The following is a 72,089-nucleotide window of genomic DNA, read 5'->3' as shown; positions in this document are numbered from 1 at the left end:
GGTGAATTGTTAGTTTCCACTCACGACAACTATTTTTTTATCCCTTATTTATTATTATATATATTTTTATTTTTTTTATTTTTTTTATTAAGCATAGTGCTATAGAGTAGCACTTATTACACATGCGATGCATATGTTGGGATTTAGATTTTTCCGAATGAGCTTCCATGATCTGAGGTTATCCAGCAACCAAAATGTAAATAAGGAATCACCATGGAAACACAAGTACTAAACAATTTGGATGAATCATAACTATTTCAAAAGTATATCTACCATTCAAGCTAAGTACTTAAGTGTAGTGAAAGTAAGTCCTTAAGGTTATGCCAAAAACTTATACCAAACTCTATACAATACTTAGCTTATTTCATGCTACTAAAGATAGAGAAAGGGGATACACCAAACATACTAACACAATCTGGATCACTCATGAACTAAGAAAAAGTTAGACATTTTGCTATTGGACAAGTGGCCGAAAAAGTGGACGGTTGATGTTCTCAAATATGCCACATATAAGAAAATGCAAATAATGTGCAAGCAGAGACAAATAAAATGCAAATAGATAAAACTAAACTAAATAGATGGAAGAAAGCAAATAACATATGCAAAAACAAAAGAAAGACTCTCAACCAGACTCAGGTTGTGCAACAACACCCCCCTAGACTTAGACTTTTCATCGTCTCGATGAAATCAATATGGTGGCGGGGGTGGGGGATAAGGAGGTCCTTGATGTGGCCCCTGGGGAAATCTAGGAAAACCAGGAAGATAGCCTATGTGCTGATGATATTGATACAAAGCGTCTACTTGTTGTCGAGTGATATCCATATCATCCATAAAGTTCCTCATTCTCTCCTGGTCCACCCCATAATCTTGTACGAACTTCGTCACCTGACTATGGAAGTTTCTAGTGAACTGAAAATAATCTCGCACCTCCCTAAATTGGTCATAAGAAAGCTTGAAGCGACCCTCCAGCAACTATTGTTTGACATTGTGCTTCTCGTGAAGGGATTCTAAGGAGGTACGAAAGTCAGAAAAATCAAAACTAGAGGATCCCGTGCCATAGGCAAAAGAGTGCCTAGGAGATTCCGGATGTCTGGAAGGTTGCGGGAAATCCGATGGCGAGGGTTCCTGGTGGTACTCGGGTTCTTCTTCTATGGGAGGCACATTCTCAGGGGCTGGATCAGTGATCACCCAATTTGCAGGATTGTGAACTGAAGTGCGATCGGGATAAGGAAGGGGTAGAGGGAAACCAAAGGCCCTGGGAAAGGCAAACTCATTCTCATCCCGACAAATCATCTTCATTACAAGACAAGAATCGATGTCGATCTTGTTATTGCCATGAATAGCCTCTAGTCCATCAATCTCACAACCTAAATTATGTGCTATTGGAGTAATCAATCCATCAAATACAATTGTCACCGAAGACGCCCTAGCTGCTCTTACTAAGGTTTGCAGAAAATGGAACTTGGAATCAAAATCAACTTTCTTCAACATTGCCCAAAGACAATAAAGTTCAGTCTTTTTAATTACCCCATCACTATCTCCTCGACCAAAGATTGTTCTGCTCATCACTCGGTGCATGTATCTAAAGGTCGAGTTTTGCATGCAGGATGCCTTGGCTCTAGAGGGTTCATAAGGGTCGTTCGATCTGGTTATCGACCTCCAAAATTCGTTTCATCTAATCCCACTATCAAATCCTTGGGCACCTCCACTAGGTAAACCAAAACAATCATTAAAATCATTAAAAGTCCACCGAACCTCTTTATTCATCATCCTAAAAGTTATGATCCCTATGTAGTCCTCTTCAGATGAATATTTAACATCAAGCGAACTCAAAAATTCAAGGACTAGACAAGGGTAAGTCGGTGCATGACAGTACATTATATCAATCCAATCTAAAGAGCTAATCATCCAATAAATATCATCCCTAATTCCTAGCATATCCATAGTGGCGGGATCCATATATTTCGTGCATAAAATTTTCCTAGAGACAAGGTTATCATATCTAGATTTTTGATCTTGATTTCTAAAAACAATATTAAATGTATTCTCGTTACCTTCGTCGCGTGCTACCCTCTTCCCTTTGCCTCTTGATGATGAAGCTTTCCCTTTTCCTTTGTCTCCTCCCGGTGCATCTCCTTCTCCAGATCCACCACTTCCTCGACGAAGTCTCTTCAAGATTTACGACATGGTGAGAGGATAGGAGCAGGGGAGAGGAGGAGTAGGGGATTAGCTTCCTTTTCCAAAGTCTTGGCTTGGGAATCTGTTAGATCTAGATGTAGATCTAAGAAAAAGTGGACTATAGAGGGAGAAATTAGGGTTAGATGGGGTGTATTGGGGAGGGGGAGGTTTTTGGGAGAGAGGAAGGTAGAGGCTAGGGTTTCTTGGAGGAGGTAGGCGGCGCCGCATGGGGTGGGGCACGACCATGTCTTATAGACACGGTCGGGTTAGACCGGGTTCTGCATGGCCGTGTCGAATGTCACAACCTCCTCCTTTCTCCTCTCGGTTGGGGGCACATGGTCGTGCTGAGTGGCACGGCCCAGATCTCCTTCGCCTCTGGTTTCTTCGCACGGTCGTGCCTGATGCCAAGACCAGCCTCCTTTTCTTCTCAGCTCAGGCCACATGGTCATGCCGAGTGGCACGGCCTGTGGCTTTTTCTCCTCTATCGGCTACACATGGTCGTGCAAGGTTGCACGGCCACCTCCTTTTTGCTCGGGATGACTCGTCTTTCTTCGTTTCGGCCCCTCCGATGCCTCCACACCCATGAACTGCTCACGGCCAGCTCGTGGAGGTCATGCACATCCTGAAAGGGAACAATCGAAAATAAAACACTTGACTAAACTTATCAAAGAAACAAAACACCTAACAGAATGATCAACTAAAATGAAAAGGGAAAACTCTTGGGTTGCCTCCCAAGAAGCGCTTGTTTTAGGTCTTTAGCTCGACCCTGTTCCGGTCAGTGCGGGCTAAACCCATGGAAGCACAGCTCTCCTCCTAAGGTTAGTGTTCCAGTCTGCACCTTTAGCTTTGCTCGCGTAGGACATATATACTTCTTGTCGTCCGCGGGAGGGGAATTTTCTTGAAAGGTGCACTCCTCGACCCCACGTGTGTCTATCCTTCTAGGATTTCCCTGGGAAAAGGAGACGCAGTTAGAAGGGTTGGACAAATCAAATTCAATTCTTTCTTTACCGATCTCCAATGATAGCTTGTGATTCTTCACATCAATGAGGGTTCCTGCCGTGACGAGGAATGGTCTTCCAAGAATGATCGGGATTTTGGGGTCCTCACATCAATGAGGGCTCCCTCACATTATAATTGACAATAGATAATTAGACAAAAACCATAACTGATTTCTTATAAAATAAAAATTACAAGTTCAATTAAAAACATTACTTGAAGAAAATAGTATCCAAATCTAATTGGATGAGTCAAGCTGTACAAAACCCTAAGATCGAACATCAATTAAACTAAATGGTATTCAAGTGACAATATATGGAACATTTGGATGGGCAGATCAATTGTGCTGCCTCAACTCTAGCTGAGGCTGATGACATATTTACTTTAGAAACCACATGCAAAGAGCTAAAAGAAATTTTAAAGACTGTTATTACTTATAGAAACTGATGTTGTTACTTCGAAGAGCAATAACATTTTGCATAAGTGTTAAAAGGAAATTCGAAGACCAAACAAAAACCACAACAATATGTCATATAAAATCAAAACTGCCAAACTGAACAAAACACTCCAATCGAACATCAATTAAACTACTGATTTCTTATAAGATCAAACCTGCAATAGAAACAGAAAGAAACAAATGAGGTTTTACCTGCAAGAGAAACCCTAGATTCGTTGGGTGGACATGTGAGGGAGGCGCCTGAAACCCTAGATATGCTGAGAGCTTGGGAACCCTAGCTTCGTCTCGTCGAGCCTCATAGCCTGTTTGTAATCCTTGTCGCGGCACGAGGTCGTCTGTCGCGAGGGCGACGGCCACGAGCAGAGCTTGCCAGGGAGGGAAGCCGACTTTTGGGAAGCCGCTGCTGGTGTCGGGGCACACAAGAAGGAGGGCACGGCGAGGAGTCAGGTTCCGGCGGACGTGAGAAGAATGAAGCCGAGGTCGGCGAAAGGTGTCAAATCTGCTCAAGGCGGACGCGAGAAGAAGGGCGAGGGAGTAGTTTTCGGCGACAGGGCTTTGTCCGCCCAAGGGAGGGCACGAGCGAACAACGCGAGAAGGAAGGAACCCCTGGCTGCGGGAGGCGAGCAGATCTGCTCGTGGTGGATGCTAGAAGAAGGGCAGCGGAGACGTCGAGACGTGTTAGGGCTTAGGCTTCACAAAAGTTGCTGCGAAAAAAAATGTTTAGGAACCTCTCACTTATGACACAGCAGCTGCCACGACAGCAGTCCGCAGGTTTTGTTCCATAGCGGAACAAAATTGTATATATTTATATATATACAGAAATCTTATCCTGTGGTACGTATCCATATGATTTGGTGCGGCGCGTGTTAAAATCCGTGCTGGATCGATCAGTGGATCGATCCAGTGTGCCTGAATCAATTCAACCCGCCTGCGCATTAAAATCCATGCGGGATCGATCCATTGATCGATCCAGCATGGCTGGATCAATCAAGTGATCGATCCATCGCACTGTTGGTGCAACATTAGGTCAAGGTTGACCTGGTTGACCTGACTCGAGTTGACCTGACTCGAGTTGTATTTTGATGTTTGACTTAGGAAGATTGTTGGTGCAACCTTAGGTCAAGGTTGACCTAGTTGAGTTGTATTTTGATGTTTGACACTCGTGGAAGAGTTGTATTCTTGATATGGGACAAATGTTTGGGAGATTATTGGTGCAACGTAGGTCAAGGTTGACCTGGTTGACCTGATTCGGGAAACAGTCCAAGTATAGAGACTTAGCAACGGAAAAAGTCCAAGCAGGGAAATTGGCACTGAGAAAGTCCTAACTGGGATGTTAGGCAGTGTGGAAGTCCTGGTGAGTGAAGCCAGGCAGTGGGAAAGTCCTAACTGGGATGTTAGGCAGTTGGAAAGTCCTGGTGAGTGAAGCCAGGCAGTGAGAAAGTCCTACCTGGGATGTTAGGCAGTGTGGGAATCGTGGTGAGTGAAGCCAGGTGGAAGTCCTGGTGAGTGAAGCCAGGCAAGGGAAATCCAGATGGGTCAAGGTTGACCAGACATCTGGTGAAAAGTCCAAGCAGGGAGCTTGGCACGGGAAAAGTCCAAGTATGGAGACTTGGCACGGAGAAGACCAAGTTGAAGACTTGGCACGGGAAGTCGGAGAGAGCTCGGTAGCTCGGGAGCTCGGGAGCTCGGTAGCTCAGTAGCTCGGGAGCTCAGTAGCTCGGTAGCTCGGTCTCCGGACGAAGTCGGAGAGAGCTCGGTAGCTCGGGAGCTCGGTAGCTCGGTAGCTCGGGAGCTTGGGAACTCGTAGCTCGGTAGCTCGGTCTCCGGACGAAGTCGGAGAGAGCTCGGTAGCTCGGTAGCTCGATAGCTCGGTAGCTCGGTCTTAGGACCAGGTAGGATTTAGGGCTGGGAGCTCTAAACCTGGATCAGTCTGGTGACCGATCAGGAGTCGATCAGAAGCCGAACAGGAGCGAGGCGCAAGAGGGGCTGATCGGTCCCCCGGACCGATCAGGAAGTTCCCTGATCGGTCTGTGGACCGATCAGTAGGTTCCCTGATCGGTCTGTGGACCGATCAGTAGGTTCCCTAATCGGTCCACAGACCGATCAGGGCACTAGCCGTTGCGACGCAACGGCTAGATTTCTTCTGTGCTTCTTTCTCCGCAGGTATAAAAGGAGGCTGAGAGCTTCTACATTGAGGACTACTTCTTCTTCCTTGGATTGAAGCTTCTGCTTCTGTGCTCTGAGGTTCTGAGCTTTGTTGAGCTCGCTTCCGAAGCTTCGCGTGAGCTTCCAGTCGACGGTCAGCTGCTGCTGTTGTCCGAGAAGTTGTTGCTTCACAGGCAGTCGACGAGAAGGCGAGTTAGTGTTTGTACATTGTTCTTGTCTTTCTACTTGTATTTCTTGTACTCCTTCTTGTTGTTGCAAGTTTTGTGGCGAGGTTTCTCCACCCAGAAGGAGTTCATATTAGCCGGTTTTCCGGGGACTCATCCACCGACGGATTGACTGGACTCGTCCACCTTACGGACACGTCGAGGAGTAGGAGCCCTAATCTCCGAACCTCGTTACATCGGTTTGTTTTTCTTCTCCTCAGTTTCTTCCTTGTATTTCCGCTGCGACTAACCCTAACTGTAGGAAGAACGCGAGAATTTGGGGCGGCTATTCACACCCCCCCTCTCTAGCCGAGTACGAACGATCCTAACACGCACCACATGGCTGGATATCTTCTCTCTCTCTCTCTCTTATATATATATATATATGAGACGGTATATAATGGTGGGGTTCGATAAAGTTGGATAGTCAAAAGTCAATAGGGAGTGACAGCCAGAAGTCAAGAGGGCGTGGCAGTTAGAAGTCAAGGTGACGTGGCAGTCAGAAGACAAGATGACGTGGCTGTTGGAGGTCAAGGAGACATGATAGTCAGCAGATATGGAAAGAGGAAGTAAAGACCGTGTGATGATGCCAACCACATAAGTCCCGGGCGGGTTCTCACGGACCAAGACTCCAGATCTGAGATACCTTGATCTAAGACCTAGTAGACAGTTGGAGTAATACCTAACCTGGATTCGACGGGTCAAGCTCGCACGGACTGGTTTTTATCTAGGACGAGTTCTCTCAGAAGAAAACTCTCGATCGACCAACTCCTGATCGGCTCTTGAACGCTCTTTCCATAGCTCCTGGCTCCCGAGGTTTAGGCCAGGTGTTATACTCGACTGATTATCCCGAGCTGCTCTAGACCGGGTCGGGACAGGAGGCACTACAGGACAACAGGGTCAGTGAATCATAATTGTCCGTCAGAGAATAATTGCTGCGTGTCAAGGAATATTCCAACGATCTGCAGTCACCTACGAATGGAACCTTCCTTCAATGTACAGGAGGGTGCCGCATGTCCTCCATCACCCGACAAGTCCTGAGACCCGATATTCTCTGACATCAGTCGGGCTCTAGAAGGTACGCACTGTCATATAAAAAGGGAGGTCCTCTCCCTTTCGCAGGTATGCTTTATCTCACATTCGTACTTGTCTTCTACTTTTTTTCTACTTCGTACACTGTTCTTCTAGAGAAAAAGTATCTGATTTGAGCATCGGAGGGCTTGGCCCGGGGACTTTTCCCTGGTTTTCTGGCCTCTAACGCCCGTGTGCTTGTCTGAGTGTGCGTAGAGCTCAGGTACCACAGCTCAGTCATCGTCGTCCGTTAACCCCACTTGGGAGTTCATTTTTGGAAGTGCATACAAAAAAGGTGTCTTAGTCACCCCTCCGTTAACACCCGCAACAACTCACTAGACCTTCATCTTACTCAGATTTCGGATAGGATGAATTTAGCACCGTCTGTGGAAATCTTCTTCACCTGTTCTAGAACATAAAGATGGACGACGTCGGGAGGTTCTCTGCCATTATCATAGTCCCGGAGGATCCTGACAAACATATTATCTTCTACCCTCACTCCACGGGTATTCGACAGTCAAGGGATTGAGTTAGAGCTTCAGTTAGCCAATAGAGCTCAAATTATTATCTTCTCCCCTAGCTCCACGGTATTCGAGAGTTTCGAGACAGATTCTCGGTCGGTCGACACTACTTTGCGATCAGGTATGACAAAGGCTCTGCTCCCTCATATTGCTATAGGCTCCGCTTCTATGGACTTCAGGGCTTAACCTCCCCCATTCGGGGTAAAGCGGTCTTCACTGGTCTCGGACCAACCTATTGGATCCCTTATCTCCCCCGTTCGGGGTCGAGCGATCTTCACTGGTCTCAGACCAGTATATTAGATCCCTTATCTCCCTCGTTCGGGGTTGAGCGGTTTTCAATAATCTCGGGCCAGCTTATTAGATCTCTTATCTCCCCCGTTCGGGGTTGAGCTATTGCCACCGGTCTCGGACCGGAGTATCGCCACTGGTCTCGGACCAGAGTATCGCCCCTAGTCTCAGACCAAAGTATCGCCACCGGTCTCGGACCGAAGTATTACCCCTAGTCTCAGACCAGAGTATCGCCACCGGTCTCGGACCGGAGTATCGCCACTGGTCTTTGACCGGAGTATCGCCACTGGTCTCAGACTAGAGTATCGCCACTGGTTTTGGATCGGAGTATCGCCACTGGTCTCAAACCAGCGTATTGCCACCGATCTTAGATCGGAGTATCTCCAACGACCTCCCGGTCAGGCTCCAAACTCTCGCCCCGGTGCAAGTTATAAGTGAGCATACTCTCGCAACCAACAATCTCCTGGTCGGGCTCCAGACTCTTGCTCTAGCGCGAGTTATAAGTGAGCATGCTCTCACGACCAACGACCTCTCGGTCGGGCTCCAAACTCTTGCCCTAGTGTGAGTTATAAGTGGACATGCTCTCACGCCTCCAGACTCTCACCCCAGCGCGAGTTATAAGTGAGCATACTCTCACGCCTCCAGACTCTCGCTCCAGTGTAAGTTATAAGTGAGCATGCTCTCAGCCTCCAGACTCTCGCCCTAGTGCGAGTTATAAGTGAGCATGCTTTCACGCCTCCAGGCTCCTGTCCCAGCGTGAGTTATAAGTGAGTATGCTCTCACGGCTCCAGACATGCTCTCACGCCTCTAGACTCTCGCCCCAGCACGAGTTATAAGTGAGCATGCTCTCAGGCCTCCAAACTCTCGCCCTAGTGCGAGTTATAAGCGAGCATGCTCTCGCGACCAATGACCTCTTGATAGGGCTCCAGACTCTCGCCTTAGCACGAGTTATAAGTGAGCATGCTCTCGTGACTAACAACCTCCTGGTCGGGCTCCAGAATCTCACCCCAATGCGAGCTATAAGTGAGCATGCTCTCATGACCAACGACCTACCGGTCATGCTCTCACGATCAATTACTAGTTGGATGAGTTACTCCCTAGTCAAGGACTCGCCTTACTCACCGCTCTACCTGGCTCTCACTGCTCTCGCCTCACTCGCTGCTCTGCCTGGCATTTACTTCTCTCTCCTTACTCACTGCTCTGCCTGGCTCTAACTGCTCTCACCTCACTCGCGGCTCTGCCCGGCACTTATTGCTCTCGCCTTACTCGCTGTTCTGCCCGGCTCTCACTGCTCTCGCCTTACTCGCCGCTCTGCCTAGCTCCCACTGCTCTTGCCTTACACGCTGCTCTGCTCCGCACTCATCACACTTGCTTCACTCGTCGCTCTGCCTGGCACTCACCATTCGTGGTTCACGTATCGCTGTTGCCCGGTCATGAATTATTGTCGCTCGGTTGGCATTTTTTTGGTCGCGCCCTCAGAACCCCTCGCTTGTCGTCGTTCTACCCATTTGGGGGTTCTCCCTATTGCCCTGTCGCGATTTATTATCACTCAGTCGATATTTTTCGATCACCTGATCATGAATTACTATCGATCAGTCAGCATTTTCTTGGTCACGTGCTTGACACCGCTCGCTCATCGTCTTTCGACCCGCTCCGCATTCTCCCTATTGCCCGGTCGGCATTTTTGGGTCACTTGGTTGCATTCTCTGATCACCCGATCAACATTTTACGATCACCCGATCGCGGTTTATTGTCACCCAGTCGACATTTTTCTGTCGCCCGGTCGCGAGTTACTGTCGTTCAATGGACATTTTCTCGATCATGTGCTTGACACCACTTGCCCATCATCTTTCGACCCGTTTGACATTCTCCCTATTGCCCAGTCAATATTTTTGGGTTACTTGGTTGCATTCTCTGATCACCCGGTCGACATTTTTTGGTCGCCCGATCACGGTTTATTGTCACCTGGTTGACTTTTTCGATCGCCCGATTGCGAGTTACTATCACTCGGTCGACATTTTCTCGGTCACGTGCTTAACACCGCTTGCCCATCGTATTTTGACCCGCTCGACATTCTCCCTATTACTTAGTCGTCATTTTTGGGTCATTTGGTTGCATTCTTTCAATCACCTGGTAGACCTTCTCTTAGTCGGCCAATTAGTATCACTTGGTCGTTCGCTCGATCGATTCGCTTTGACCCGCTCAGCATTCTCCCTTTTACCCAGTCGGCATTGTTCAATTACCCGGTCGCGATTTATTGTCATTCGATCGGCATTTTTCTCGATTGTCCGGTTGCGATTTACTGTCGCTCGGTCAGTATTTTTCTCGGTTACGGTCATGTCTTTGCTCGCTTGTCATCTTTTCACTCGTCTAGCATTCTCTCTATTGCCCAATTACGATTTACTATCACTCGGTCGGCATTTTTCTCGGTCACGATCACGACTCTACTCACCCATCATTCTCTCGATTACCTGGTCGCGATTCACTATTGCTTAGTCTGCATTTTTCTCGATCGCGCTCACACCTCTGCTCATCCATCATTCTCTCTCTTGCCCGGTCACGATTTACTATCGTTCGATCAACATTAGCTCGGTTGCTCGCTCGTACCGCTCAACCACTTGCTTAACATTCTCATAGTCACCCAGTTTGCATTTGCTCAATCGCTTGCTCAGCCCCGTCCGACCATCTTCTCGATGTCACTTGGTCTCCCGAACGACATTCAATCGATCACTTGCTCGACATACGCTCGGCACCATTTTTCGTTGCTCACTTGGTATTACTTCAGTCACTTACTCGACACCAACATAGCTACTCGTCCGACACTATACAACAAGCCCAGCAATCTGACTCTGCATTCAGGCAAGATTTTATTTTTCGTTTGGCTAGGTCTAGTCAGTCAGACTTGCGCCTCCTTCGACTAGACTTGAAGGAGAGGCTTGTGATATGGATATATCTAGAGGGCTTAGAGGAAATTAGGGAAAAGAGGAGGGGCAATTTGGTCTTTTCACATATGGAGGGTTTTGGGGGTTTTTATGAGGGCTTCTTCGTTGTTCTGCTTCAACCGCTAGGAGGGTCATGAGGGAGGCACGCGACCACCTCCAATCGCTGCCGCCTCGCCGGAGGCTCTCGCCGACACCTCACCATCAAGCCACTGCACCCCACTTCCTCACCTCTCATTGGCAGGCACCTCTGGTCGCCCCTTCTCCTCACCCACGTGACTCCCGTTGTGAACGTCGCCGTCGCTTCCTCTCTCGACGTTGTAACCTCCTCCCCTTTCTCTTCTCCACGCTGCCGCTAGTGCTGCTTCTCCCTCCTGTTGACGTCGCCGACCATGAGCAGCCACAACCGCCTCTGCCGCCTTCTCCCTTATCTCCAACAAGTTGTCACCATCTCCCTCTCCCTTAGCGCACTAGAGTTCACAGCCACTTCCAGCGACCACCGCCTTTCGGGCCGCCAGCGGCCAAGCACTGCCTCCATTGTTAGAGTGTATACTGAAAGCCTAAGCTTTGTAAACATTCATTATGAATAAAGAATCACATTTAGTCAAATTGTCTACATTTAGTTGTAGTTGTTCAATTAATTTATACTGTAGATAACATAGTATGTGGTGCCACATGCAGAAGATGATGTTATCAGTACCTTAAAAATTATAAACAGTAGCTCACGACCAAAATGGAAAGGAACAAATCATTAGAAGGTCGTAGTGTAATTAGGTATCAGTTTATCTTGACTGTATAATTACACTAGTACACTTAGAGTGTATTGAGTAGGACCATTTGAGGTCGTTTCTTTTATACTGATTTTATAAAGAAACAAAGACCTCGATTATTATGGAAGTGTGTGATCTTAATCCTGATATAATAACAAGCACATATATTTGATATTTATTTCTTTAATTTATCAATGGGTGAGATTTAGTTCGATGAATCAATAAGCCCGATAAGTTGGGAAATGGTATCACTTATAGTGTGTGTTGTTGATTATAGAAGGAAACTGTGTCCTAGAGATACTAGGTTGATAATGTCCCCAAGAGGAGCTCATAAGGATTGTCATGTTAAACCCTGTAGGTGGACTTAGTCCGACATGACGATAAGGTTGAGTGGTACTACTCTTGGACTAAGATATTAATTAAATGAGTTGTCAGTAACTCACTTAATTAGTGGACATTCGATATCTTAAACACAGGGAGACTAACACACTCATAATAAGAAGGAGCCCAAAAAAATATAATTTGGGATTGGTGCGGTAGTTCAATAATAGTTCTCTAGTGGAATGAATTATTATTGATAAAATTAAGTTGTGTGTTCGGGGCGAACACGGGATGCTTAATTTTATCGGGAGACCAAAACCAATTCCTCCTCTCGGTCCTTATCGTAGCCTCTTATTTATAGAATACTATACCCACCTATACCCACCTTCTATACCCACTAAAGGGGGCCGCCAAGCTAGCTTGGAAACAAGCTAGGGCCGGCCTAGGTATAAATTGGGTGGCCGGCCCTAGCTTGAACCCAAGCTAGTGGGGGCCGGCCAAATTAAATTAAAAAAGAAATTTAATTTTAATTTTTATTATTATGTGGAAGATATAATTTATTAAAGAGAATTAAAATTAAAATATCTCTCTTGTAAAAGATCTACAATAGATTAAAGAAAGAGATTAGATCTCTTTCCTTATTTGTAGATTGGTGAGATATTTTATTTTCTCTTTAAAAATTATTCACATGTTGTAAAATTAAAATTATGGAAATTTCTTGTTATCAACCATGAAGAGATTTTTGAAGAGAAATTTTAATTTTAAAATTTCCGGAAACAAATTAGGAAGTTTTAATTGTTGATTGAAACTTGTCCAATTTGTTCTTCATGATATGTCCGGCCACTTGAATTTAATTGGGGAAATTTTATTTTATTTTTCTCAATTAAATCATGTCAAGGAAATTAAGGAAATTTTATTGTAATTAAATTTCCTAATTTGCCTAGGCCAAGGAATATAAAAGAAGGGGTGAAGGTACCTTCATGAGAGACAACCTCTATTATTTCTCTCCCTCTTTTGTTCCTTGGTGTGGCCGGCCATCCTTTCCCTCTCTTCCTCTTGTGGTGGCCGAACCCCTCTCTTTCCTTGGAGCTCTTGTGGTGGCCGGATACTACTTGGAGAAGAAGAAGAAGAAGGAGAGGAAGCAAGCATCTCTTGGAGCTTGGTTAGTGTTTTGATTTTCTTCCTTGGTGAAGCTTCTTTCTTTGTGGCCGAACCTAGCTAGGAGGAGAAGAAGGTGGTTGGTGGTTTCTCATCTCGGAAGATCGTTGCCCACACAACGTCCGAGGTTAGAAGAGGAATACGATAGAAGATCAAGAGGTCTTTCTAGAAGGTATAACTAGTAGTTTTTCTTTTTCCGCATCATACTAGTTATTTATGGAAATAATACCAAATACAAGAGGCTTACGTTCTAGTATTTCGAATATGTTTTTCGATGTTGTGTTCTTTTGTTTTATTTATCCTTGTGATTTGATTGTTCTTTTCGGTTAACCTAAAGTTATTTTAGGAAATTAAATATTAGCTTTCTATAAAAGGTTTTGTCTAGTCGATGGTGGTTGCTCCCATATCCAAGAAGGCCATGTGTCTCGCCACGTCAGTACTGGGAACCAATTATGGAAATTAATATTTAATGAAATTAATAACTTAAGGTGATTTGGGTCAAACGTGTTAAGTTTCGCAGGAGACACAAGTCAAAACCTAAAAGAACGAATAGATTAAGTTTTGGATCAAACGTGTTAAGTTCCGCAGGCGATCCAAAATTTAATTTAAAAGAACACATGGTAGCTAGGAAAATGTTCAGACCTTTGTACAAAATTTTTGTACAGTGGAACCTCTAGGTTTTCCGAGAACAACCAACATCCATCTCCCTTCTTTTCAACGTCCACAACCACCTATTGGCGATCTCCTCTAGGATGCCACAACCTCGCCTCTCTTGCCGCCTCATCGTAGGCCACCTCCAGGTCATCCGCTATGCAGTGCGCCTTCGAGGTTGATTGGGCCTTCGAGCCCTCGCTGCTAGTGGGCTCCGATTTGATTGTGCTCCGTCTTTGCTATGTTCTGGTCTTTGTGGTATCCGACTTGTGTGCTAGATTCTGGGTTGTATGTCATATCTCGGCCTGTGTGTCAATATCATGTTTCGGCCTTCGTTCTGCCATTGTATCCCGACCTGCATGTCTATGTCTTATCCCGGCCTGCGTGTCGATGTCATAGTCCGGCCCGCGTGCCGAGGTCGCATCTGGTTTCGTGCTGCCGCTTTCAGCTCTGTGCCGCGTTCGGCTCCGCTTCGTCAGATCCAACTCTTCATCCGACTCGGAGTCATCTGCTTTTCCGGGTCACGACTACTCGAGAAGTGTCCCATCTGAGGGCGCCCCCTAGGCCAGGATACGTTCTCTATTCATGTTTTAGGTGCACTCCGTTATTATACATATTAGTCTATTACTTATATATTCGTTGGATCTGCCTTGAGCCTCGGGGTACTAGAGACCGGGGCAACCCCATCGCTAGCTGCAGGTAGCGTTGACCAGAGGACTTCTGACGACTTTGTCAACAAAGAAGCCATCTCAGCACACCCCCCCCCTCCGGGACGCTGCGATTCGGTCAACATTCCATCCACTTTACCCGACGGTCCGTCTGACTTAGATTCCGGATATATATATATATATATATAAATTAAAATTGTTAAGAACAAATACAACACTTAATTTTGACCAACATTAAGCTATTGTAATAGACTCCCCCTTATAAAAAATTAATTTAATATCATACTTGATCTTAACCAAAAAGCCGAGGAAAGTATACATTTTAACATTGTCGATCCAAGGTATTTATAGAAGCTTCTCTACTCGCAATGTTATCAATCCTAAAATGTGGGACTAAAAAAGATTCAGGTGACATATTAGCTAAGCAATCATATATAGAGAAAAATACTGATAAAAAATATTTTAATTATACGCCGTAACTAAGTCTCAAACTTTAGATTCCTAATTGATTAATGAGAAAAATTCTCAATAGTACGCTGCAGCTAAGTCTCGAACTTTAGATCCCTGATTGATTAATGAGGAAAAATTCAAATAATACACCGCCCGCTGAGTCTCAAACTTTGGATCCCTGATTAATTAATGAGAAAAAATTTTAATAATACACCACAGCTAAGTCTTGAACTCTAGATCTCTAATTGATGTATCTTTGAAAATTATTAATAAACATTGAAATTATTTTCGATGTGAAAAGACAAAAAAATATTAACGTAATTTAATTTTGAGTTTCACCAAATTAACTAAGAGCTAGTTAGTAAATGGTATATATTCTTAATAAAATAGTAAATGTTGTTTTATTATATATATATATATATATTAATATAAAAATTAATTATGTTTTCTAAAAAGAAAATGATATATTTTTAAGAATTTTATTTTTTAATTAATTAGCTAATGAACATGTGATTTATGTCATCTGATCCTATATGAAGGCTAGGGGATGGCGCGCTGGTTCTGATGGATGATTTATTGATCGGTGGAAGATTTCTTTAGCTTGGAATAGAACTTTCCCCCTATCCTGACACAGTTAGACTATCCAACAAAATGTTAGTGACCAAAGAGCAAGTAAGGGGTCCCTAGCAAGACCCTCCGACTAACAAGTCAGTACGACACCAAATGGAGGAATGAAGAACAGTAGAGAAAGTGCTCACATGAGAATAAAGCTTAGATGATGCTAATTGTGTGCATTGCTAACAGAGAGGATCCCCTTTATATATCACCTCTCACAACCTTCGTGATCGTGAGGTGGTCTCTTGCGTCGGAGTTTGTTAAGTAATGGAAAAAGTACAGTTTGGGTACTTCGCAATGATAGTCCGAGGAATTTTTTTTTCTATCCACAGATGTTTCTCTTTTGTCGTTTATGCTCCTGCGCCTTATTAAGGTGATTAAAGAAATATGCTATTTTGATTAGCTGGCTTATGGGAGGCATAATAACTTTGAGGAATACTTTTAAAGGAATATTCTCTGATAAGTTTTGGTAAGTTGTTATAATGTTGTCAGAAGTTGTCTACTCAGTATATCTCGCCTGATCCATAAGGCTGGCCATATTTATACCTGCCTTTGTATTAATCTGCTTCATCGTACCCCAAATATTGTAAAATTCAATTCAGAGACCGATATGGTGCCCATAGTATACCAATAACCCAATTAAGGAGTTATATGATAAATTGTATATTAAAGCAACATTTAAGATATCATGTAATCTTAAATCCGGCCAACCTTTACCCAGTTGGTCATTCATGTGAAGCCTCCAAAGGATAGGTGCCTTTTAAGCTTGGCCTACCTTTCCTCACCTAAGCGTATATTGCAAACTTTATAAGTCTAAGTATCTTTAAGCCCAGCTGGTCTGCTACAAGTTGGGAGGATACAAAGAACCTTATGTTCGACCATCCTTCATCCGACCATTCGTGTATTAAGAACTTTTACTAATCTAAGGGTGTTAAACCAACCGGCCTTTTGCCCGGCTGGGCATACATAGAAAGTCTTATGTTTGACCGGCGTTTATCTGATCGATTGTATATTAAGAGCTTTACGAGGCTAAGGGCGCTAAGCCCGGTTGGCTATACACAAAAAACCTTATGTTCGACCAGTTTTCATCCGATTGATCGTATATTAAGAACTTTACTAGGCTAAGGTGCTAAGCTCGACTGACCTTTTGCCTAGCCGAGCATACACAGAAAGTCTTATGTTCGACCAGCCTTTATCCGACCGATTGTATATTAAGAGCTTTACGAGGCTAAGGGAGCTAAGCCTGACGGACCTTTTATCACTCGAATGTATTATTTTTTTGTTCGAGAGTAAAATCCTAAAGTTCTTATCTCCGATCGAATTTGCAACCGATCAGTCTTATCTGAGCGTCCTGCTTTAAGGTTGTGCGGGTAAAACCTGAGAACTTTGGGGCTAGACGATCAACAAAATCAAATACAGAATGCTTCTCTATCTTAATTTTGACTTACACATCACTTTAATTTTGACTTAAACATCACCTTAAACTTTGATTACCATGTCACTATAATCCATATCACCAACAATATATAAATATATTTTAATTTTATCTTTTAATTGTATTTTTATTGCTTTTGATCGATCACAAGTCAATGATTCTTCATGTATCCTTATCATGTCATTGAAATTCTCGAACGCGGTATAACTCAAACGTCAACAACAAGATTGCAGTAGCAATTTCGCGTGGAACCCACCCGAGAGGGTAATAAAAAAGTAAACGCGTACCCACCTACTGATTCAATTGCCGGACTTAAAAAAAAAAAAGTCTTGCGTTTACTCTGTTGACCGCGACCCTTCTTCCAAATGCATGTTCCACGACATTACCGACCCACATCGTCCTCACTTCACAGAAACTTCTGCTTTTCCAAATTTATCATTTTCTTCTATTTCTTTCATTTACCAAAGGCTATCGATAAAATTAATTTGTGTTTACTTACTGATAATGCCATTAGTCTGCATGTAAATCACAATTTTTTCATTTAAACTATGATTATACGTGATAAACGGTAATCGGGGTTCGTATCAAGTGAGTCACACCAAAGTCTTCTTCAGCCTTCAACAACCGCACATCTCTTAAAACTGGCTGAGACCGTTGTGATTAAAGGTCAGATTGAATGGACGTTTACTGATGAATCAATGTATGATTTTCATATGCGGACGGAGCTATTCCGAGACGGCGAGACCTGCCCTTGTCTGCAATTCACTGGAAACTCCACGAACAACAAATCGCGTTCTTGCTAATATATAAGAAGTCCTCATACATCTCCTCCAGTCTCCGCGACAGGGAAGACAGCGAGGTATAGGAAATGGAGCATGCGATCGAGAGACAGCGGATCCTCCTCCACCATCTCCAACCCGCTTCCCCATCTCATCTTCCCGTCCTCTCGGTATTAGTTGATTCGGTCTCAATTTCGTTTTTCATCCTTCCGCCATTTAGAGTTTGTTTTTTTTCTGCTTGGCGTTTGTTCATATAGTTCTTTTAAAATCTTTTTTTTTTATTCCTTATAACTAACTTGTGTTTCTGGTTTCGTATTGATTTTTGTTTTGTTTTTTTTCATTTGGGCGTCCTTTTCGCAGACTGCGGTTTGCGCTGCTGGAGACAACGCAAAATACCAGAGGAGTTCTCCCAACGGCGACGATGTGGTCATCGTTGCGTAAGTCTTTGTGCATTGCTCGTGTGTTTCTGTTTGATATTATCTTCTGATCCTACTGCGACGTTCCTATTAATTTTGAGATTGGAATGCTTTGTCCTTTGTTGTAAAATAGTGGACTGAAATCCTTTTTAACTGAACTCAAGTTAGGGCAACGATTTTATCTGAATCATATCTTTAGTATGATTCAGCTATTTGCTTTTGAAACCTAATCTCATTCTTACCCTGAACTTTCGATCTTACCAAGATTTTAAGGATTTGTTTACTGTGTTGGTACAATATGTTCTATCCTCTGTTCACTTTAGGCCTTGTTTCTCTGATAGATAGTAAATCTAAAGGATAAATATATAGAAAAAACAGAGAGGTGAGGCGGAGGGATTACAAGATAGTTTTCCTTTGAGTTGTCTCTTGGAATAGATATATACAAAGTGGATGAACCACTTTTTTATAATCAATAAATTTAATTACCTTTCTTTTTGATTTAGGCGAATCTTTAGCTCCCCAATTCATCTTTAGTCGCTTTGGGCATAAATGGATGGAAGGAAAATATCCTTAAATATAAGACACCATAGTACCCTTATTACTGGATAATTTGTACCCAAATGGAGGGCATTTATATCTTTTGAATAAATATAAGCCTTCATCCTTCTAATTTCCTCTTAAGTAAACAAATGAATTAAAACTAAAATAATTTTCCCTCTTCTCAAAAAAACAAGAACAATGGAATCATCGACCCTCTTCCATCCTACTTCCATCATACTAGTTTCCATCCTTATTCCCTTTTCCCACTTCTCATGTAAACAAGGCCTAAAGGTATTCTTAGGAAACCCCATCAGTATGGTGGGTTAGAAAATTGGATTTGTGAAGACATAAAAGTCTCTAGTTGGATAATAAGTTAACTCATCTGTCGTGAAAGAGTAGAGAAGCAGATTCAAGTTAGACAACAAAACAGTTTGAACACTAGAGAACTGTTTTAAGGGTAATTGCTAAATTATTAGAACATATACAAGTTTGATCAAATTTTTCATGTCCTTAATAACAAATATATTATACAGCTCAAAAACTGTTAGGTCATTTTAGCTATTATTTTAACTAAAGTATTGATATTTAATTTAATTGTTACCTAATAATTAGGATTGGTGTGTGGATGGACGAAGACTAAAGGGGGAGTTACCTATAACCTACAAGTTAAAATACTTTATTTCTATTACACATGTAGGGATAAATAAAACTCGTTAGATATGCACAAAAAAGATTCTTGTGTGTTTGTTTGTGTCTGAGTTTAAGAACAACAAAAATAAGACAAGAAATAAACTCAAAAAGACAATGTTAACATCGTTTGAATAAGGTTTAAAATTTTAGGTCGTATTGGAGTTTCGATTTAAGATCAACTATACAATTTCAATACTATATTGTATCATACCGTGCCCAATATAGTTTTAGTACTTTTTAAATATAATATAATTTAAGATTAAATATTATATTATATTATACAAATTATATTATAAGATTAAGAATAATTTAGTTGAAAATTTAATTAAAATAATAGTATATTTTATAAAATTAATTATATTTTATTTATTTTTAATATTTATGGAAAAAATACTTAGTCTAAAAAGGAAAAAAAAGATTCATGTAAATTATGGGAAACAAAAATGAAAGTAAGTAAATAAAAAATTAATTAATAAATCAAGGAGGAAATTAAGAAAAAAATAAAATAAAGATGAAGGAAAAAGGAAAAAAAATTAGTGAAAGAGAAAAAAAGGAAAAAATTAGCAGAAAAGAAAAGGAATTAGTTGGGAAGAAAATAAATATGAAAGGGGAAAGTAATCAATTAGTAGGAAAGGAAAAAAAAGAAATAAAGCAAAAAGGAAAAGGGGAATGGAAAGAGGGGAAATTTTTCCCCTCACTTCGTCGTTCTGTCGTAGTCGATAAAATTTTTCTCTTCTCTTTTTCTTTTTGGCTTTGTGACAAATCTAGTGTCGTATCGTATCAGTAAGTAGATGGAATGACAAATTTCATCAGTGCCAATGGGTACTACATGAGACTTTAAACCTTGGGTTGAACGCTTGTCCTATTCCACAACCTACTAATTCTTTAGATAAATTATTTCCAAAATTCACTATATAATATTGTATCAAAAGGTGATTACACTCACCCTAAGCACCCCTCATAGCTCATCCCCAAGTTATGTGAAGGGAGATAAATCACAGGCTTAGCTTATAGTCGACCGCTAAGTTGGTTAGGGGTGGAAGGATTTTTTTTATCTTGAGGGCATGACCCGTCGGAAATTGATCCTTTGCTCCATTGTAATAAGTATGCCACTCTCTGGACGGGCATATTGTATCTAGAGGTGGAGAAACCTCATTCAAATTGTATCTTCTTCTACAATGATATAACAAGAAAGAAAAGAAAAGAAAAGATAATTAACCAGGGCTCGAAGAAGTTTCTAAAATCCCTTGGACAATATTTTCTCAGCCACTTAGATTCTAATATATCACAATCAAATTCGTGCATAATTACCAAGAGAAAACATGTTCAACACTATATAAAATAGTCTCCAACAACTCCAATAGCTAGTTTTCGAGCAACATCAGTCAACTAATAATTAATCGAATCAAATCCAATTTAGTCATTTGAAATCATCAACTAGCCATTGCAATCCAACAATAACAATTTAGTTGACTAAACCATTCTTTAGTCAATTAGAACTCTACTATGAGTTTTTCCTAAACCTCCTTTACGCTCTTAAAGGGTCTAACCCTGTTTAGTTGCTTCGATGAGAGTCAACATCGGAGTGTTACCATAGCTTTTGCATTTGTTGTCCTTTTTTCTTCATTTCATTGCTCCATTTATCGAAATTGATTTAATCTCTATATTCATTGTTGGTGTCTCAAAGCTTTTCTTTATTGTTAGATAATTCTCAAAATCATATTATATGTAAATATTCTATTCAATTTTTCCTATATGCAAAATTACCCAATCAAAGTATGGTGGTAATTGTAGCGATCTAGTGTGCTAAACATGCGAAAAGTGCAGCAGAAAATTTACTAGGTCCTCTCCAGAAGATCCATGCGATGGAAAACTATCATATACTAAGTTTGATTAGAAGGTCATACCTTTGATGCGTGCACTTGATCTCCTGATAGCTATGATCTCAGCATGATCACGTGTCCGTGTGGTTGTGCTAGCAATCACCAAGCATGTTTCGGCCAAGATAGGGAGGAAGAAGATGAGGAGGAGGAATCTCAATGGACACAACAAGTTTTCATCTAATAAAAACTCCATACATAAATCATATTTATATTCATCTAAGGAATTCCAAAGGTCATGTGTCTTTTGATCTTCCTTCATGAATTAATCTTAATCATCTTTCATGAAAAGTCTTTTGGTCTTCCTTCTAGAATTCAAATCAACATTTGAATTCTTCATGAGTCGATGGTCATTTTCGAAATTGACCTTTCATCTTCCATGGTGAATTGAAGTTCACCCAATGAGTCTAACTCATTAAACCTCATCAATCTAAATTGACTCCATGAACATCAATCCAAATTGACTCCATGAATCTAATTCAAATAGACTCAATCCCATTGCCTATGAAGTTCTTCTGACGGAGTCGATCCGGCCGAGCTTGTCAATGGTGAAGATGGAGACAAAGGTGCAGAGTAGCCCAAGAATATTGCATTTGGCGAGTTCCTGATGTCAGTCGGGTAGCTGTGGTTGTCCTTGGCCAAGTTTGGGTTTTGTGCCAGGTAGATTGACCTGAAGGATCCAATGATCACTACGAGCTTGCTGATCGCTGTCGAGAACCTGTGGCATGTCGAACGAAGGCCTGCTGAGAAGATCTTTGCTAGCATGATGAAGGTGGCGTGGCTCTCACTAGGTGCATTCCGTGGCGGCTCACGAATTCCAATGAGAAGAGCCGAAAGGTGTTCAACGACGTAATTTGATCTACCTTCCCCTACTCCTCGATCTTCGTTTGCAAAGCCTTTGATATGTCGACTATCGCATGCTTCGCGTTCTTTGCCACTAGCGCCATGGATTGTGCTGTTTCTAGCATCTTCATCCGTTAGTAGTAGGTGAGCGCTATTGGCAACGCACCGAACATAAGGATGATACGCCATATGTAGTCAGCCTCGGGCACTGTGGAGCCTACCAGGTCGGCCGAGCACGGAGGAGCCTAGAATCGATTCTTTAAAGCGGTGGAGACAATGATGGCGACCATGCCTTCAACAAGGATGCCTAGGCCCTACATGGCAAAGATGACGGCTATGAAGGCTCCACGAGTCTTCTTGTTCGTATACTCTGACATTATGGATTGGATCCCCATTAAAAGTTTCTAAAAGGCTTTGGATATATTTTTTTTTGACCACTTAACGTTAGAATATCAAAATCAAATTTGTGCATGGTTATCTAAAGAAAATTTGTCTAATGCTTATATAAATGGCCTCCAATGGCTAGTTTTCAAACAATTTCAGTTGACTGAAATCATCTAACTAGCATTTGTTAGCCAACAATCAAAAGTTTAATTGATTGGATCAATCCATCAATCAATTAGAACCTTATTCAGTTGAATCAACCCTAAATTTACTTGACTAAACCTAATAGGCTGCATTTTATTTTTGAGCAAGAGGTTTAGTCGATTCAGCAGTTGACTTTACACTCCAACCAACTAGGATCACCTCTAGGACTCAATCATCGTAACCTCTACATAATCTTACCCAAAAGCATGAACCTTTTATTACTTACATAATCTCTCATAGTTCACCATCTTCCATGCCTACAACCTCTATATCATCCTCCATGACGTTGTCCAAATACTTCTAACCTCTTGGTCTTCACATGCTCAAAGAAGTTGCCTCCAAGTCTTGACCACTTTCTCAAAGGCTTTGATTCTAGGTCTTCAACTACTTGCCCAAAGGCATTGTCTCTAGGTCTTCAACCGACACAATTTTAACTCCTTGAGTCACGAGCTCCAGCACAATCTACCTAGTTTGTGCAAATTTGATTCACACATATCTTTATCACACAAAAATCTTACTTTTAAACCGTTTGTCAAATACATCAAACCATCCTCAAGGCAACATGATTGAATCCATTCACATATGAGCATTGTTCCACCAAGAATCTCTTCAAAACACTTAGAAGCATCATTGTACAAACAATGGATTTCAATATTTGGACAGTAAAGTTACCTCATGATATATAATTTGATAAGCTAAGATAGATATGCAAAAATTAAAAGGATGCAATAGATTTGATAAAACTTGTGTTCTTTGTGATATTTTTTGCAATCGATTTATTTTCTATTACAACACAACCTTTTGGCATTTGTAGATGTCAACGTTTGTTTAGCTGGAATAGCCATTATGCATGCTTATGCTTAGCGTTTATTATTTTTTGTGTATGATAGCGCATGCCGAACTGCTATTTGCAAGTCCAAAAGAGGGGGTTTCAAGGATACACACCCTGAAGACCTACTCGCAACAGTTCTGAAGGTGAGATACTTGTAGAAATGCTGAAAATTGAAATTTAATTAACTTAAACAGAGAGATAAACACTCAATTTAGGCATCATTAGAAATATTCTGAGTATTAATGATGGAATATCTACACTTTTAATCATAGGCATTGTTGGATAAGACTCAGCTGAAGCCAAGTGAAGTTGGTGATATTGTTGTTGGCACTGTCTTGGCCCCAGGATCACAGAGGGCAATTGAATGCAGAATGGCAGCATTTTATGCTGGATTTCCTGGTCACTAGATTTTATGGCAATTGTTTATGCTTTAATTAAACAAAATCTTGTCTGAACATTTTACCCTGGAATAACAGACTCTGTTCCACTCAGAACTGTGAACAGACAGTGCTCATCTGGTCTTCAGGCTGTTGCTGATGTTGCTGCTTGTATAAAAGCTGGTTTTTATGATATCGGTAGATTTTTCAGTGAATTGATAGTTATCAAAATTTCTTGATGTTATGAATTTATTGGTTCTTCATATCCGATGTAGGCATTGGTGGAGGTTTGGAGTCAATGACAGTTGACAGTGTCGGTTGGATTGGACCTGTTAATCCTAGAGTATGTTGTATTGACTTGAAATCTTTTCTTGTATTAAGTTCTAAAACTTAACTGGAAAAATGAAATAATTGAATATTCTCATGAATTAAGTACAACATATGATTCAGGTTGAAATGTTTGCACAAGCTCGAGATTGTCTACTTCCAATGGGTATTACATCTGAAAATGTTGCACATCGTTATGGAATAACAAGGCAGGAGCAAGATCAGGCAGCTGTGGGTTATATGTTTATTCAGACTTCTATTCCTTTTAAGACATTGCAAATGTCTTTTTTTAACATGCTATCTTATCCTTGTCTAGGTTGAATCTCATAGGCGGGCTTCTGCAGCAAATGCTGCAGGTAAATTCAGAGAAGAAATTGTACCTGTTACTACAAAGGTATTTAAAGCTTGAAAAAGGCTATTTAATATTTGATTTTCAACCCACTGCTAAATCTTAGCAATTAGTAATATTTAAAATATTCATTTACCCAAGTCAATAGGATGATAATATATATAGTATCTCTTCTATTCTATTGCTATTCTGCACTTACCTGTCACATTATTACCTTATGTAGGTTGTAGACCCAAAAACAGGAGAGCAGAAGCAAGTCACAATTTCTGTCGACGATGGAATCCGCCCAGACACATCAATGTCAGTTCTTTCGAAGCTTAAACCAGCTTTCAAGAAGGATGGAAGCACCACTGCTGGTAATATTAACATAAATTTTGTGAACATTGTCCATCCCTTCACATCCCATTTGCCATCCACATAACAGATATGGCATCTGCACAGGCAATGCTAGTCAAGTGAGTGATGGAGCTGGAGCTGTCCTCCTCATGAGAAGAGATTTAGCAATGCAAAAAGGACTACCGATACTGGGTATATTCAGGTTATTTCTCTATTTTGTACAAAGTTTCAATGAAAGTTAAAATGTTTTTTTTGTGTGTCATTACATTTCTATTGAGCAGATGAAGGTCCATAACTTTCCATATGTCAAAGGTCTATTTAAGACCACACTGTCTATACCGTCAATTTGTATGTTTATTTATTTCTCATAAACTGTTAGATCTTTCTGTGGTATGTGCTCATCAATGCTCACCCCTTCATATTGGATGCACTAAGCTACATTATATTATACTACTAAGCCTTTTGAATTTCCTCTGCAATTTCATTGTTTTAAACACTTGATTCTATATTTGTTTAGGTGCCTTGTAATGTAATCTTGTATGAATTATATGCAATTTGTGTAAGTAGGAGCTTCTCTGCAGTTGGAGTGGAGCCTGGTGTGATGGGGATTGGTCCTGCTGTTGCAATTCCGGTAGCAGTTAGGGCTGCTGGTATTCAGCTTGATGAAATTGACCTTTTTGAAATAAATGAGGTAATAAAGTGTAGTTATTTTATTGAGATCTGCTGTAAAATATTAAAGGAAAACACTTCATCTCTTAGTTTCTTTCCTCTCTAGGCTTTTGCTTCGCAATACGTGTATTGTTGTAAAATGCTGAAGTTGGATCCTGAAAAGGTTAATGTTAATGGAGGTGCTATTGCTCTTGGACATCCACTGGGCGCTACAGGTATATTTAAGTCCATTTGCCGGGTAATGATATCTTTTTCAAATGGTTGATCTCGCTATTACCAGTTAAACTATTGGCCACAGTATATAACACTCTTCTTGAATGAGGTAAGATTCTCAATCCCAAGGCCCATTTAGGTCTTTTGCTATTTCGTGAGTGGTTAAAATTTAGTTTCACATCAAATATTTAACAGTGTGAATCAGATGATCAGGGATGAGAAAAAAAAAGGAAAAAAGAAAACAGTTACCTGCATTATGACTAGGTCCGAGTTGAAAATTACATCTTTTTAGGGCTAGTTTGAATAAGGACTAAAAATCTACCTTACCTGATCATACAATTAACATCTTTTTGCTGTATTATATTTGGTTTCTTCGTAGTTGTTAGGGATGTGAAATGTTCATCGGCAACACTAGACAAAATAGTGTGGTTGATAATTTCATTCTCTTAGTATTTTATGGGCTAATTTATTTGACACTGTTGTTTTGCAGGTTTTTTTCCCCTTCAATTTTCTAATTAATACTCTTTTTATCATAAAGGTGCTCGATGCGTTAGCACACTCTTAAATGAGATGAAGCGGAGAGGAAAGAATTGCAGATTTGGAGTTATTTCAATGTGCATAGGTCTCACCCTTTTCCATAACTTATTTCCCTTTATCATAAATAGAACCAGGGGGAAGGTCCATATATCTTAGATTTGATCTAGTAAATATGTTTTTAACATTTACCTTGGGTAGAAGTACTTTTATTATAATATTTTAATTATTATGAAAATTATAAATTAAATGAAGGCATTTCATTAAATTAAACAAAGCCATTCAATTAAACTAAATAAAAATATGTAATTGAATTAAATGGAGATATTTATGAAAATTATAACTAAATAAAGAAAATGAAATGAATGATTGAGCTGAGTAATGATATTTGCTTTCCTAAATATACTTGTGAATTAATAAAAGGTTATATGTAAAAAAAACTAGTTTGATGTTTTGAGACTCAGGTACAACAAGGGCATGTAGGAAAAATCATTACTAAATTTATAGTGAACTAAATTGTGATATAATTTAAAAAATATTACTTTAATGTTTTGAGATTATTGACAAACGAAGCGCATATAAAAAAAAGCACAATAAGTGCATGTAAATAAAAGAATTATTAAATTTATAGTGAAGGGTATTTACTCTAGTTCTAGCTCCTTATCTGCTTGCCTTATAATAATTTATCTAATGTTTTTGATAAAAAAAAAAAATACGGCAGGATCCGGCATGGGAGCTGCCGCTGTTTTCGAGCGTGGTGATGTGTAGATCAGCAAAGGAAGTCTAGTCTGACAGCTTCTTGTCCAAGGTTGCTCTTCGGGGATCGGGTCTTTAGCAAATAATATGATCTCGTTAGTTAATGTTATTAAGAACTACATTTTTCGTATTTAGCTCATATTGTTTAATAAAAATTTATATGGTGCAGCTTTTAATATAGATTGATTAGATAAATTGGTGGCGTCATATATATAATGTTTTTGAGTTATTTTTAATGTTTCGGTTCCCCTAAAACTGTACAAAATTCATAAAAAAGGTGGTTCGTGGATGTCTGGTTCGTCGGCCATCTTGGGATGTAGTGCCTCATCCTTAGATTTTGCTTTCTTCTACCCTGCTCATCTATTTTTGGTCAATTGGATGTTCCAACATCAGCATTGTCAAATACTCACTTTCTGTTTATGGCACAAGGAGATGAATTGATCGGCCAATTCACTCAGCATGTCAGCTTTGTGATCTCAAGAATTGAGGTTAGCTGCGAGATTTGATGGAATAAGTCAATTTCCTGTGTATTTTTTTATCCTTGGTATATATTACCTTTACTCTTCATCTTTATCCTTGGTGTATATCACCTTTAATCTTTATCCTTGGCAATGTCAGGAGTATTTTCATCCTTTGCACCAGGGTTACTCTTGAGCCTCAAAGATTACATTCATTTTGCAAACAATTAGTTACGTATTCATTGACATTCTAATATCGCCCTCTCGGACTAACATAGATGATTTATATAATGGTACTTGTTGAGTTCTGTATCTTTTAATTCAAATTATTTTTTTTATTTTTTGTTGTTGTTCTGGTAATGCATATATGTATACATTTAGCCTCATATTGCTAAACTAAGAAGGTGGGAAGACCTTATATATGGAACCCTGGTGTCAACCATATTGCATGTCACGTGGTACATCAAATTGATTTAAATTGGAACAATTCAAAACTAAATAAAAGGAATGTAGTATGGAGTCCCAAGTCGTATTTTTCCGTGGTTAACTAGAAAATATGCTTGTCTAAATGTGATCTTCATTTATTTATTCCTTTCTATTGAATAGAAACTTTTATTAATTCAAACTCAGTAATGAAATTGCTAATCTCTAAAACAGATTCAATAGAATAAAAAGGAATTCATGCTAAACTTCAATGATTTACTTAAAATCAAACTAACCTAGAATTATTGACTCATGATTTCTACATTTAAAATTACATTCAACCATGCATTCAAACAAAACCTAAGGATTAATTTTAATTATTCAAAATCTAACTGAACAAAATTGTACATTCATGCAGAAATCAAAGTTGAATTTGCAATGAATCATGAATGAATCGAATTGATGAAACAACTCTTACAACAAACAAAAACTACTTGAAATCTATATTACGAAACTTACTTCAAAATTGGAACTATGCTATGAACTTAAAATTGAATCCTGAGTATTAATTGAATCCCTAACTGTTGTTCCTTCTTACACTTTCAACTGACTCAATTCCATAACAGAACTTTGAAACAACATTTATTCATGAAACCTAACAAAGAACATTTGCTGGTTTTTCTTGAAATGGGAAAGAAAACAAATGAAATCTAATGATCTGACAATTTAAACTAGTTAGAATGCAATTAAGAAACATCCACAAATTCAATCAACACTTAAGCTCTGTCTCTCTGCGATGTCACAACGAAACTCAAGAAAACTCTCTTGAGCAATCACCAGCAATGATTCAATTCCACAGCTAAAGATTATGAGAATTGCAGCTATCAGGAACCTCCCTTCAAACTTGCAATCTCATCGAAAGTTCACTGCCCGTGGAACAAGGAAGGGCGAGGAATCGCGTTCGTCAATCGATCGATCTAATCGATGGCGAACTCGCGAGTTAATTGAAGAATGGATGCGAAGCAGAACCTCCGGAAAACTCCTCTGAATCTTCTGTTGCGTGGTAGAATCCCTCAGATCTGGAAAACTCCCAAAATCTGAGTTTGTTTGGTGAATGTGAAACGCAACGATTCGCGACAGAAAAAAAACTCCTTCTCTCGCGATCTGAAGGTTGGAAAATGATCGCCAGTCCTCCAATTGCTACCGGTGATGACAGATCTTGAATTCTGATTGAAATGTTGATGGGAGCATCGGCGTCGTAGATGTTGAAGACAATGAACAGTGGCAAGAAATCGCGAACCGAGCTCACATGACACTGTAGCATCTCGCTGAATTTAAACTTCTCCTCAAATCTGATCGGACGGCCCAGAATAATTCGACTTTGATCTACGGCTGGATGAGCTCAGATCTGGATCCAAATCTCTGGATCTTCATCAACGGATAAGATCTGCTCTACATTAGGTCAGAAGGTTCAGATCTTCAATGGATGGTGTAGATCTGATTCAAACTTCAATGAACGATCCAAATCAATCCAGAGCTTGATCGCCTCGTTTAACCCTAGGTTTGAGCCCAAATGCAACCTAATCTGATCAGGTCCATGATTTTTTTGATGCCTACAAAATAATGAACAAATATTAGCATCAAAATAAAGTCATAATAACATAATTTGCAATTAAGTCCAAAATTGATACACTGTATAAAAATGTAGTGTAAATATGAGTTCTATATATGAAAACTACATCAAACCATGATTGTATGAATGAGAATATTACAGTAAAATCATGGTTATCAAATTCCCCCACACTTACTCTTGAACGTCCCATGAAAGTCAAGAAAAACTAAAATTCCTACTTAAGTGGCACCCCCTAAACAAATTCCTAAACATGATTAGAGAATAAAGAAAGTAAACCATCAAAGATTATCACATTCCAAAATCTCAAGCATTCATGGACTTAAAACTTTACTCTTAGTTAACAACATAATAATTTCCATCCATCATGAATAAATTGAAATTAATTTCATACTAAAAACCTCACAAGATAGAGTTTTTGTGGCCCTCATCCTATCTCACATGTAATCACAAAAATGGAGGGCACTCATGCTACTTGTGTTTCATGAACTACCATAAGCTTGCTTATCTTCTACTCTCCACCATGATCATGGATACAAACCATACTATGAAGGTTAATCATGAAAAAGAAAATGTAAGAATGTGAATTAAGTACAAATCAAAGCATAAGTAGCAAGGAAAGGCAAGAAAAGATAGAATTAGCAACAAAAGAAAAGATAAGAAAGAAAGTATAAATTTAGTTCTAGTGTAAGACATGGAAACAAAAGAGTGTTATATAATGAATTCTTGACCATACTTCCCTTTTAAACTTTCTTCCTTAACATTCTTCCAATTGCTTAAGCACTGTTCAACAATTTACTTCTCATTCCTTTAATCTCAATGAATGCATGACTAAAAATTAACCCTTGAAAACCATTTCATTCATTACCAATTTCAGCAATTTTCATTACTTAATTGCAATTCTTAACCTTTCAAAATTTCCGGCACAAACTGCACAATAAAAACTTGACTTTTAGTACCCTGCACATCTCCTTTCTGTTAGGCTGCAAAAACTCACTGTGCATCTCCCATTTAACTATTTCTTTCAAGTTCTACTAATGAACCTACTAATCCTTGAAGCATTACTACCATTTGTTTCACCTTGCATCACTAACAAGTTGGTACACAACATTTTAATACAACAGTTCAGTTCTCATTTCTGTATTACCGGAATGATTGTTTCCTTATCATATCTGTCTTTGCAACTAACATCTCCTTTGGTTTTTATTTGTTCCATTTCAGAACTGAGATATGCTTTTAACTTCTGTGATGAAGAATTCAGAATTGGAAATTAAGAATTACCTCAATTTAACCATAAAGAGTTAAGTTTTAACAAATCCTTTCAAATACTCTAATTTTGCATTCTAGCATTTTGATTACAGAATCTGAGCTCAACTCCATCACAATACCATATGTTACTACAAATCCCAAAGCTCCACTTACACTTTTCACTTATTTAAATGTTGTAACTGATCTTTGATACATTTTGGCACCAAGTCCTGCATTTCAAATCAGATTCCCACACATTTCTGCCATTTCAATTTCAGTGTTGCTCCTTAACTACTGTAGTTCAGAATTCTCAGCTCTACAATTCAATTTCAACACTTCATCAAAGTTCTTATAATGCATCACGATTTGTTTCATCAAATGCAAGATCTTCTCTGTCTTTTTCCTCTGAATTTAAGCACACCAAATATACAAACTTCTTCATTTCTGGTTCCACTTCAACATTTCAGCACTTCATCATCTTCTCTCATCGTGCATTAAACCAATGAACAACTTGGATCATACCTTACCTCCCCCACACTTAAACCTTTGTTCGTCTCGAGCAATGAAAGCTTAACAAATGCTCAATAATTTGATACATTTACTATAGGAACAGATTCACAAATTTTGTTCTGTTCCATTCTTGTTCCACTTTGACACTTCACATTGAATAGTCTAATGAGTACACAGCTTTATCAAACTCTACTCTCATTACTCTCGCTGTAAATGACATACTATGTTAAATTCAGAAATCAAACAGGTTTTATCACTAAACAGTAGCTCTACATTTCAGGAATTTTCATTTAAATGGTTCAGTTTCCATTCCGATTCTTGGACCTCCGATCAAGCTTCCTGATACGAAAAAAATTTCAATTGGATTCAACTGTTGTTTAATGGTACATTTAAGTTCATCACCATTAAAAGTATCAATTGGTCACCTTGCTACCACTACTACATTATGCAATTTCAACAAATTTCCAGCCTTCCGCACTATTGAGTTTTGTATCAAGTAATTGCTATTGTCCTCCTTCCTTCAGAATTCTGTTCCATCATTTTGCTCTCTGTTTTTATCACTGCAACTCAATGATTAGAATTACTTATAATGTTCTAGACCGAACTTGTAACAAATTCTGAATTTCACAGTTCCATCAACTTTAATTCTAATTGATCCTTTGATTCAAGCCTTACAATTGAAGCTCTATAGAGTAACTCTTTGATTCTTCAATAGATAAAAACTTGCATGCAACCTTCTAAAATTTGTCCTTCACAAAACTTAGTTATTGAATAACTAAGAGATGGCTTCATTCAAATAACATCACAGAACAAATTGGAATGAAGTCACTAAACTGCATTTCTGTATTCTTTTCTCCTCTGTTTATTTATCTCTGCTAGAGCTGTCTCATTCACATTTTCCTTATTCAAACATTCAAATTCTTTGCTATCAAAAGATAAAGCTTGTAGCAATCATGGAAAAGCTCGGACACCATTTGCTTTTGCACCCAAAAGAACTTAACTTGGTCCATTTTCTGATTAAACCACTACACTCAACAACATCATACCAACAAATTTTCATCCTTATATCAGTCACAAATTCAGTTTTGCCATCACTCCACAGTAATATTCTTTGCCTATAGCATATCTTTTAAACAATTCCATCAACAACCATTTACAATTAAACTTCCAATTTAAACCACTTCCAATCCACTTCATGTAGCCGAGTATTCCAAAAAAAAAATTAAATTCTCCCTCTTACCCCCACACTTCAACTTGATCCACCTAGGCCAAAATATCCATCATATAGCATACAATGTATCCACATCCGAAAGATTTATAAAGAGAAGACATAAATTGATATGATGATTATCAAGAAAAATTAGCAAGATTTTGTGTGGAAGAAAGAAACAAATAGATTTACCTTCATAAACATGATTTAATCCATTAGATTATGGTTTTGAAAAAATCAAAGCAAGTTCTAGAGAGCAATAACACAAGTGCATCACTCAATTAAGGCTCATCCTCACTAGGCATGAGAATGTATCAATCCAATTTACCAATCAAGTGTCCGTTATTAAATAGAAACCTTGAGAAAATTAAAAATCCATTCTTGACATAAAGCCCCAAAAATAGATTCTCAAATCTAGCTCACAATCTCTAATTCTAACATGCTATAGAACAATTTGCTAGGGGGTGTCATTTTCTTATTCAAATCAAAACCAATTCAAACAATAAAATTTCAACAACTAAAATCTCATGACACAATAAAATTCTTTGAACAAAAACAAACATTTTATTAAAACTACTAGAAATGAAAATGATAAGAAAACTAAGTTGGAACAAACTCCCCTTCACATGAGTAGATAGCATCATCAATCTTCATCTTTTGCATAATCTCTCCATTGCCAATCTCATGAAACAACTTGAGTCTATGCCCATTCACCTTGAAAATCCGGTTGGTAGCCTCCTCCCTAATCTCAAAAACTCCATAAGAAAACACATTAGTCACAACATAAGGTCCTTCCCAACGAGATCTCAACGAACCTTTAATCAATTGGAGCCGTGACCTATATAAAAGCACTTTGTCACCAATATGAAATTCCTTACCCACAATGTGCTTATCATGAAAATTTTTGGTCTTCTCTTTGTAGATTCGTGAGTTCTCAAATGCTTCTAAACAAATTTCCTTAAGTTCTTGGAGTTGTAATTTTCTCTCTTCTTTTGCCAGGCTAGCATCAAAATTACAAGCTTTGATTGCCCAATAAGCTGTATGTTCAATTTCCACCGGAAGATGACAAGCTTTACCATAAACCATTCTGTATGGGGACATCCCTATAGGAGTCTTAAAAGCCGTCCTGTAAGCCCACAGTGCATCATCCAATCTTTTGCTCCAATCTTTCCTGTCAGGTCTCACAGTTTTCTCAAGAATTGATTTCACCTCTCTATTTGACACTTCAGCCTGTCCATTTGTTTGGGGATGATAAGGTGTAGACACTTTATGTGAAACCCCATATTTGCTCAACATGGCCTTCATGTATTTGTTGCAAAAATGTGACCCCTGATCACTAATAATAGCTCTAGGCACTCCAAACCTGCAGAAAATATGTGACCTGACAAAACTAACAACAACTGAAGAATCGTCAGTCCTGGTGGGAATGACCTCCACCCATTTGGAAACATAATCAACTGCCAACAATATATATGAAAATCCAAAAGAGACAGGAAATGGACCCATGAAATCAATACCCCATACATCAAATATCTCACAAAATAACATGTAATGTTGAGACATTTCATTCCTAGGTCCTATGTTCCCAGTTCGTTGACATCTATCACAAGATCTACAAAATACATAAGCATCACGAAAAAGGGTAGGCCAATACAATCCACACTCTAAGACTTTCCTAGCTGTCCTCTGGGGTCCAAAATGTCCCCCACACTCAGATGCATGACAAAATGTAAGTACAGACTGAAACTCAAAATCAGGTATGCATCTCCTAATAATCTGATCACTACAAAATTTCCATAGATAAGGATCATCCCACACATAATATTTTGAATCACTTTTCAACTTGTCCTTTTGAGATTTTGAAAATTGTGCAGGAAAAACTTTACCTATTAAGAAGTTAACCAGATCCGCATACCATGGAGACTCACCATGCACCCTAAAAAGCTGCTCATCTCTAAAATCATCATCAATAGCTGTGTGATCCAGTTCCCCTTCAATTATGCTCAAATGATCTGCAACCAAGTGCTCCTTCCCACTCCTATCACGAATCTCCAAATCAAACTCCTGGAGTAAAAGCATCCATCTAATCAATCTAGGCTTAGCATCTGGCTTTTTGAGGAGGAACTTCAAAGCTGCATGATCAAAAAATACAACCACTTGAGAACAAAGCAAATATGAACGAAATTTATCTAAAGCAAAAACAATAGAAAGAAGCTCCTTTTCTGTCATGGTGTAATTTGCTTGAGCCGAATCTAAGGTCTTTGATGCATAACAGATCACATGTGGTGCTCCTTCTACTCTTTGTGCCAGTACTGCCCCAATGGCAAAGTTCGAAGCATCACACATAAGCTCAAATGGTAATGTCCAATCCGGTGGCCTGATAATAGGTGCAGAAATCAAAGTCTCCTTCAATATCTGAAAAGCTTCCTTGCACCTCTAATCAAACTGAAACTCCACATCTTTTTGAAGAAGCTGTGACAGTGGAAGAGCAATCTTGCTGAAGTCTCTAATAAATCTCCTGTAAAATCCTGCATAACCAAGAAAAGCTCGAACATCCCGCACGCATGCAGGGTAAGATAAAGAAGATATAGCACTAATTTCAGCAGGATCTACCTCAATTCCTCTCCTAGAGACTATATGTCCTAAAACAATACCATGCTCAACCATAAAATGACATTTTTCAAAATTTAGCACCAAGTCTGTCTCAATACATCTATCTAAAACCTTAGACAAATTTCCTAGACATGCATCAAAAGATGAACCATATACAGAAAAATCATCCATAAAAACCTCCATGCAATGCTCTAGTAAATCTCCAAAAATACTCACCATGCATCGCTGAAAGGTTCCTGGAGCGTTGCAGAGTCCAAATGGCATGCGTCTATAAGCGAATGTACCGAAAGGACAAGTGAAAGTAGTCTTCTCCTGATCCTCTGGAGCGATGCAAATCTGAAAATATCCTGTGTAACCATCAAGGAAGCAATAATGTGACTTACCTGCCAATCTCTCCAACATCTGATCAATAAAAGGCAAAGGGTAGTGACCCTTCCTGCTTGCCTGGTTCAGCTTCCTGTAGTCTATACAAACTCCATGAATTCTTCACTCTGATGGGCACCAACTCATTCTCTTCATTGGCCACTATTGTCACTCTTGATTTCTTTGGCACCACATGAATATGACTCACCCACTGATTGTCAGCAATAGGGTAAATGATACCTGCCTATAGAAGTCTAGTCACCTCTTTTTTCACTACATCAAGCATCAGTGGGTTAAGTCTCCTCTGGGGTTGTCTCACTGGTTTCACATCCTCCTCTAAATAAATCCTATGCATGCAAATAGAAGGACTGATACCAAAAATATCTGCCAATGTCCATCCAATAGCTCTCCTGTGCTGTCTCAAAATCTCCAGTAATCTTATTTCTTGATCTGGTTCTAAATTCTGGGCTATGATAACAGACAACTGTTGATTCGATCCTAAGTAAGTATACTTCAAGTGTTGAGGCAATGACTTCAAATCATCCTGTATCTGATCAACACTAGGTGATCCCAAGGGTAATGCTGCTGAGCAATCCCCTACACATAATTCTTCTTCTCTGAGTGATCCTAGGGGTAGAGCTTCTCCTAAGCAATCCCCTACGCATAAATCACCTGACTCAATCGAAAATAATCCACTAAACTCATCATTCATTCCCACGGCTGAAATGTCTCCCAAAACCGAAGATAATCCACCACTCTGATCATCCACTACAAAATCTGAATCAATACCTGAAAAGAAATCCATATCCAGCTCCTCTGAAATATCTAGGCTGAGAATAGAATGATCCTCTCTAGGATGCTTCATAGCGTCAAAAATACTGAACTGAACCACTGTATCTTCTATCTCCATAGAAAGTGTACCCGCATGAACATCAATCTTGGTCCTTGCAGTCTTTAAAAATGGTCGCCCTAAAATAAGTGGAGATCTACTGGCCAAGCAGTCTCCCTCCATATCAAGTATGTAAAAATCTGCAGGAAAGATAAGTTCCCTCACCTTTATCAATACATCTTCAATAACTCCAGCTGGGTGAGTCTGACTGCGGTCTGCTAATTGAATCACAACCCGTATAGGCAACAATGGTCCAATCCCTAAAGTTTGAAAAACTGATCTTGGCATCACATTAATCGAAGCTCCTAAATCCAACATAGCATCCTTGAAAAGGCTACTCCCAATCTCACAAGGTACCGTAAACACTCCTGGATCTTCGCATTTCTAGGGAACTGGTTGAATAAGAGCAGATACATTCTTTCCTAAGTTGATCAATTCATTCCCCTTCAACTTCTTCTTATGCACACAGAGATCCTTAAGAAACCTTGCATATTTTGGAATTTGCTTGATCATTGTAAGCAAAGGAACATTTACCTCAACCTTGCTAAATAAGTTCACAAGCTCTTGAAATTCCTTAGCTCTTTCCTCTTCTATATTCTTCCTTGGTTGAGTTTTTCGTAGAGGAAAAGGCAATGACACGTTGAGCTCTGAATTTTCTTGAATAGAATTCTGAATTCCTGAATCTCCAGCTTTGCTAGAATTTTGCAATTCTGCCGAATAAAAGCTGCTGGAATTTTCTGGATTAATTCTCCCACCTCTTTGTGAATGCTCCAAGTCCAATGGATCAATCAAAGCTGGAATGGAACTTGAATTTGGAACACTCTGATCTTCTTGAATTCCTTCACTGTTGGAATTAGACTGCTGTAATTCTCGAAAGTTTTCAGCAGCTTTCTCTTCACTCAAAAATTCTGAAATTCTCCTCCCACTCCTTAAAGTTAAAGCACTAACATTCCCCTTGGGATTAGGAGTAGTTTGTGAAGGCAATTGACTGGATCCTTGGGCTTGCATTTGATTAAGGCTGGAAGCTAGTTGCCCAATCTGCCTTTCTATATTCTGTATTGCCGAATCTGTCCTTTGCTGATTTTGTTGCTGAAGAAGGATTTGTTGCATCAATTCCTCCAATCTAGCCTGTTGTGGATCAGAATTTGAGGTATTGCTAGAGTTCCCTTGAGTTAAACTCAGTCTTGAAGATGCTGGAAGTGTTTGTTGCTGCTGGAATTGAGTTGCAGGCTGTTGGAAACCTTGCTGATTTTGCTTATTTTGAAAATGAGGTTGCTGATTTTGATTAGGTATTTGCTGATAAGTCTGAAATTGTCTCTGAAAAGGTTGGAATTGCTGCTGGAAACTTTGATTCAAGGGTGGTTGTTGATGAAATGAATTACCATACTTTAGATTTGGATGATCTCTCCAACCAGGATTATAGGTAGAAGAATAAGGATCATATTTTTGAGAAAATTGAGCTCTAGAAAACGCTGCCAAAGACTCATCTTGATGAAGGTTAGGACATAACTCCGAATCATGCTCTTGGCTAGAACAAATACCACAAACTCCCCTTGATTGATATGGAAATTGTGTGCTCGGCAAAGTGGAAGTTTGATTAACATTATTCAATGCCAATTGCTTCACCAAAGATGTCAACTCCAACAATGAATTCCTTATCTCCTTTTGTTCATTAGAAAACATTTGCACCTCTCCAACTCCTCTTTGTAGTTAAAGCCCTACTTCCAAATTGTTGAGAATTCTCTGCCATATTAGAAATGAGCTCTCTAGCTTGTTCTGGAGTTTTATTCACCAAAGCCCCTCCAGCTGCCGCATCTATCATAATTCGGTCCATAGGCAATAATCCTTCATAGAAGTACTGAACTAGTAACTGCTCACTAATTTGATGTTGAGGACAACTTGCACATAGCTTCTTGAATCTCTCCCAATATTCATAAAGTGTCTCTCCCACCACTTGTTGAATTCCACAAATACTCTTCCTGATAGTAGCGGTCCTTGATGCTGGAAAGTATTTCTCCAAGAAATCCTTCTTCATATCAATCCAAGAGGTAATATATCCTGGTGGCGAATAATATAGCCAATCCTTTGCTACTCCAGTCAATGAAAATGGAAAAGCCCTTAGCTTGATATCTTCTTTTGAAATTCCCTGTGGCTTCATGGTTGAGCATACCACATGGAATTCATGCAAATGTCTATTTGGATCTTCTTCAGATAACCCTTGAAATTTAGGAAGTAAATGAATCAGCCTTGATCTCAACTCAAAATCTCCTGCTAAATTTGGATAAGTGATGCACGAATACTTGAAAGCCTCATCAGGAGCTGCAAGCTCCTTCATAGTTCTATTAGAATCGGCCATGGGAATATCTGAATGTGATAAGGTATTTTCAGAGCCTTTTGAAGCTTTTTCTTGGATTCTCAAAGCCCTGAAAGTCCTCTCAATCTCTGGATCTAACTCAAATAGCTTGTCCTTCGAAGTCCTGGTCATGACATCAAAAACAAAATGAGTATTCAGATAAGTCCAATGGAAGCAAATAAAATGCAAACAAAGTAATCAAAGATTTCACAATCTAAAACAATCACACTTTTCTATTACATGTGTTCCCCGACAACGGCGCCAAAATTTGGTGTCAACCATATTGCATGTCACGTGGTGCATTAAATTGATTTAAATTGGAACAATTCAAAACTAAATAAAAGGAATGTAGTATGGAGTCCCAAGTCGTATTTTTCCGAGGTTAACTAGAAAATATGCTTGTCTAAATGTGATCTTCATTTATTTATTCCTTTCTATTGAATAGAAACTTTTATTAATTCAAACTCAGTAATGAAATTGCTAATCTCTAAAACAGATTCAATAGAATAAAAAGGAATTCATGCTAAACTTCAATGATTTACTTAAAATCAAACTAACCTAGAATTATTGACTCATGATTTCTGCATTTAAAATTGCATTCAACCATGCATTCAAACAAAACCTAACGATTAATTTTAATTATTCAAAATCTAACTGAACAAAACTGCACATTCATGCAAAAATCAAAGTTGAATTTGCAATGAATCATGAATGAATCAAATTGATGAAACAACTCTTACAACAAACAAAAACTACTTGAAATCTATATTACGAAACTTACTTCAAAATTAGAACTATGCTATGAACTTAAAATTGAATCCTGAGTATTAATTGAATCCCTAACTGCTGTTCCTTCTTACACTTTCAACTGACTCAATTCCATAACAGAACTTTGAAACAACATTTATTCATGAAATCTAACAAAGAACATTTGCTGGTTTTTCTTGAAATGGGAAGAAAACAAATGAAATCTAAAGATCTGACAATTTAAACTAGTTAGAATGCAATTAAGAAACATCCACAAATTCAATCAACACTTAAGCTCTGTCTCTCTGCGACGTCACAAAGAAACTCAAGAAAACTCCCTTGAGCAATCACCAGCAATGATTCAATTCCACAGCTAAAGATTATGAGAATTGCAGCTATCAGGAACCTCCCTTCAAACTTGCAATCTCATCGAAAGTTCACTGCCCGTGGAACAAGGAAGGGCGAGGAATCGCGTTCGTCAATCGATCGATCTAATCGATGGCGAACTCGCGAGTTAATTGAAGAATGGATGCGAAGCAGAACCTCCGGAAAAACTCCTCTGAATCTTCTATTGCGTGGTAGAATCCCTCAGATCTGGAAAACTCCCAAAATCTAAGTTCGTCTGGTGAATGTGAAACACAACGATAGCGACAGAAAAAAACTCCTTCTCTCGCAATCTGAAGGTTGGAAAATGATCGCCAGTCCTCCAATTGCTACCGGTGATGACAGATCTTGAATTCTGATTGAAATGTTGATGGGAGCGTCGGCGTCGTAGATGTTGAAGACGATGAACAGTGGCAAGAAATCACGAACCGAGCTCACTTGACACTGTAGCTTCTCGCGGAATTTAAACTTCTCCTCAAATATGATCGGACGACCCAGAATAATTCAGCTTTGATCTACGGCTGGATGAGCTCAGATCTGGATCAAAATCTCTGGATCTTCATCAACGGATAAGATCTGCTCTACATTAGGACAGAAGGTTCAGATCTTCAATGGATGGTGTAGATCTGATTCAAAGTTCAATGAACGATCCAAATCAATTCAGAGCTTGATCGCCTCGTTTAACCATAGGTTTGAGCCCAAATGCAGCCTAATCTGATCAGGTCCATGACCTTTTTAATGCCTACAAAATAATGAACAAATATTAACATCAAAATAAAGTCATAATAACATAATTTGTAATTAAGTCCAAAATTGATATACTGTATAAAAATGTAGTGTAAATATGGGTTCTATATATGAAAACTACATCAAACCATGATTGTATGAATGAGAATATTATAGTAAAATCATGGTTATCAAGCTCTTCCATCCTTACTTAGCAAAGTTAATGTGACCTATATTGCATGCGCGGGCCGAGCCCAAATCAGGTGGTTTCGGGGGTTCGAGTCGGAAATCCATAAACTGAGCACGATGCACATGATCATCGCGCGCATGGTCGGTGCAAATCCCCAGCTCGTGGGCCTCTGGCGGCCTGGTTTGTTTTTGCTAGTCTTTGGTTTGGTTTGGTTCTATCCCGCGATCGTGAGGAAGCGACGCACGGTTTGGTTCTGTCCAGTGAGTGAGGGGACCGACGCATGCTTTGGTTTGCTGGCAAAGCAGTGTTTCAGAGTGAATAAATGCTGCGCCTCTGTTCATTGTTCGTGTGCTCTCGAGCAGTCTGCTTTCTCCTCCTTCCCTCTCTGTGTCTGCGTGCGCTGTAACACCCATAGGATATCTAGCAAGTTTATATATTTTACCATGGTTAAAAATAGACCTTATGTGGAAATTTACAAAAAAAATAATAAAATAGAACCAAAAAGAGATGACCAAGGTTTGAACCTTGGACCTCTTACTAGATACATGTATGTGATAACCAATAAATCAAGAGAATATATTGTTAGGAAGAGAAGGGACAATATAGTTAAGAGTAAGAGAAGGTTTCTTTCATTTAGGAAGAGAAGTTGGAATTGCCTTCTTCCTCTCAAAGAAAAAGAGGATTCTTGCTTTCTCTTTTCATTAAGGGATGAGTAAAACAAAAGAGAAGGAAAATTCATCTTCCCTTCTTCTTTTCATGAGGAATAAAAGGAGAAAAGAAAGAGAAAATTTCATTTTCTTCTCTTCCTCCTCCCTCCTCCTCTCCACCATGACCAAAGAACTCTCCTCCTCCACACCATTGCCGAAACCCAATCAAGAGAAGCTCCTCTCTAGGAAGGCTCCACAAGCAAGGTTTCTTCCCTAAGTAAATCAAGCAAGGATGTGAGTATCCCCTCACTGCAGTACAAGTAGCTATCGATTTTCCTTGTATGTGAATGTTATTGAAACCTTAGAGATCTCCTTGCAAGTTTCGGCCAAGATAGGTTAGTGGTCACTTAGGATAAACAAGTTTACAAGTTATGATCTATGTTGTACAAAAAAAAAAGAAGGAAATTTAGAACCTCACCTTGAAGTTTCGGCCAAGACAAAAAGGAGAGGGTTTAGAGCAAAGTTTCTTTTGGTAACATGCTTGTCTATGTTCCTTCATGATATAGTATCTTTTATATGTTGTTAGCTAAGTTGGATATCTCATATGATATTAAAAAGTTTAAGAACTCTAACCTAATGTTTCTACCAAGATGAGTTATAAGGTTTAGGGCAAAACTTTAAAAAGGAAACATATGGTTTATGCTCCTAAAACTTGTTAGACTTTCTTATATGTTGATAGCTTAGGTTTTTCATGCTCCATGTTATATAAAATTAGGATAAGTTTATCTTCAAGTTTCGGCCAAGAATACGAATGAAATTTAGAGTAAGGTTTTTGAAACTTAAATGATAATATGTTGTTTATGCCCCTCATGATGAATGAACTCTTATGTATTGATAGCTTAGATTTTTTTTATGCTTCATGTTGTATGAAAAAAAAAAAAATGAAAACCCTAGTGAAGTTTCGGCCAAGATAAGATATGAGGCATAGGGTTAAAATTTAAAACCTAAACATGTTTGTTTATGTTCATTCATGAAGTATGATACCTTGTATGAAGTTAGGTTAAGACTTTATGTTACATATTGCACTAGAAGACTTGAAACCATACTTGTAGGTTTCGGCCAAGGTAGAGTGTAAGCTTATAGTTAAGTTTTTCTAACCTAATTATGCTTAGTTATGTTTCTACATGTTGAATGATCTTTTGTATGAGATTAGATAAGTCTCCATGCTACATGTTGTACAAATGAATCTTAGAAAGTCACCTTAGGGTTCGGCCAAGCAAGTATATGAGTTAGAGCAAGGTCTTGAAATTTAACTATGCTTGTTTATGCTTCTTTACGTTGTATGATTATTTATCTATAGTTGGTTGAAGTTTCATGCTCCTTATGGTGGCCAAAGGTTAGAATTCATGCTAGTAAGGTTTCGGCCAAGATTGAAAGAATAGGTTTAGGGAAAAGTTTTGAATCTTACTATGCATGCTTATGTTTCCTCATATTGTATGATTCTTGATATATGGTTAGTTTAAGTTTCCATGCTTTATGATATGATATGCTATGCCTCATGATATGTTATATGCTATGATTTCATGATATGATATGCTATATTTCATGGAATGATATAGGCTATACTTCATGATATGATATATTCTATGCTTCATGATACGATACGCTATGCTTCATGATATGTTATATGCTATGATTTCATGATATGATATGCTATGTTTCATGGAATGATATAGGCTACATGATAAATGTTATATTTCATGTAACATGCTATGCTCTATGTTATGATAAGAACATGTTATGGTTTATAAGATATGTTATGAAAGGCTTATGTAAGAAGAAAAGCCTAAGAGATGCTTCCCTTAAGTTGGGATCAAGAGCTCTCTTCATGATATGACATGTATGATAAGACAAGAACATGATATGTATGATGACATGATAAGAACTATGATACATGATATGTATGACATGCTATTTTACTTTTTGTATGGCTTGTACCAAGGGAGGGCTCCATAAGCGCCCCGAGGTCGATGGTCTATGAAAAGGGCCTCGTAAAAAGGGATGAGCTCCATAGTACGCCCCTAGGTCGACGGACTATGAACTGACCTAGATCCCTAGTAGGTTCGGGGCTAGCTACCCTGTCCTAGGGATTGCGCACATTTATGTATGTATGTGGTACAAGCCGGGCCCTTATGTTGATATTATGTTCAAGTATGTATATGATATAAAAAAAAAAAGAAAAAAAAACACATGTTGCATATGTTCATTTCATTATACATGTTTTCAAAGGAACATCTTGCATCTACATGTACATGTTATATGATTTCCTTCACACTTATTTACTTTTGAATCATGTTTATGATGTTTGGATGATCATGTTATTAGTTCATGTTATGTATTCACATGTTATGATATGCTTCATGTTATGTCCTCACATGCTATGATATGTTTCATGATATGTTCTCACATGCTATGATATGTTTTATGTTATGTTCTCACATGCTATGATATGGTTATGTTATGTCTTTCACATCCTATGATATGTTTTATGTGTACGCATGATTTATTGTTTTATGAGTAGGAAAGGAACTTACATAGCCTTAGGGCTTATAGTTTTTATGTGTCCTTGTACTGCAGAGAAAGGCAAGGAATGGATGAACTAAGGGGAGCAGCAGGAAAGACATAGAGTGTGTGTGGAAGTGGCATGGTGGATAGATCTAATTTAGTTTTAAAACTTTATTTGGTTCAATTGTGCATGTGAACTAAGTTTGGACCTTATGGGTATGCTGATAACTTGAACTGGTATGTTATGCATTTATGATGTCTTCTTTCATGTCAGTAGATTTATAAGATCATGATTCATGTTCAAGTAGTAAATATAGATTAAGTTATGCATGAGTATTAGTATGATTTATAGTTCACATGCCATGTTTAAAAAAAAAATGCATATGATAAAATAGAATGAAAATTTTAATAAATATCTTCCACTGCCATGAGATCATATGCACATGTATGTTAGGTAGGTGTAAGTAACTCCGTCCCTTAGGGTAGCCCTAGCGCCCCCGGAAGGGGCGGGCGTTATAGTTTGGTATCAGAGCAGGTCTACCTTCCACTACACACACATCAAGCCTACATCCTGCCGCTCCAAGTAAAAATTTTATGCTTAAATTTTTATGATGCTTATGCTTAAATCTATTCTTTCATAATGCTTTGATAGTATGCATGTCTACTCCATTTTTTTTTATTAATATTTGATAAGTTACAGTTTTAGTTTATGTATGCATGATGGTAGATTAGGAATAATAATAATTTATGCTAGCCTTGTTATTATTCATGAAGAGAAGCATGGCTAGAAGACGCAATACTAGTGCAGAGGAGACAGTACCTCCACCGGATCTGAGGCATGTGGTCACTGAGCTCCAGCGTCAGGCTACGGAACAACAACAAATAATCACTGCTCTAATGAATCAGCAGGGGAATACTGCTACCCCACTTGGAAATCAAAATACGATGCCAGTTATACCTGCAGCTGCACCAGTGCCACCGGCACCTGCACCACCGGTAGGCCCAGCTCCAGTGGTTCGTCAGGAGACATATCTGATTCAGTGGCAGAGCCTGAAGCTGGAAGCTTTCTCCAGTAACTGTGAACCATGGGACGCGCAGGCCTGGTTCAAGACTGTGGAGAGCATAGTGGAGTTATTGGATTGGCCCGAACACGAGAAAGTCAAATGCGCATCGTTCTGCCTTATGGGCGATGCCAGAATGTGGTGGGACCGAGTCAAAGCAAAAAGAAAAATAAATCAGACAAGATGGACAGACTTTGAGACGGATTTTTTCGAAGAATTCTTCCATATGAGGGTGACAAACAAGCATTATGACGAGTTCACCGAGTTCCGACAAGGCGATCTGTCGGTTAATGAAGCTGTTAAGAAATTCTACTGTTTAGCGCGCTTATGTCCGGAATTGGTTAGCACTGAAAGAGAAAGGGTCAGACTCATGCTGAAGATGCTCAGACCTGAGATAGCTCTGAATGTAGCCGGCGGAGTTAATAGACTACAGACCGCTGAAGAATTAATCAGCAGTGCCCTGATCACCGAACACTATCAGAAGGCGATGAACGAAGGCAAGAGTCAAACTCAGCCGGGAGGACAGAAATCTCAGAGCACCAGAACCAACTGGAAAGGAAATCACAGTGGCAAGAGGAAGCAATGGAATGACTCCAAGGGTGGTCCAGCAAGCAAGCAACTCATGTTTCCTCAGTGTACCACCTGCGGGAAGAAGCACCCAGGAATATGCCGTATAGGTACAAATAGGTGCTACAACTGTGGAATGGGAGGACATATGGCTCAGAACTGTCCTATTCAGATTCAGACACCTCCTCCACAGGATGTCCAAAACAGAGGTGTTCCCCCACAGCCACACCTGATGCAAGCTGCATTAGAAGGCCCACAGATTAGCCAGAGGAGATTGGAAGCTCCGCCAGTGACGACAGATGCCAGAATTTTCTCCATCACCAAGGAAGATGCGGCTAATGCTTCTACAGTTGTCACAGGTCAGAGATTTGTTTTCAGTCAGTATGCTACTGTACTATTTGACACTGGGGCAACACACTCGTTTATATCTACACCTTTCACAAGAAAGATAGACATGCCACCCCAAGCCTTAGATTGCAAATTCTTAACGACTTTACCTTCGGGAGAAGTGATGCCATCCACTCATATGCTGCGAGCCGCACCTATCAGAATCACAGACAGAGAACTCTACTGTAATCTGATAGTGCTGACATGCAGGATTATGATATTATATTGGGCATGGACTTCCTGGGTAAGTACGGTGCTTCAATAGAGTGCCGTAAAAGAAAAGTAATTTTTCGGCCTGAATCAGAATAGACTTTCGAATTTATCAGAGAGACCAAGAAAGAAGTTAAAAAGTTTCTATCAATTTTAAAGACACGGAAGATGTTGGACAACGGATGCACTGGGTTTCTAGCTCATGTGGTTGATACAAGTCAAGCAGAAGAGTTGAAGCCGAAAGATGTCAGAGTTGTATGCAATTACCCAGAGGTATTTCCTGATGAACTACCAGGGTTAGCACCTGACCGAGAAATCGAGTTTGAGATCGAATTGATTCCTGGTGCGAAGCCGATCTCTAAAGCACCTTACCGTATGACGCCGGCTGAATTGAAGGAACTTCAAGAACAGCTACTGGAGTTACTCGACAAGGGACTTATCCGCCCTAGTCACTCTCCATGGGGAGCTCCGGTACTGTTTGTGAAAAAGAAGGATGGGTCTATGCGAATGTGCATAGACTATCGAGCGCTAAATAAGGTTACAATCAAGAACAGATATCCTTTATCACGGATTGACGACCTGTTTGACCAGTTGAAGGGTGCCACAGTTTTCTCTAAGATTGATTTGAGATCTGGCTATCATCAAGTAAAGGTGAAACAAGATGATATATCGAAGACGGCTTTACGGACAAGATACGGGCATTATGAGTTCGTAGTAATGCCCTTTGGAGTGACAAATGCTCCTGCTATATTTATGGACCTGATGAACCGGGTGTTCTCAGTATATCTCGACAAATTTGTGATAGTTTTTATCGATGACATCGTCATTTACTCAAGGACCCAAGAAGAGCATGTCGAACACCTGGAAATAGTATTACAAATTCTTCGGGAAAAGCAACTGTATGTGAAATTCCCCAAATGCGAATTTTGGCACGACCAAGTATCATTTTTGGGTCATGTTATCTTAAGGGATGGGGTAATGGTAGACCCAATCAAGATTGAAGCTGTCAGTAACTGGAATAGGCCAAGGAATGCCAGGAAATCAGGAGTTTCCTCGGACTAGCAGGCTATTACCGGAAGTTCGTAGAGGGTTTCTCCAGAATCGCAGCCCCGATGACAGCCCTCACTCGGAAAAATAAGAAGTACGAATGGACAGACGACTACTAGGAGAGTTTTACAGAACTGAAAAGGAGACTGACCAGTGCTCCAATTCTTACTCTTCCGGAAGGCAACAAAGGATTTGATATGTACAACGACGCTTCTAGATCAGGACTCGGAGCTATACTCATGCAGAATGGCAAGGTCATTGCCTATGCCTCTAGGCAACTCAAAGAACACGAGAAAAATTACCCCACTCATGATTTAGTGCTAGCAGCCGTGGTCTTTGCTCTTAAAATATGGAAGCATTATCTATATGGAGCATAGTGTAAGATTTATACAGATTAACAGAATCTGAAATACTTCTTCACACAGAAGGACCTGAACATGAGACAACGAAGATGGCTTGAGCTAGTCAAGGATTATGTCTGCGAGATCTTTTACCATCCGGGAAAAGCGAACAAAGTGGCCGATGCACTCAGCAGGAAGTCGTAGGCTACCTTAGTACCCGGCGCTATTTTAAGTTCGAGGAAGAACTTTTATGAGGTATGGGGGACTGTAACACCCATAGGATATCTAGCAAGTTTATATATTTGACCATGGTTAAAAATAGGCCTTATGTGGAAATTTGCAAAAAAAATAATAAAATAGAACCAAAATGAGATGACCAAGGTTTGAACCTTGGACCTCTTACTAGATACATGTATGTGATAACCAATGAATCAAGAGAATGTATTGTTAGGAAGAAGAAGGGACAATATAGTTAAGAGTAAGAGAAGGTTTCTTTCATTTAGGAAGAGAAGTTGGAATTGCCTTCTTCCTCTCAAAGGAAAAGAGGATTCTTGCTTTCTCTTTTCATTAAGGGACGAGTAAAAGAAAAGAGAAGGAAAAATTCATTTTCCCTTCTTCTTTTCATGAGGAATAAAAGGAGAAAAGAAAGAGAAAATTTCATTTTCTTCTCTTCTTCCTCCCTCCTCCTCTCCACTGTGACCAAAGAACTCTCCTCCTCCACACCATTGCCGAAACCCAATCAAGAGAAGCTCCTCTTTAGGAAGACTCCACAAGCAAGGTTTCTTCCCTAAGTAAATCAAGCAAGGATGTGAGTATCCCCTCACTGCAGTACAAGTAGTTATCGATTTTCCTTGTATGTGAATGTTATTGAAACCTTAGAGATCTCCTTGCAAGTTTCGGCCAAGATAAGTAAGTGGTCACTTAGGATAAACAAGTTTACAAGTTATGCTCTATGTTGTACAAAAAAAAAAAGGAAATTTAGAACCTCACCTTGAAGTTTCGGCCAAGACAAAAAGGAGAAGGTTTAGAGCAAAGTTTCTTTTGGTAACATGCTTGTCTGTGTTCCTTCATGATATAGTATCTTTTATATGTTGTTAGCTAAGTTGGATATCTCATATGATATTAAAATGTTTAAGAACTCTAACCTAATGTTTCGGCCAAGATGAGTTATAAGGTTTGGGGCAAAACTTTAAAAAGGAAACATATGGTTTATACTCCTAAAACTTGTTAGACTTTCTTATATGTTGATAGCTTAGGTTTTTCATGCTCCATGTTGTATAAAATTAGGATATGTTTATCTTCAAGTTTCGGCCAAGAATACGAATGAAATTTAGAGTAAGGTTTTTGAAACTTAAATGATAATATGTTGTTTATGCCCCTCATGATGAATGAACTCTTATGTATTGATAGCTTAGATTTTTTTTATGCTTCATGTTGTATGAAAAAAAAAAAAATGAAAACCCTAGTGAAGTTTCGGCCAAGATAAGATATGAGGCTTTGGGTTAAAATTTAAAACCTAAACATGCTTGTTTATGTTCATTCATGAAGTATGATACCTTGTATGAAGTTAGGTTTAGACTTTATGTTACATATTGCACTAGAAGACTTGAAACCCTACTTGTAGGTTTCGGCCAAGGTAGAGTGTAAGCTTAGAGTTAAGTTTTTCTAACCTAATTATGCTTAGTTATGTTTCTACATGTTGTATGATCTTTTGTATGAGATTAGACAAGTCTCCATGCTACATGTTGTACAAATTAATCTTAGAACGTCACCTTAGGGTTCGGCCAAGCAAGTATATGAGTTAGAGCAAGGTCTTGAAATTTAACTATGCTTGTTTATGCTTTTTTACGATGTATGATTATTTATCTATAGTTGGTTGAAGTTTCATGCTCCTTATGGTGGCCAAAGGTTAGAATTCATGCTAGTAAGGTTTCAGCCAAGATTGAAAGAATAGGTTTAGGGAAAAGTTTTTGAATCTAACTATGCGTGCTTATGTTTCCTCATAATGTATGATTCTTGATATATGGTTAGTTTAAGTTTCCATGCTTTATGATATGATATGTTATGCTTCATGATATGTTATATGCTATGATTTCATGATATGATATGCTATGTTTCATAGAATGATATAGGCTATACTTCATGATCTGATATATACTATGCTTCATGATACGATATGCTATGTTTCATGATATGTTATATGCTATGATTTCATGATATGATATGCTATGTTTCATAGAATGATATAGGCTACATGATAAATGCTATGTTTCATGTTACATGCTATGCTCTATGTTATGATAAGAACATGTTATGGTTTATGAGATATGTTATGAAAGGCTTATGTAAGAAGAAATGCCTAAGAGATGCTTCCCTTAAGTTGGGATCAAGAGCTCTCTTCATGATATGACATGTATGATAAGACAAGAACATGATATGTATGATGACATGATAAGAACTATGATACATGATATGTATGACATGCTATTTTACTTTTTGTATTGCTTGTACCAAGGGTGGGCTCCATAAGTGCCCCGAGGTCGATGGTCTATGAAACGGGCCTCGTAAAAAGGGATGGGCTCCTTAGTACGCCCCTAGGTCGACGGACTATGAACGAACCTAGATCCGTAGTAGGTTCGGGGCTAGCTACCCTGTCCTAGGGATTGCGCGCATTTATGTATGTATGTGGTACAAGCCGGACCCTTATGTTGATATTATGTTCAAGTATGTATATGATATAAAAAAAAAAAGAAAAAAAACACTTGTTGCATATGTTCATTTCATTATGCATGTTTTCAAAGGAACATCTTGCATCTACATGTACATGTTACATGATTTCCTTCACACTTATTATCTTTTGGATCATGTTTATGATGTTTGGATGATCATGTTATTAGTTCATGTTATGTATTCACACGTTATGATATGTTTCATGTTATGTCCTCACATGCTATGATATGTTTCATGATATGTTCTCACATGCTATGATATGTTTTATGTTATGTTCTCACATGCTATGATATGGTTATGTTATGTCTTTCACATGCTATGATATGTTTTATGTGTACGCATGATTTATGGTTTTATGAGTAGGAAAGGAACTTACTAAGCCTTAGGGCTTATAGTTTTTATGTGTCCTTGTACTGCAGAGAAAGGCAAGGAATGGATGAACTAAGGGGAGCAGCAGGAAAGGCAGAGAGTGTGTGTGGAAGTGGCATGGTGGATAGATCTAATTTAGTTTTAAAACTTTATTTGGTTGAATTGTGCATGTGAACTATGTTTGGACCCTATGGGTATGCTGATAACTTGAACTGGTATGTTATGCATTTATGATGTCTTCTTTCATGTCAGTAGATTTATAAGATCATGATTCATGTTCAAGTAGTAAATATAGATTAAGTTATGCATGAGTATTAGTATGATTTACAGTTCACATGCCATGTTTAAAAAAAAAAATGCATATGATAAAATAGAATGAAAACTTTAATAAATATCTTCCGCTGCCATGAGATCATATGCACATGTATGTTAGGTAGGTGTAAGTAACTCCGTCCCTTAGGGTAGCCCTAGCGCCCCCGGAAGGGGCGGGCGTTATAGTTTGGTATCAGAGCAGGTCTACCTTCCACTACACACACATCATGCCTACATCCTGCCGCTCCAAGTAAGAATTTTTATGCTTAAAATTTTATGATGCTTATGCTTAAATCTATTATTTCATAATGCTTTGATAGTATGCATGCCTACTCCATTTTTTTTATTAATATTTGATAAGTTACAGTTTTAGTTTATGTATGCATGATGGTAGATTAGGAATAATAATAATTTATGCTAGCCTTGTTATTATTCATGAAGAGAAGCATGGCTAGAAGACGCAATACTAGTGCAAAGGAGACAGTACCTCCACCGGATCTGAGGCATGTGGTCACTGAGCTCCAGCGTCAGGTTACGGAACAACAACAAATAATCACTGCTTTAATGAATCAGCAGGGGAATACTGCTACCCCACTTGGAAATCAAAATACGATGCCTGTTATACCTGCAGCTGCACCAGTGCCACCGACACCTGCACCACCGGTAGGCCCAGCTCGAGTGGTTCGTCTGGAGGCATATCTGATTCAGTGGCAAAGACTGAAGCTGGAAGCTTACTCCGGTAACTGTGAACCATGGGACGCGCAGGCCTGGTTCAAGACTGTGGAGAGCATAGTGGAGTTATTGGATTGGCCCGAACATGAGAAAGTCAAATGCGCATCGTTCTGCCTTACGGGCGATGCCAGAATGTGGTGGGACCGAGTCAAAGCAAAAAGACAAATAAATCAGACGAGATGGACAGACTTTGAGACGGAATTTTTCGAAGAATTCTTCCATATGAGGGTGACAAACAAGCATTATGACGAGTTCACCGAGTTCCGACAAGGCGATCTGTCGGTTAATGAAGTTGTTAAGAAATTCAACCGTTTAGCGCGCTTATGTCCGGAATTGGTTAGCACTGAAAGAGAAAGGGTCAGACTCATGCTGAAGATGCTCAGACCTGAGATAGCTCTGAATGTGGCCGGCGGAGTTAATAGACCACAGACCACTGAAGAATTAATCAGCAGTGCCCTGATCACCGAACACTATCAGAAGGCGATGAACGAAGGCAAGAGTCAAACTCAGCCGGGAGGACAGAAATCTCAGAGCACCAGAACCAACTGAAAGGAAATCACAGTGGCAAGAGGAAGCAATGGAATGACTCCAAGGGTGGTCCAGCAAGCAAGCAACTCATGTTTCCTCAGTGTACCACCTTCGGGAAGAAGCACCCAGGAATATGCCGTATAGGCACAAATAGGTGCTACAACTGTGGAATGGGAGGACATATGGCTCGGAACTGTCCTATTCAGATTCAGACACCTCCTCCACAGGATGCCCAAAACAGAGGTGTTCCTCCACAGCCACACCTGATGCAAGTTGCATTAGAAGGCCCACAGATAAGCCAGAGGAGATTGGAAGCTCCGCCAGTGACGACAGATGCCAGAATTTTCTCCATCACCAAGGAAGATACGGCTAATGCTTCTACAGTTGTCACAGGTCAGAGATTTGTTTTTAGTCAGCATGCTACTGTACTATTTGACACTGGGGCAACACACTCGTTTATATCTACACCTTTCACAAGAAAGATAGACATGCCACCCCAAGCCTTAGATTGCAAATTCTTAACAACATTACCTTCGGGAGAAGTGATGCCATCCACTCATATGCTGCGAGCCGCACCCATCAAAATCACAGATAGAGAACTTTACTGTAATCTGATAGTGCTTGACATGCAGGATTATGATATTATATTAGGCATGGACTTCCTGGGTAAGTACGGTGCTTCAATAGAGTGCCGTAAAAGAAAAGTAATTTTCCGGCCTGAATCAGAACCGACTTTTGAATTTATCGGAGAGACCAAGAAAGAAGTTAAAAAGTTTCTATTAGCTTTAAGGACACGGAAGATGTTGGACAACGGATGCACTGGGTTTCTAGCTCATGTGGTTGATACAAGTCAGGCAGAAGAGTTGAAGCCGGAAGATGTCAGAGTTGTATGCAATTACCCAGAGGTATTTCCTGATGAACTACCAGGGTTTGCACCTGACCGAGAAATCGAGTTTGAGATCGAATTGATTCCTGGTGCGAAGCCGATCTCTAAAGCACCTTACCGTATGGCGCCGGCTGAATTGAAGGAACTTCAAGAACAGCTACAGGAGTTACTCGACAAGGGACTTATCCGCCCTAGTCACTCTCCATGGGGAGCTCCGGTACTGTTTGTGAAAAAGAAGGATGGGTCTATGCGAATGTGCATAGACTATCGAGCGCTAAATAAGGTTACAATCAAGAACAGATATCCTTTATCACGGATTGACGAACTGTTTGACCAGTTGAAGGGGCCACCGTTTTCTCTAAGATTGATTTGAGATCTGGCTATCATCAAGTAAAGGTGAAACAAGATGATATACCGAAGACGGCTTTCCGGACAAGATACGGGCATTATGAGTTCGTAGTAATGCCCTTCGGAGTGACAAATGCTCCTGCTATATTTATGGACCTGATGAACCAGGTGTTCTCAGTATATCTCGACAAATTTGTGATAGTTTTCATCGATGACATCCTCATTTACTCAAGGACCCAAGAAGAGCATGTCGAACACCTGGAAATAGTATTACAAATTCTTCGGGAAAAGCAACTGTATGTGAAATTCCCCAAATGCGAATTTTGGCTCAACCAAGTATCATTTTTGGGTCATGTTATCTCTAGGGATGGGGTAATGGTAGACCCAATCAAGATTGAAGCCGTCAGTAACTGGAATAGGCCAAGGAATGCCAGCGAAATCAGAAGTTTCCTCGGACTAGCAGGCTATAACCGGAAGTTCGTAGAGGGTTTCTCCAGAATCGCAGCCCCGATGATAGCCCTCACTCGGAAAAATAAGAAGTACGAATGGACAGACGACTACGAGGAGAGTTTCACAGAACTGAAAAGGAGATTGACCAGTGCTCCAATTCTTACTCTTCCGGAAGGCAACGAAGGATTTGATATGTATAGCGACGCTTCTAGATCAGGACTCGGAGCTGTACTCATGCAGAATTGCAAGGTCATTGCCTATGCCTCTAGGCAACTCAAAGAACACGAGAAAAATTACCCCACTCATGATTTAGAGCTAGCAGCCGTGGTCTTTGCTCTTAAAATATGGAAGCATTATCTATATGGAGCAGAGTGTAAGATTTATATAGATCACCAGAATCTGAAATACTTCTTCACACAGAAGGACCTGAACATGAGACAACGAAGATGGCTTGAGCTAGTCAAGGACTATGACTGCGAGATCTTTTACCATCCGAGAAAAGCTAACAAAGTGGCCGATGCACTCAGCAGGAAGTCGTAGGCCACCTTAGTACCCGGAGCTATTTTAAGTTCGAGGACGAACTTTTATGAGGTATGGGGGACTGTAACACCCATAGGATATCTAGCAAGTTTATATATTTTACCATGGTTAAAAATAGGCTTTATGTGGAAATTTACAAAAAAAATAATAAAATAGAACCAAAAAGAGATGACCAAGGTTTGAACCTTGGACCTCTTACTAGATACATGTATGTGATAACCAATGAATCAAGGGAATGTATTGTTAGGAAGAGAAGGGACAATATAGTTAAGAGTAAGAGAAGGTTTCTTTCATTTAGGAAGAGAAGTTGGAATTGCCTTCTTCCTCTCAAAGGAAAAGAGGATTCTTGCTTTCTCTTTTCATTAAGGGATGAGTAAAAGAAAAGAGAAGGAAAAATTCATTTTCCCTTCTTCTTTTCATGAGGAATAAAAGGAGAAAAGAAAGAGAAAATTTCATTTTCTTCTCTTCCTCCTCCCTCCTACTCTCCACCGTGACCAAAGAACTCTCCTCCTCCACACCATTGCCGAAACCCAATCAAGAGAAGCTCCTCTCTAGGAAGGCTCCACAAGCAAGGTTTCTTCCCTAAGTAAATCAAGCAAGGATGTTTGTATCCCCTCACTGCAGTACAAGTAGCTATCGATTTTCCTTGTATGTGATTGTTATTGAAACCTTAGAGATCTCCTTGCATGTTTTGGCCAAGATAAGTTAGTGGTCACTTAGGATAATCAAGTTTACAAGTTATGCTCTATGTTGTACAAAAAAAAAAGAAGAAAATTTAGAACCTCACCTTGAAGTTTCGGCCAAGACAAAAAGGAGAAGGTTTAGAGCAAAGTTTCTTTTGGTAACATGCTTGTCTATGTTCCTTCATGATATAGTATCTTTTATATGTTGTTAGCTAAGTTGGATATCTCATATGATATTAAAAAGTTTAAGAACTCTAACCTAATGTTTCGGCCAAGATGAGTTATAAGGTTTGGGGCAAAACTTTAAAAAGGAAACATATGGTTTATGCTCCTAAAACTTGTTAGACTTTCTTATATGTTGATAGCTTAGGTTTTTCATGCTCCATGTTGTATAAAATTAGGATAAGTTTATCTTCAAGTTTCGGCCAAGAATACGAATAAATTTAGAGTAAGGTTTTTGAAACTTAAATGATAATATGTTGTTTTTGCCCCTCATGATGAATGAACTCTTATGTATTGATAGCTTAGATTTTTTTTATGCTTCATGTTGTATGAAAAAAAAAAAATGAAAACCCTAGTGAAGTTTCGGCCAAGATAAGATATGAGGCATAGGGTTAAAATTTAAAACCTAAACATGCTTGTTTATGTTCATTCATGAAGTATGATACCTTGTATGAAGTTAGGTTAAGACTTTATGTTACATATTGCACTAGAAGATTTGAAACCCTACTTGTAGGTTTCGACCAAGGTAGAGTGTAAGCTTAGAGTTAAGTTGTTCTAACCTAATTATGCTTAGTTATGTTTCTACATGTTGTATGATCTTTTGTATGAGATTAGATAAGTCTCCATGCTACATGTTGTACAAATGAATCTTAGAACGTCACCTTAGGGTTCGGCCAAGCAAGTATATGAGTTAGAGCAAGGTCTTGAAATTTAACTATGCTTGTTTATGCTTCTTTACGATGTATGATTATTTATCTATAGTTGGTTGAAGTTTCATGCTCCTTATGGTGGCCAAAGGTTAGAATTCATGCTAGTAAGGTTTCGGCCAAGATTGAACGAATAGGTTTAGGGAAAAGTTTTTGAATCTAACTATGCATGCTTATGTTTTCTCATAATGTATGATTCTTGATATATGGTTAGTTTAAGTTTCCATGCTTTATGATATGATATGCTATGCTTCATGATATGTTATATGCAATGATTTCATGATATGATATGCTATGTTTCATGGAATGATATAGGCTATACTTCATGATATGATATATGCTATGCTTCATGATACGATATGCTATGTTTCATGATATGTTATATGCTATGATTTCATGATATGATATGCTATGTTTCATGGAATGATATAGGCTACATGATAAATGCTATGTTTCATGTAACATGCTATGCTCTATGTTATGATAAGAACATGTTATGGTTTATGAGATATGTTATGAAAGGCTTATGTAAGAAGAAAAGCCTAAGAGATGATTCCCTTAAGTTGGGATCAAGAGCTCTCTTCATGATATGACATGTATGATAAGACAAGAACATGATATGTATGATGACATGATAAGAACTATGATACATGATATGTATGACATGCTATTTTACTTTTTGTATGGCTTGTACCAAGGGTGGGCTCCATAAGTGCCCCGAGGTCGATGGTCTATGAAACGGGCCTCGTAAAAAGGGATGAGCTCCTTAGTACGCCTCTAGGTCGACTGACTATAAACGGACCTAGATCCCTAGTAGGTTCGGGGCTAGCTACCCTGTCCTAGGGATTGCGCGCATTTATGTATGTATGTGGTACAAGACGGGCCCTTATGTTGATATTATGTTCAAGTATGTATATGATATAAAAAAAAAAGAAAAAAAAACACATGTTGCATATGTTCATTTCATTATGCATGTTTTCAAAGGAACATCTTGCATCTACATGTACATGTTATATGATTTCCTTCACACTTATTTACTTTTGAATCATGTTTATGATGTTTGGATGATCATGTTATTAGTTCATGTTATGTATTCACATGTTATGATATGTTTCATGTTATGTCCTCACATGCAATGATATTTTTCATGATATGTTCTCACATGCTATGATATGTTTTATGTTATGTTCTCACATGCTATGATATGGTTATGCTATGTCTTTCATATGCTATGATATGTTTTATGTGTACGTATGATTTATGGTTTTATGAGTAGGAAAGGAACTTACTAAGCCTTAGGGCTTATAGTTTTTATGTGTCCTTGTACTGCAGAGAAAGGCAAGGAATGGATGAACTAAGGGGAGCAGCAGGAAAGGCAGAGAGTGTGTCTGGAAGTGACATGGTGGATAGATCTAATTTGTTTTAAAACTTTATTTGGTTGAATTGTGCATGTGAACTAAGTTTGGACCTTATGTGTATGCTGATAACTTGAACTGGTATGTTATGCATTTATGATGTCTTCTTTCATGTCAGTAGATTTATAAGATCATGATTCATGTTCAAGTAGCAAATATAGATTAAGTTATGCATGAGTATTAGTATGATTTACGGTTCACATGCCATGTTTAAAAAAAAAATGCATATGATAAAATAGAATGAAAATTTTAATAAATATCTTCCACTGCCATGAGATCATATGCACATGTATGTTAGGTAGGTGTAAGTAACCCCGTCCCTTAGGGTAGCCCTAGCGCCCCCGGAAGGGGCGGGCGTTACATGCGCTGCCTTCTTTTCCTAGAGTTTTCCTTGTTCTGAGGCTTGGTGTTCAGCGATCTGAGGTTGAGTCCGGAGTGTGATGTTTGTCTTGGAGTACACTTACGGACGACGCGAGTGGTTGTCGGATCTTGGGAGAATTTTGCTGGAGAGCCTCTGCACCGTGGGCGGCAATATATTCTCTAAAGACAGTCGGCACACGACGCTTCAACTGAAGGATAACAATTTCTGGACCTTACTCTTTTATTTACCTGTTTATTGCATGTTTGCTATTTTGATACAAATATATTACTGTGTTAGTGCTCTCGTACAACAACAATACTGTCATAGATACATGTGATATTAATTCTCAGCTGGTGTAAAAGTCCCGTGGATTATCTTACTCCTCTACATGTGCTACCTCATAATTTATGAGTATCTAATTGGGGAGTCATATTAAACTGAAATGAATATTATCACCCTTTCCCCTATATTGACAATTCTAATATCCTTAACTACTTGTAGACCCTTTAAAATTTCTAGTCAGCAAACTAACAACATGCATAAGCCACTTATCATAATTGTTCGGTCAAGAGGTTCTCAACCGGAGCTGCTTGGTTTCAATGTTAGAGTCAACTCCAAATTGGAAGGCTCTAGAGTGCTCATTGAGAGAACCTTTGCAAGTTTCTGGAGAGTCCAGCTGTCCAGAACACACCAACTTTTAGAATAGCAAGAGAAATAAAAGGAATCACAACCCCCTCGGTCTCCTTCCTCGGCAAACTAAGCACCTTAGTCTAATTGCGCTCATATCGTGCAAGCTACAACTCAACGTCAAAATTGTAGGTGGAGGGAGACATAAGGGGTTTATTCTAACAGTGCATGCAACTCTCCAAAAGATTGCAATGGTTCTATCAAAAGCACTGAGTAGGCCCTCCCAATATTCCCAATACGGCATGAACTCTAACCTTGGAATATTCAACTGGTATCTAAGGATATTATAATATCAATCCAGTGATTTCATTCCTCTCAAACACTATCATGGATTCTACAACAACACACAGATAGATAAATTATGACACATCGGCCTCCTAGGTGGAAGGACATACTTTAGGATGATAAAATCCCTAGAATATTCTACTCGTGCCCAATCCAATAAGTCTATCATTTGAGTACCAACTGCCCTACATCCGTGGGATGGAATATCATAATATCAATTATAGAAAAAGGTGTTTATGCTAACCGTAGGTGTCCCTCATATCTCTTCCCTAGGTTATGTGAACGATGTAAATCACGGGGTCAATTTATAGTTGACCGTCAAGTGGTTAGAGGGCGGGAGAAGTTTTTTTTCAAGGGTATACACTCGTCGGGAATTAATCCTTATCTCATTATAATAAATCTACTATTCAACCAGAGACCCAGCGGGAATGATATTATAATATCAATGATTATACACCTAGTTGTTAGTAAAATGAAAGTAATTTTTCGATCGAAAGAGCTGACCTAGTGCAATATCATCATTAAGTTAAACAATTTTCCTAAAAGCTATAAAGATCAGCCTCAAGAACGGACCCCATGCAATATCATCATTAAGGGGGGTGTTTGGATCTCTCTTAAGAATCGGAATGAGAATAAGTATCATAGTATTATTGAATGAGAATAGGTATGAGCTTGGATATTATTTTTAAAAATGATGTTTGGTTAGTTAAATATTTTCAATCGGAATGAACCTAAATTTCCTTTTTTACCGTTACAAGAAAACAAGAGAAAAAATTAGATGGGAGAGAAAGTTGAATGTGAGAGAAACATATGATGAAAGGAAATGATGAGAGAGAAAGTGTGTTGGGAAAAAATGAAGAGAGAGAAAGTATGATGAGAGAAAATGAGGAGAGAGTGCATGATAGGAGAGATTGCGAAAAGAAAAAGTATGATGAGAGAGAAAGTGTGCTGAGAGAGAAAGTGTGATGGGAAAAAATGAAGAGAGAGAAAGTATTATGAGAGAAAATGAAAGAGTGAGGAGAGAGAAAGTATGATGAGAGAGAATGAGAGACTGAGGAGAGAAAAAGTATGCTGAGAGAGAAAGAGTGATGGAAAAATTAAGAGAGAGAAAGTATTATGAGAGAAAATGAAAAAGTGAGGAGAGAGAAAGTATGATGAGAGAGAAAGTGGGTTGAGAGAGAAAGAGTGATGGGAAAAATGAAGAGAGAGAAAGTATGATGAGAGAAAATGAGAGACTGGGGGGAGAGAAAGTATGATGAGAGCGAAAGTGTGATTAGAGAAAATAAAGAGATAGTGTGTGATGAGAGAGAATGAAGAGTGAGAAACTGTGATGAGAGAAAATGATGAGAGAGAGTATGCTAAGAGAAATTGAGGAGAGAGAAAGTACGATGAGAGAGAAAGCACGATGAGAAAATAAGGAGAAAGTGTATAATGGGAGAGAAAGTGTGATGAAAGAGAATAAAGAGAGAGAAAATGAGGAGAGATTGTGTACAAACGCCACCTAAGTTTAACAAATTTGTATACGTCAAAAGTTTCCAAAATATAACCAACTTTTCTAAAGTTTTGAGGGGCGCCACCATCAAAACCTAATGATCCACGCCCTTTAGTGGCGTAGCCATGTGGGGATGGAGGGGTGCCCCCCTCGAAATTTATATAAAAAATTTAATACCAAACCCTTACTGTCACTTGGACCGACCGATTCATTACCTCGTTATTAGGAAATATCATGACTTGGAATGTTAAGTATTGAATTTTAAAAATAAAATATATAATAATAAATAGATGAATTAAATTGTACAACACAAAATGAGGGTGACACATGAAAATTGGATCGGGTTTATGTCGGTGCAGCTGGGCCAACAAGAGGGGAGGGGTGAATTGCCTGCAAATGAAAAGTACCCTCCTCGAACTTTCAACTTTAAAATAATAGCAACGATAACAACAAGAAAATAAAATAAAAGAGAATAACAGAAAAGAAAGAAGACTCAGCGATTTTGACTTGGTTACAACCAAGAAAGTTGTTAATCCAAGGCGGTTGGAAAGTGCACTAGAAAATTCTCTTTCACGGTAAGCGGAGAAGTCCTTTTACACACTAAAAAAGTACAGAAGTTGCTAGGAATTGAATACTGAGTTGATTAATTAATTTCCTAGCTCTAGGGGTCTTTATATAGCTCTTGAAAAACTTATCGCGATCCTTGAGGGCGCCTCCAACGAGGTTGAGGGCGCTTCCAGCCGAGTCAATGGATAAAACTCTATTCGAACTCGCAACAGTCATCTAGACTGGGTCGAAGGCGCCTTCAATGGCCTTGAAGGTGCCCTGGACAAGGTTGAGGGCGCCTTCAAGGTAATGAAGGCACCTCCAAGCCTGCAGTCAGTGCAGGCGCCTTCAACACTTCGTTGAAGGCGCCTCCAGCTAGCTTTTTCAGCTCCTTTTGACTTGTTTCATTCTTTCGAGGCTCCGAATGCATGGGTGATTGTGGCCAACTGAAATAGGGCTCATCTGAACCTAATTTCCAACCTTCTCCTCGAACAAGCTTCCGACTCGGCTTCATGTCCCTCGAACGCCACGCACATTCTTCTCGTCCACTGGTGTACTCTTCCGCAGCTTTCTTGTCCTTCAAACGCACCGAGCCCATCGGCTCCCTTCCCGTGCCATCCTTCTCGCTAGCTGCATCTTTCGCTCGACTTCCTGCACTCCTAAGCTCCTGCACACTTAGACACAGAGATCAAATAACAAGCAGGACCTAACCCAACTTGGTTGATCACATTAAAACAACCACAGGGTTCAACAATCTCCTCCTTTTTGATGTGCATTAATCCAAGTTCAAGTTAGGGAAAAAAATAGACAAACAGTAATTTGAAGAAATTACTAAACTAATAGTTTAAACATAAAGATTGCAATAATAGAATTTGCAACACTAAAAAAAAAAATTAACTCCCTTAAACTCCTCCTAAATTTGTCTTATCTCTCCCCCTTTGATCACATAAAAAAAATGGGGTAATTAAGTAAAAAATTATTTTTGAGAAATTGTTTTAAGGTTTATTTATGAGAAATTTTTGTGATTAAGAAAAAAATTTCTAAGTCAAACAAAAAATAATCTTTAAGAATTTTCTGAGTAAAAGAAAATTTTCTAAGTAAAAAAAAATAACCTTTAAGAATTTTATGAGTAAAAAAAAAGTTCTAATTTCAGAGAAAATTTTTACCTTTGGCAAAAATATTTTTGAGAGTTTTTATAAATGTAAAAAAATGTATGAAAAAAAAATTCTAAATATGAAAATATTTTTGAAACATTTAAAAAAATATTTTTAATGCATTATTTAATTTTAATGCTTTTACCAGAAAGTTAATTAAATATTTTATTTTAATATTTTGGCTTCCAGGTCGTGGCGAGACACTAGGCTTTCTTGGTTATTGGAGCAAGAACCACTTCCTTAGACAAATCCTCAAAAGAAATTAACTGTTTAATTTTTCTCGCTGAAAGCGCTAATTTTTTTAAAAAAATTAATCTAAAAAGGATTTTGGAACCCAGTATAGGTTCCTTTCTACTGAATTAATTAACAACTTAGGGGGTATATAACTTTTGAAAACTTCTCTAAGTTGTCCCTGATTTTTCTAATATACCAATTTAATTTTCCATAAACTCTAAGTTTTGATTTTGGAAATTTATTTAAACATGCATGATCATTTTTCAATTTTTGAATTTCAATTTTTAATTTTTCATTTTCTAACTTTAAATTATCGTACATTTCTAGAGGACATGCCTTTGCTAAATTTAACTTTAACTCACTATTTTTCTTTTCTAATTGAACTAAATCTTTAGTGAGTACTTTGATGAATTGAAAAAACTGCTTGGGAGTTAGTTTACGTACCTGACTTACCTCTATTTCTGATGCTCCCCCGTCACACAACTTTATTCTTTTGATGATCCTCCCCCTTTATCTATGCTCATCTCCAAGCTGGTTTCTTCAAAGATTTGATGGTTGGCCATCAGTGCTACTTCTGAGAATGCTTCGATTTCTGATTCCGAGGATGACGATTCATCCCATGTAGCTTTCAGACTCTTACACTTCAAGGATGTCGATCTTTTGTACTTTACCTTTTCGTTGTTCTTTTTCTTCACCTTTGGGCAGTTATCCTTGATGTGTCCTTCCTCGTTGTAGTTGTAGCATCGGACCGTCCTTTTGTTGCGTTGATGTTTCCTCGACTGCTATCTAAATTTGTTAGTTTTAATAAATTTATTTAACTTCCTTACCAATAGTGCTGCTTCAGATTCATCGATCGACATTTCGGAGTCGGGATCGCCCATCTCGGCTTGTAGGGCAACATTGAGGTTTGTCTTCTCTATTTGTTTCGGCTCTGCAATTCGAGACTCGTGAAGTTCGAAAGTAGAAAATAAGTTTTCTAAAGTACTTACCTCAAAGTCCTTAGAGATGTAATAAGCATCTACTAAGGATGCCCACTCTGGAGTTCTTGGGAAGACGTTGAGCGCATGCCGGATAGAATCTCGATTCGTTACTGATTCTCCGAGATTGGTCAGTTGAGTTATTAGCTCCTTTATCCTTGCTTGGAGTTGCACTACCTTTTCACCGTTGTTCATCTGGAGATTTGTTAGTTGAGTCCGGAGGATGTCGCGCCTTGCTAGTTTCGCTTTTGAGGTGCCTTCGTAGAGCTCCAGGAATTTTTCCCAGAGGTCTTTGGTGGAGTCGTAGCTTCCGATCCAACTTACCTCCTAGGGCGGTAGAACGCTGAGCAGATGGAACTCAGCCTTTCCGTTGGCCACGAAATTGGCTTGTTCCTTCTTCGTCTAGTTGTATTCTTCCTTGTCTTTGGGGGGCTGAAAAACCATATTTCATGATTAGAAGTATATCGAATTCAGTCTTAAAGAATACCTCCATTCGGCGTTTCCATGTCGCGAAGTCTTCGTCGAATTTTAGGGGATGAATGCTTATTCTGGACCTTCGTCTTGATCTTTATGCTTCAATCGACGGTCAGTCCTTCTGAGGTGGTCTGGCTCTGATACCACTTGTCGGTGCAGCAGGGCCGGCAAGAGGGGAGGGGTGAATTGCCTGTAAATGAAAAGTACCCTCCTCAAACTTTCAACTTTAAAATAATAGCAACGATAATAACAAGAAAATAAAATAAAGGAGAATAATAGAAAAGAAAGAAGACTCAATGATTTTGACATGGTTACAATCAAGAAAGTTGTTAATCCAAGGCGGTTGGAAAGTGCACTAGAAAAGTCTCATTCACGGTAGGCGGAGAAGCCTTTTTACACACTAAGAAAGTATAGAAGTTGCTAGGAATTGAATATTGAGTTGATTGATTATTTCCTAGCTTCAGAAACTTTTATATACCTCCTAGAAAACTTATCTCGAGCCTTGAGAGTGCCTCCAGCCGAGTCAACGGATAAAACTCTATCCGAACTCGCAACAGTCATCTAGACTGGGTCGAAGGCGCCTTCAATGGCCTTGAAGGTGCCCTGGACGAGGTTGAGGGCTCCTTCAAGGCAATGAAGGCGCCTCCAAGCCTGTAGTCAGCGCAGGCACCTTCAACACTTCATTGAAGGCGCCTTCATCAAGCTTTTCCAGCTCCTTTTGACTTGTTTTCTTCTTCCGATGCTCCGAATACATGGGTGATTGCGACCAACCGAAATAGTGCTCAACCAAACTCAATTTCCGGTCTTCTCCTCGAGTAGGCTTCCGACTCGGCTTCTCATCCCTTGAACGCCGCACACATTCTTCTCATCCACTGGTGTACTCTTCCGCAGCTTTCTCGTCCTTCTGACGCACCGAGCCCGTCGGCTCCCTTCTCGTGTCGTCCTTTTCGTTAGCTACGTCTTCCGCTCGACTTGCTGCGCTCCTAAGCTCTTGTACACTTAGACACTGGGATCAAATAATAAGCAGGACCTAACCCAACTTGGTTGATCACATTAAAACAACCACGGGGTTCAACAGTTTAAGCTAAATCCAACGGGTAGGCACGGAGATAAGGATTATGTTGATTTAAATCAAGATTGATTTGAATTTGATTTGACCAAATTATGGTCGGACCAAGTTTAAAGCTTAAATGAGCTCGATCAATTTAAAATGAATTAAGGTATTTTGAGGAAATATTCTCTTTCCTTTTTTCTCCCTATACACACAGTAGCCCCTGCCATGCCATACACCACCGTCATGCCTTCATCCATCCCTCTCTTTTATTTTTCTCTTCCTCTTCTTCCCCAATTCCTTTTTCTCATTTTCTTCTCCCATGGTAGTAAACTTGTAGTTTTTTGCTCTCCTCTTCTCAAGTACAAGAACTCTCTTCTCTTCTTCTTTCTCTCCTCTAACAAGAAAGAAACACAACATTGCCCTCTTCCAGCAACAAGAGCAAGCCTCACATCTTCTTTCTCTTATCGTATTTTCTAGGATTTTGTTGGCACCATAAGAATAATCATGTTTTTCCTTGCCTTTCTCTCTTTGTGTTGCTGAGATCATCGAAGCTAGTCGAGGTTGCTAATAAAGAAGGTAAAGCTCACCTCTTTTGCTTCTTCCTCCTTATCTTCTCTTCTTTATTTTTCAAAAAAGCAACGGTCTTCCTTTTTTTCTTCTAGCAAGCAACCCTTTACAATCAGTTATTTTTTGCCTTTGTCCAACCACAACGGCAATAAGATAAGTATGTAGTTCCTTTCTTCTTCCATGTTTCTTTAATTGAAGGCGAGTGATAAAGTATAAACTTTTTTTTATTAATGTGGCAAAAGGCAATTCGCTCACCCCAGCACTCCCGTCAATCCGTCCTTAGGTGAACATGGGAGAAGGTAAATCATGGGTAGCTACTAACCATTAGTGCAGTGGCCAAGACATGAGGGAAGACATGTTCAGACGCGTAGATTTTCGACCTTGTGACCTAATGTGGCAACACACAATGCCTCAACCACTGTATCACCCTAAGGCGATAAACTCTATTTTATTAAGTTGCTAGCTAGGATGGTTATTTAGATTGTAATGGAGGTCTCATATATAGAAATGCTAAATATTACGAGGAAACAAAATCATAAAAGATTCTTTGACTTTGAGTCATAAATAAATTTTGGGGATTGACGGATTGCTGTTTCAACTAGAACCAATGGCTAAGGTTGAAAGTTTCAAATTTAAGTTCATTTTTAGCTCCTTAAAATTTAAATTTAGGTTTTTGGATTGCAAAAATCAATCTACAATAATGCTTGATTTTTTTTTAAAAAAATTAGCTTATATTTTTAAAAGTATTTTCGAGTTTTTAGAGTTGGATACTTTTATTTTATGTTGTATTATTTTTTTTTAAAAAAATTATTGAATGCACCCCTCTTGATTAAAAATCCTGACTACTCCACTAACCATAGCAAGTGTCACAGGCTGGCCTTGGATTATACTAGAAAAATTCTCATCTAGTGTCTGGATGGAACACGGTCATGGCAAGCACCACCGACTGGTCGTGTTCTTTGATAGAAGATGGAACATGGCCATCACAGGTGCCATAGTGTCGTATTCCTTGCTGGAATATCTGGTTGATGTTCTGATGTCTTTCTGTCTCTAGGGATGATGATACACGGTTGTGGCAAACCGTGTTTCATGTTGTAATATGCGCTCCTTAGCTTTTCGTCTCCAAATGTGCTCCAATGCCAAGATCTTCATGTCCTATCAATAAAACACACAAAGAACAGTCATCCAAACTAAAATGATGAAAAAAATGCAAAAGCTAAAGGTTTATGTAAAATATTCTCATGTAATGCAATAAATGTATGATAAATGATATTGAAAATATGCATGATTCATACACATCAACCTTCTTGGATTTCCACTACATAGTTTCCAACTAGGTCTTCTATTATGTAGTTCCTTACTAGTGTTATATCTAAGAGATGTCTTAAGGCAATCACCTTATGGCATGTACTATTTATTTGATAAATAATGATTCACTATTTGAGTGCACATTCAATGTATTTGATTAGATCTTAAACTCACTTACTGAATGTCTATAATACGATTTATAGCACGTGAGAACTTATGATTGGATCACGACTAGTGAGCTTCTCTACATGTGAAATTATGAGTGTAGTGAAATCTTCCCTAGTCAACAAATTAATGTATTTGAACATTATTGATTCTGTGAGATATTTCTTGGTCTAACCAAGCAGCTATTCCTCACTGGTGGGAGATATTGGGATGTTGAGAGTTAAACGCGGATGCTAGTTATGGTAACTAGTTCATTAGAGTGATCTATCTTGAGACTTTATATGGTTCTCTACATATATAGATATGCCATTGAAGATCTTATTGTACCTTAAGTTTGAGTTTCTTTTGACTTGAGGTATGCAAGTTATCTTGATTATGAAGACTTATACTTTAACATCTTAAGGAAGCATCTTCTTGGAGGTGTGCCCCTAGAATGTTGGGTATAAGTCAAAGTATCCAAAGGTGTTTGGACAGCCTACAAAGGATTCACTGCTTCTTACGAGGAGACGTATATTCTATGATCACTTGTCAGGATTGTTACTCAAAGTCTTTGGCCAAAAGATCACATGTCAAGAGTATTGTACATTTGGACATATGTACGAGTAACTTGAATCCGCAGGATGAGAAAGCATTACTTGGGATAGGTGTGACGTAGTCATCTTAGTGGAGACTGATATATAGACCATGTCCTGACAGGTGGGTATAAGATAAGTGAACATAACGATGCACGATTCACTATAGTTATTGAAAGGTTCAAAAGTGGTTTTGAGATCAATCATTGATTTTTCAGTTAATTATGATCGATACATAATTAATGGTTAATTTTAGACGACCAACATAGTTGGAAACCTATTGAGTCACACGCACTATGAATTTATTTGAGAGATTTAAAATGAGCTTGAGAATTAGATTCTCACACCGATTGAGACTAAGTCTAGTTGGACTAGATAGAGGACAAATATGAAAATATATTTGTTAGAATGGAAGCGCAGATGGGCCACATCTTTTGAAGATGGGTTGGACCCACTTTGATTTAATTATAACCAAATTGGTATGTCAAAGACTCTCACCTTGAATTAGCTAAACTAACGAATACTTGGAGAAATATCTTGAATAAAAGTAAAGTGTAGAAACAAAGTAAATTATGTAAAGATAAAGAGTGAAGAAATCTTGATAAGCGAAATGTTCTAGGGGTTTTGGTTTCAATGTAATGGGACTTAATGCGTTTGGCTTCACCCATTCTCTATCATCAATTCTCATACATGTAGAAAGCCCAACCAATGTACCAACTCTAATCCATGGCTAGGAATCAGACTGTTATCCCTTTTGTCATCCTATGCTCCTAAATATAAATGGTAATTTAAGAAGTCCGGTTAAGAGGAAATCCTGTTATTAACCCCCCCCCCTCCCCTCCCCCGCGCCGATTATATATTCCTACATCACACAAATCACCTATGAGCACAGGGTTAGAAAAAACCCATTAAGCATTGTTAAAATCTTCCTTGTGGGAGAATTATCTTCTTCATCTATATCTACTCCTAAATGTCCAGTTAAGAGGGAATCCTTGTCACTAGGACCCCCATGTCATACAATCTAGGGATCAATCCATTCTAAGATAACAATCCACACACATCCATCAAATCTAACATGAGAATTCAGCATAAAATCCACACATACACATTAGATCTAACAAGAACAAGAATGAAAACTTAATTTGAGCAGGGCATTGGCATAATCCAAGAGTTTTACATCAAATTCATATTACACACTCCCTAATCCCTAGAACAGGAAATCTACTCCATAACAAGAAGGAAATTGAATCCGAAGACAAAGAAAATAAGCCTTAACATTCAAATCAAAAAAAGAAGAGAAGAAGAGACTTAGCTAATGCTGATGAGTGATCTTCAGAATAATCCTTGCTAATAGAGGGATTAGGAGCTAGATTCCAGCCTTGGATCGTCGATTCAAAACCTCTGAGACATCAGATCTGAGCTTTGGATCGTCTTCCCCAAGAGGGGGAAACATTTTTCTTAAAATGGGGGAGAATCCCCCATTTATAGGCTCGTATGACCCCTGCCACAGGCCGTACCACGACCATGCCTCTTGGACACGGCTAGAGCTTGTTGGACGATGGAAGTTGATGCATGACCATGTGGAATTCACACGGCCCCGGTGAAGTTGGTTTCTAAAATCAAGACATGGCCATGCCAATTGGCATGACCATAATCAAATTGAGCTCTGTTTCCCCCACATGGCCATGTGAATCCACACGGCCCGAGTGGGGTTGGATGTCCTACACGGTCATGCCTGGGGGCACGACCAGGTTCATGTTGCTCTCAGGTGAAGTGATGTGCGTAGATTATATACACTTTTATGCATATTTTGACGCACATCTACTTGTATTTCATGAGTATAATCTATGTTTATTACACCCTATTTCTTTATAATATCATATTTCTACTCCTTTTATTGGGAGATATACTCTTTGCTTATTTTTGATTGACAGGATGCAATTTGAAGTAAAAACGAAGCTTAAATGGAGTCTAGAGCCTCCAAAGTGTCTGGACTGTGTGGAACTCAAACGACCATGTGAAAATCAAGTTTTTCTCATGTTTTAGTCATGTGAAATCCACATGGCCGTGTGGATGTCGTGAGGAGGTCATGTGGAGGCCGTGTGGAATTTTCTACACTGTAGACTAAAAGTAAATTAGCCATACCTTTTTGCTTAGTTAGAGTTATGTGTTGTTCTTTATATCAAATTGTAGATAACTTCAAGATCTATAACTTTACTAAAGATATTAATCATAGAAAATCATATCTTGATGGCCTAAAAGGTGTTTTCATGAGACATAGCTATACAGGGCCATGTAAGGGTCAAGCCATGGCTGTGTTGAATCCACATGGTTGTGTATGGATCATGCAAGGATCAAGACATGGCCGTGTGGAATCCACATGGCTGTGTCACATTTCTAGAGAAGGAGCCAACCTTGGCCGTGTGGATTCACACGGCCGTGTCACGACCCAAGAAAGGGTGTGCCTAGCCCTATTTAAGGTGGTGGTGGGGGGGGGGGGGTTGCTCTTTTTTTTTTCATCATCTTTGGCTTGGGGTTCATCCCCATTTCTTAGAGAAGGGAGAACCCTTGGGGGAATCATAGAAGCTTCATCTTTGCTGATCTGTCCACCTCGAGAGCAAGTGAACACCTTCGAGGACGCCACGCTTCAAGGATAACCATTCTCTTATCTCTATCTTCATGTATTGAGTTGTAGTTTACTTTACTTATCATCTTTGGTTGTAAATTATACTGTAATAGAGTAGATCTCTAGATCTAGGATGTAAGAAGTAGCTATGATGCGATTGTGGATATATAAACTATGTATTTGGATATTTTCCTATTCTATTAAGTGTTTATGCCATGTTTTATGTGTGTTGTGCCTTGTATGTATTTGATGAAATATGTGTGAGGTCAATTCATATATGTAGAGTTTTGATCACCATGTAGAGAAAGAGCCTTGGATTGTAAGACCATGGGATTATGTGACAGAAGGTATCCCTTACTTTCTTCGGCGTTTCCTTGAAACGGGGATCGATTCTTACTAGGGAGATTAATTAGAGTTTAAAGGGTTTTCCCAAATTAATGTTAGGAAGTGTTTTGCGTAATCTAGGAATGTATGACCGGGGGCCTTGTGACAGAGGACAAGCCTTTAACTGGACTTTCTAGGTTATCTCTTCTATTTAATTGCACTAATATACTATTAGGAAGTAAGGTGACGTTTGGTTTAAGGATTTAGGAATGAGGGAATGGATTCATTTTCAAACCTTGTGTTTGGTTGATTGGAATGGAATAAAGATTTTGGAATGAAATCAAAAAATTTGGGTATTGATGAAACTCACCTCTTCCTTTGGGTTTTGATAAGAATGATAATGAAAATTAAGTTTTGGACAAAAATGCCCTTAATATATTTGTTCAATTTTTCTTTCTTTCACTTTCTCTCTCCTTATTATTTCTCATCATACTTTCTCTCTTCTCATTCTCATCATACTTTCTTTCTCAACATACTCTCTCTGTCCTCATTCTCTCTCATCACACATTCTCTACCATTTTCTCCTTGTATTCTCTCCCATCATACACTCTATCCTCATTTTCTCTCTCTTCATTCTCTTCTATCACACTTTCTCTCCCATTACACATTCTCTCCTCATTTTTTGCATCACACTTTATCTCTCATAATACTTTCTCTCTCCTCAACTCTCCTACCATACTCTCTCCTCATTTTCTCTAATCACAGTTTTCCTCTCTTCATTTTTCCATCACACTTTCTCTCTCAGTATATTTTCTCTCTCATCATACTTTCTCTCTCCTCAATCTCTCCTCATTTTCTCTCATCACACTTTCCCTTTCTTCATTTTTTTCCATCACACTTTTTCTCTCAACATACTTTCTTTTTTATCATATTTTTTTCTCTCCTCAATCTCTCCTATCACGCTCTCTCTCCTCATTTTCTTTCACCACACTTTCTCTCTCTTTATTTTCCCATCACACTTTCTCTCTCATCATATTTTTCTTTCACATTCAACTTTCTCTCACATCTAATGTTTTCTCTTATTTTTCTCTAAGGGTAAAAAAGAAAATTTAGGTTCATTTCCATTGAAAATATTCAATTAACTAAATATTATTTTAAGAATGATACCCAAGCTCATATCCATTCTCATTCCATAATACTATGATATCCATTCCCATTTCGATTCCTAGGAGTGAATCAAACGCCACCTATATCGGTTAACTCTAGGATTGTATAACTAAGGGATCCTAGTGATAGGAGTATCCTGTTAACGGACTTTCTAGAGTTACTTCTTTACTTAATGGCGGTAGAGCTTGGGTAGACTCTTTTGTGCAATCTATGTGGGGTTGTGCTTGAATTTAGTTAGAATTTGAACTTGAACCTACTTACCCTGATGAGCCAATGTGTAATGCCCGCCCTTCCAGGGACACTCTGACTGCCCTTAGAGGGACGGGGTTACTTACATTCACCTAACATACTAATGCATATGAACTCATGGCAGCGGAAGACATGCTTAAAAATTTTTATCATATGCATTTGATTGTCTTAAACATGGCATGTGAATCATAACTTATTAACATTTTACTATATCATAATTATTCTAACATGAGCAAGATCTCATAAGAGCATAACATACTGACTCAAACTATCATCATAAGCATAGGGTCGAAACTTAGTTCACATGCACATTTTAACCAAATATAAATCTAAACTTAAT

At 39.0% G+C, this 72,089-nt stretch overlaps 2 protein-coding genes across 2 annotated transcripts; one reads left to right on the top strand and one right to left on the bottom strand.

Moving 5' to 3' along the window:
- Positions 1 to 17,599: 17,599 nt before the first annotated feature.
- On the top strand, positions 17,600 to 27,211 carry LOC121969969 (3-ketoacyl-CoA thiolase 2, peroxisomal-like). Its single transcript, XM_042520318.1, has 14 exons — positions 17,600 to 17,836; positions 18,027 to 18,103; positions 23,514 to 23,598; positions 23,728 to 23,854; positions 23,932 to 24,030; positions 24,108 to 24,175; positions 24,283 to 24,390; positions 24,476 to 24,553; positions 24,732 to 24,864; positions 24,950 to 25,046; positions 25,412 to 25,535; positions 25,620 to 25,728; positions 26,265 to 26,348; positions 26,982 to 27,211. Exons 1-14 carry the CDS (start codon positions 17,756 to 17,758, stop codon positions 27,026 to 27,028), a joined length of 1,317 nt encoding a protein of 438 aa, XP_042376252.1. The 5' UTR covers positions 17,600 to 17,755; the 3' UTR covers positions 27,029 to 27,211.
- A 9,533-nt stretch (positions 27,212 to 36,744) lies between these two features.
- On the bottom strand, positions 36,745 to 38,845 carry LOC121972436. Its single transcript, XM_042524105.1, has 2 exons — positions 38,050 to 38,845; positions 36,745 to 37,832 (listed from the first exon to the last, which is right to left on the bottom strand). Exons 1-2 carry the CDS (start codon positions 38,843 to 38,845, stop codon positions 36,745 to 36,747), a joined length of 1,884 nt encoding a protein of 627 aa, XP_042380039.1.
- Positions 38,846 to 72,089: the final 33,244 nt, after the last annotated feature.

This window comes from Zingiber officinale, chromosome 4A, assembly GCF_018446385.1.
Source record: "Zingiber officinale cultivar Zhangliang chromosome 4A, Zo_v1.1, whole genome shotgun sequence".
Classification (NCBI taxonomy): domain Eukaryota; kingdom Viridiplantae; phylum Streptophyta; class Magnoliopsida; order Zingiberales; family Zingiberaceae; genus Zingiber; species Zingiber officinale.
Note: the sequence above shows the minus strand (reverse complement) of the source record. Positions and strands in the feature narration are given on the sequence as shown.

What these genes read in the sequence shown, in the direction of transcription:
- LOC121972436 (XM_042524105.1), bottom strand. Translation starts at nt 38,845, where the DNA reads ATGACCAGGACTTCGAAGGACAAGCTATTTGAGTTAGATCCAGAGATT. An exon ending in TACAAAGAGGAGTTGGAGAG is followed by an intron (nt 37,833 to 38,049) that starts GTGCAAATGTTT and finishes AGTCTTTGGCAG; the next exon opens with CGTTTTCTAGAGCTCAATTT.
- LOC121969969 (XM_042520318.1), top strand. Translation starts at nt 17,756, where the DNA reads ATGGAGCATGCGATCGAGAGACAGCGGATCCTCCTCCACCATCTCCAA. An exon ending in GGATGGAAGCACCACTGCTG is followed by an intron (nt 24,865 to 24,949) that starts GTAATATTAACA and finishes GCATCTGCACAG; the next exon opens with GCAATGCTAGTCAAGTGAGT. An exon ending in CCGATACTGGGTATATTCAG is followed by an intron (nt 25,047 to 25,411) that starts GTTATTTCTCTA and finishes TTGTGTAAGTAG; the next exon opens with GAGCTTCTCTGCAGTTGGAG.